General features: G+C 37.5%; 1 protein-coding gene across 2 annotated transcripts; it reads right to left on the bottom strand.

The window, feature by feature from the left end:
* Positions 1 to 7,379: 7,379 nt before the first annotated feature.
* On the bottom strand, positions 7,380 to 59,611 carry gstcd (glutathione S-transferase, C-terminal domain containing). Of its 2 annotated transcripts, none has more exons than XM_084403255.1 (12): positions 59,533 to 59,611; positions 58,719 to 59,166; positions 55,429 to 55,854; positions 52,515 to 52,772; positions 47,450 to 47,543; positions 26,292 to 26,407; positions 25,958 to 26,002; positions 25,400 to 25,528; positions 17,803 to 17,936; positions 16,922 to 16,952; positions 10,080 to 10,149; positions 7,380 to 8,002 (listed from the first exon to the last, which is right to left on the bottom strand). In XM_084403255.1, exons 2-12 carry the CDS (start codon positions 59,133 to 59,135, stop codon positions 7,863 to 7,865), a joined length of 1,860 nt encoding a protein of 619 aa, XP_084259381.1. In that variant the 5' UTR covers positions 59,136 to 59,166; positions 59,533 to 59,611; the 3' UTR covers positions 7,380 to 7,862. The 2 variants fall into 2 exon arrangements, with proteins under 2 accessions (XP_084259381.1, XP_084259382.1); XM_084403256.1 differs by lacking the exon at positions 7,380 to 8,002 and adding an exon at positions 9,484 to 9,610 and having other exon boundaries at positions 59,533 to 59,609.
* Between the last annotated feature and the right edge of the window lie 649 nt (positions 59,612 to 60,260).

The raw sequence follows: 60,260 nt of genomic DNA on the forward strand, positions 1-60,260 counted from the left end.
GTGTAAATATAAACACATACATATAAATATACATATACAGTATATATATTGTACATGATAAGAAATCACTGGGAAAGGTTTTTGCAGACAGGAGGGCACCTGCTTTTGTCATGTAAAACTGCTGGAAGGAAGATTTATGGTTCCAAGTCATCACTTGAGTTTCAGGTCTCAAGGAGTCGTGTGCAGGGTTACGTCTCATTTTTAGTTTCCCCATATGCATGTGAAATAAGGGTCTTTATGTTTCGTCTCTATTACCATTGGGTTAACACAAATGCAAGTATGCCAGATGGCATCTATATCTGGTCTCATCTCAAATCAGTCATATTCAATGCCATAATCATGCTCTACTCTTTAACTAAAGTGCTATATCCCAGAGAAAAATAACAAGGACACAGCTCATGTTGCAGTGGAGTATAGTGAGATATTGGAAAAGTCACACTCAAAAGTGTTACTGTGCACGGCTTGTTGGGATACTTTTATACTGCAAGCCAAAGAGCCCCATTCCAATGTTCTGCTTAAATGCTATTTTGTGAAACATGCATGCGTACACTCACCGGCCACTTTATTAGGTATACCTGTTCAACTGCTCATTAATGCAAAAATCTAATCAGCCAATCACATGGCAGAAACTCAATGCATTTAGGCATGCAGACATGGTCAAGACGATCTGCTGAAGTTCAAACTGAGCATCAGAACGGGGAAGAAAGGTGATTTAAGTGAATTTGAACATGACATGTTTTTTTTTTTTTTTTTTTTTGCCGGACGAGCAGGTCTGAGTATTTTAGTAACTCTAGGGTTTACAGAGCAAATATCCAGTGAGCTGCAGTTCTGTGGGAGAAAAGGGCTTGCTAATGCCAGAGATCAGAGGAAAATGACCAGACTGCATTGAGCTGAGGGCAACAGTAACTCAAACACACTCGTTACAACCGAGTTCTGCAGAAGAGCGTCTCTGAACATGTTGAACCTTGAAGCAGAAGAGCTTCAGCAGCAGAACACACACACACCGGTGACTCTCCTGTCAGACGAGAACAGGAAACTGAGGCTACAATTCACACGGGCTCATGAAAATCAGACATTAGAAGATTGGAAAAATGTTCCCTGGTCTGATGAGTCTTAATTTCTGACATTCAGATGGTCGGGTCAGAATTTGGTGTGAACAACATGAAAGCATGGATCCATCCTGCCTTGTATCATCGGTTCAGGCTTCTGCTGGTGTAATGGTGTGGAGGCGATTTTCTTGGCACACTTTGGGCCTCTTAGTACCAATTGAGCATTGTTTAAACACCACAGCCTACTTAAGTATTGTTCCTGACCATTTCTATCCCTTTATGATCACAGTGTATCATCTTCTGATGGCTACTTTCAGCAGGATAATGTGCCGTCACAAAGCTCAAAACATCTCAAACATAATGAGTTCACTAAACTCAAACAGCCTCCACAGTCACCGGATCTCAATGTGGAGGAACGGGAGATTCACATCATAGATGCTGCAGCAACTGCGTGATGATATCATGTCAATATGGACCAAAATCTCAGAGGATTTACAGTATATAAATATATTTAATAGTAAACATAAAGGCGCACCTTATATTACTGAGCTCTAAAACCTTATCACAGCACTGGCCATTTTTACCATCTTTGCTGTAAATCAAGAACATGATTATGACATTTTAGGACGTATAAATTCAACTGATGTAAAATTTATATGAATTCTTACCTGAATGTTCACACTGCCAAGATTTTGATACTGTTATGCGTCATATTTATTTCCACATATGAAAGAGGTCCAGATATAGATTTATGTGATTTTTCTTCTTCTTTTTTCTCTCATGAGGTAGGGGGGATATTTGGCCTAAATTCAGCTGTGGTGTAAATGTACAGTATAATTACAATATGTTACAGCTTTCTTTTAAGTTAATTTGTTTAAATTTGGCAACTTTGTAAGTGTTATAACTGTTATAGTGTCAAAGAGAAACGTGCTTCAGTCCAGTTGAGCATGAACTACACAGTGGCATTTCAAAGATATGTTAAGGTCACTCTAAATTCATGGAGATACGTCCACAGCCTCTATGAATGGTGACACTGGAGAAAAACTCATTTTCAACCTCTTCAGAACTGGAGAGCCTGTCGCGCTTTCTGATTAGGTTTTGTCACAGATGAATTTAAGGCGGATTGCGGCTTGATTTGCTCATGAATTTTGCGGCCTGCAATAGGTGAAATTGCACATTGCGCTTCTGATATTTCCAAAGGAACTGACTTTCCTGTATGCGAGGTAAGGAGGAAACAGGAGATACTGTGAAGGAAGCAATAGCACAGTCTGTATACTTGTCATCTGAGAAGTGCTTTCAGCACCCTTGATGCATCTTTTCTAACTCTTGGGTGTTTGGCTACATAAGCAGACTTTGATTAGCATTTTAGGAAAGCATGTGAAAAGTGTCTTTTTGTAAAACAAAAACACAAAATTCTTGCTAGGGTGTTTGCAAGGGCATCGCCATAATATTGCTAAGGTGTTGAGTGGGTTTTCAGCACATTGCTATACGCCTGCCATGAGGTTTTGAGTGGTTGCTAGGTGGTTGCTGACTGGCCCACCCCCAAGTTTCTATGATATTCTGATGGGCCCCCATTTCAACTCCACCCCTTGTATTGTCCGCAATGAGTGGCCTTTTATTGTGGCCAGCCTAAGGCACACCTGTGCAATAATCATGCTGTCCAATCAGCATCTTGATATGCATCACCTGTGAGGTGGGTGGATTATCTCGGCAAATGAGAAGTGCTCACTAACACAGATTTATATATATATTTATTAGTCATGACAACTCTGAGTGTTTGGCATGGTCATGGATTTGACAATGTGGACATATTTGGTCTTGGCGAAATAGATCTGCTACGCTGCTGCTGCTGTTGGTTATGGTTGTTTCTGATGCAGAGCAAGTTCAGGACTTTCTACTGTCAATAAATACACAACACAATGCTGTGAGCAAGACATGCTGCTGCTGTACAATAGCATGAATTACCCGTAGCAGATCTATACAGGTGGAGCTGGGGAAGGTGGAGGGTTTCTGAAAGCAAACTGAAAACTGCTACAGCAAACACTGACCAAGTATTTGAAGGTTGAGCAGCGAGCTCATTGGCTAATGATAGAGCAGCAACCAACCAATCAGCTGTTCCCTACAGATAATGATGTGAATGCAAGCAGATTGTATTAAGGGTCCATCAACCTGGGTCACCTAGCGTTTCATGACAGAACATTGTATTTATATACCTGTAGCAATAAACTTGAAATATATTTTTTTATATTAGTTTTTAATTTCTCCATTTTTAATATGATTTTCAGTCAAAAGGCTTCATGGGATTGTAGTTTTCCCCTCATCAATGCTGTTAAGTATACAGTCTTGTATCTTTGTCTTTTTGTCCAATTTTCAAATACTTTTTTTCTTCAAATCAGATTTTGTGATTCACTTCGTAACTGCCTGGTAGGCTACGAAGAGTCGTTATGGGAAAAATTTACGGAACCAACGCCGATGAAAAAGTGGATGGTAACTAATGCACTCTATAATTCACTTCTATTGCACAAATGGGATGGGAAGAATTGTGTACCGTTTCGTACTGCTTCCACAAGTAGTTCTTCAGCAAAGCAGCAGCACAACTGCGCATTGTGCTTTCCCACCGACAACAATTCTATGAACTCAGCTCTATACAGAACATACACTCTCAGAAAAAAAGGTACAAAAGCTGTCACTGTGGCGGTACCTTTTCAAAAGGAACACCTTTGTACATAAAGAGTGCATATTAGTCCCTCAAAGGTACATATTGGTACCAAAAGTGTACGTATTATTAGAACCCTTTTGAAGGGTACTGTCCCAGTGACAGCTTTTGTACCTTTTTTTTCTGAGAGTGACTTCTGTTACTACATTGAATATGTATTTTAATAACTACCATCAAATATATAATGGATATTGGAAGTTAACCACTGAGAATCTAATTTGCATACCGAGGAGGACCATTTTTACATCCTAATGTTAAGTGATCCACCCTAAAACCCAATTACCTGGATTTGGTCAGATCAAATTTGCATAATAACCTATTGATGTATTTTTTTCAAACAGTGAGTGAGTGAGTAGTTAAATTTACTATCTTATGTTCCTTCATAAAGGCCTCCACACAAAAAAGATGTAAAATTGTGGGTACAACAGTTTGTCACTGGGACGGTACCCCCAAAAGGACATCTTTGTACCTTTTTTTCCCACAAAAAGGTTCATAGTAGTACCTTAAGGTATGTATTTGTACTCTAAGATACTAATGTGCAACTTTTAGGAGTTAAAAAAAAAGGTACAAATGTTTTTTTAAGGGTACCATCCCCATCTTTTTTTCTGTGTATATATAGCAAAAGATTGTGTTGATAAAAAGATTTACAGAGCATTTTCAACATGTTTTCAGTAAAAAAAAAAAAAAAAAAACTACTCGCACCTACACTTCTGCCTTCAGTATTGACTTTATGCAGAATGGTTTTTTAGCATTGTGCATGTGGCACTGTCAGATTTTGGCATATTGCATCATATTTTATATTCTGCAAACATGTAGTTCTGTGGGGGGAAAAACAAGGAAAAAAGACAAACAATCTTTCAATATTTTTGTCAACATTACAGTAATGCAGTTATATCTAGACTCATTTTATTTTCAACCTATCCTATTATGTCTTTGTTTTTCATGTACATTTAGTCAGGGACCAGAGCTAATCCCTGGGGAAAGAAGAAGCGTTTCCCATTGAAATGATTCCAGGTCTTTGGAAGGTGCCCCCGTCTCCAGTCTTTCACACTCAGAAAGATTGGCTCCGCCAGCAGAATTCAGATGAGCTTCGCTAGCTCGGCTCCTCAAAGCTTAAGGTTGTGCACTTCCTCTTGGCGGAGGAACATATCTCATCTCTACATCACAAATGTGACAATCCACGGCTCTTCTGTAGCGAGCAAACCAGAGGCGTGTTTGATGACAGTATGGGTGCAAACACAGCAAAGTAAAACGGGGAAATAGTTCATATATCAGCATACGCTGTAGACTTTGACATTTGTGTGAGCCGTGGCCTAATCAAATATTCATAACGTGGTCAGATTAATCCATGCACGCACCATTTCATAAATATTAACCCCTCCAATTCTCCCGACCCGAGTCACAAGGGAATCGTGATAAATTCCTCCTCGTGTTTACTTTCAATTCTTTTAATCAAACACTTAGAGACAAACGCTCAAGAGCGATGTCTCTGCATTCTTGCGAGGGAGAAATGCAAATTACAATGAATCATTTTATATTGGTGCTAACTTGGGAAGACCGGACTCTTTTGTTTTGTGCGTAATATGCGATAATGGTGGAGGAGGGGGTGCAAGGTGCTTTTACACAATTCAGTGTGACTGATTTGCAAACTACATTTGAAGTCAAGTTAAATTTATTGAGGGGCGTGCTGGTTTTGGTCTCTATTTACACACAGACCTCAGACTTATCTGAAAGACATTACTGAAATAAAAATCTCTAAAAGTTTAGAATTAGATGAAGCCAAGTTTAAAGGTTAAGCTTAAAGGAGAACTCCGGTCAATTTTAACATTGAGCTCATTTTTTTGTACATTTGGAGTGCTGTCAGTACAGAGAACAACGACAAAAATCGGTGTTGCCTACACCGTGTTATCCTCTTTTTAAAATTTGCACCCTGTTGACTTCAATGGGGCAAGTTTAGCCTCTTAACATCCTTGATGTGTCATTACAAGTGCACAGGTCATGTGAGTGATTCCTTCTGAGTGAACGCGGGTGAATCTGACTGCAGTAGATGTGAAAGATATTAATAAAAATGATTTTTATTCAGCCAGCGCACATACCTGTATTTACATCCTGTTTTCGGTCGAAGTCCACAGTAGTCGATTGTCGAGTTCACGTGCGTGATCATGGGTACTAAACCTACAGTACCAGTCAAAAGTTTGGAAACATTACTATTTTTAATGTTTTTGCAAGAAGTCTCTTATGCTCATCAAGCCTGCAGTAAAAAAACTAACAAAAAAAAAAAAACAGTAACATTATGAAATATTATTACAATTTAAAATAATGGTTCTCTTTTTTTAATATATTTTAAAATGTAATTTATTTTTGTGATGCAAAGCTGAATTTTCATCAGCAAGTACTCCAGTCTTTGGTGTCTTATGATCCTTCAGAAATCATTCTAATATGATGATTTGATACTCAGTTATTATCAATGATGGAAACAGTTGTGCTGTTTAATATATATTTTTTGGAATACTTTTTTCAGGATTCATTGATGAGTAAATCGTTAACAGCATTTATTCATAAAAACAGCATTTATTCAAAATAAAAACATTTCTAACAATATAAATCGTTACCATCACCTTTTATCAATTTAACGCATCCTTGTTGAATTAAAGTACTAATTTCTTAAAAAAAAAAAAAAGTTATTGTTCCCAAACTTTTGAACGGTAGTGCATATTGTTACAAAAGATTTCTATTCTAAATAAATACAGTTCTTTTAAACTTTTTATTCATCAAATAATCCTGAAAAAAGTATCTGTTTATAAAAAAATATTAAGCAGCACAACTGTTTCCAACATTGATCATAAATCAGCATATTAGAATGATTTCTGAAGGATCATAAGACACCAAAGACTGGAGTACTTGCTGATGAAAATTCTGCATTGCATCACAAAAATAAATTACATTTTAAAGTATATTAAAAAAGAGAACCATTATTTTAAATTGTAATAATATTTCATAATATTACTGTTTTTTTTATTATTATTATTTTTTTAACTGCAGGCTTGATGAGCATAAGAGACTTCTTTCAAAAACATTAAAAATAGTAATGTTTCCAAACTTTTGACTGGTACTGTATGCGCGTGAACTCGACAATCGATTACTGTGGACTTCGACCGAAAACAGGATGTAAATACAGGTATGTGCGCTGGCTGAATAAACATCATTTTTATTCATATCTTTCACATCTACTGCAGTCAGATTCACCCGCGTTCACTCCGAAGGAATCACTCACATGACCTGTGCACTTGTAATGACACATCAAGGATGTTAAGAGGCTAAAAGCAGGTTTAAAACTTGCCCCATTGAAGTCAACAGGGTGCAAATTTTAAAAAGAGGATAACACGGTGTAGGCAACACCGATTTGTCGTTGTTCTCTGTACTGACAGCACTCCAAATGTACAAAAAAATGAGCTCAATGTTAAAATTGACCGGAGTTCTCCTTTAAAATCGGCAATTAAAAATCAAACATACTAATTGCACAATTAGCTCAAACCATGATTCAAGTGTGTGTGTGCAAATAAGTAGCATTCCATGCTTTTAGATCAAAGGAAAACAATTAAAGGAATAGTTCATCCACAAATGAAAATCTTGATGTCATTCAAAACCAGTATTATTTTCTTCTGCGTTACATAAAACGAGATGTCAGACAAAATGTCAAAGCTTCTGTTCTGCATAAAAGAAATGGGGATGGCCTACCAAAAAAGCATAAAAATGCACCATAAAAACATATTAATTAAGATTCTGTACCTCATACAAAGCTATTGCATGTCTTCAGAAGACCTGGAATGTACAGTTGCACACTAATCCAATGGACTTTACAATAATTTTATGGAGCTTTTCTGTCAGTATTCACACAATTTACTTTCATGTTATGTAAAAGATTGACTCAGACATGCCTAACATCGCCTTTTTTGTTTTATAGAAGAATGAAAAAGGTTGGGATGACTTGAAACGTTATAAATTGCCTAAAATCAAACATCCCATTGAATAAATGAAACAATATTTTAGTAGTCCTGAATGTTGTCTTGATGTGGGTATTTCTCAGCAAGTCAGTGTTATGTTGTAGGAAAGCCCACAAGCATATTGTTCTTAGGCGAGCAGCCCTCAGGGACCATGGTCATCACTCTCACAGAATACCCATGAGTCTCGGCAGCCCAACTGCGGTCCAAGTCCACTAGTCCCATACAGCGCTTCCCTGGTGATCGAGGGAGAAAACATTTGGAAATGAAAACAATAATGAAATGAGTTACGTTTATTAAGAGCAGGCCAGAAATCTATGCCGATAACATTACTCAGATATTACATTGTTGTTAATTAACTTTTTTCCCAGCATTGACAGAATACAGCTAGAATAAAATGTTTAGTTTTTTTTCCTTTGTAATAAAAGCTGAGGCTCTGTTCTTTCTTTTGGTGTATTGTTTGTTCATATATTCATACAATAAATGATCAAAAATGCTGCCTCAATTCATTTAAGTTTAGAAACTATTAATTTTGAGTACTGTGAACTCATTTCATTTGAGTTCACTAAAAGAATATTTACTAAAATACAATTAAACTCCCCCTAACTTAACTATATTGATAAAAAAAAACATTCTGCTTCATATAATCAGTTATTGAGTTCACATCACTTGTTCTATTAAGTGCAATGAACTAGTAATATTTAAATGAAATGAACTAATTTATGTGTTTAAACGTTTGGGGTTGGTAAGATTTTTAAAAATGTTATATAAAAAATGTCAAATGTTCAGCAAGGCTGCATTTATTTGATCAAAAATACAACAAAAAATCTGTAATATTGTGAAGTATTATTAAAGTTGAAAATAACTTTTTCGATTTAAATAAGTTTTAAAATATAATTTACTTTTGATGCTCAAGAAACATTTCTTAATGTCATGCTGCTTCATATTTTTGTGGAAACCATGATACATTTGTAAAAATTATTTGATGAATAGAAAATTCAAAAGAACAGCGTCAATCTTTTAAATTTCATGAAGTAATTGTGATACTTTTTCTAAAGTGTCTGTTATTAAAGCCATTTGAAATTCCATTTCTTTAAAGAAGCTCTCTGTAATCTGACGGATAAAACAGTAAGACTTTAAACAAACTTTATCATCTTATCAAACTGTAATTAACAGCTCATCTAAACTCAAAGATATCTGCCTTTGAAAGTCTTTGTGAAGTGTGGGGTTTGACTGGCAACAGCGCTGGTTAGCATGTGTTTTGTAAAGAGGCTGAGAGGCTGTCATCTCGCCAGCTATAAAAGATGGGCAGTGGAAGGAAAGATGACAGCAGCGTCAGATTTATGTGAGAGCGGGATGAGACTGCGGGGCTGCAAGTGTGTAGCGAGAAGTTTGACAGAGCGGGGAGATCTTGTCTGTGTCCGAAATCGCCCTCTCTCCACTCATTCACTACATTAGTCCACTGATATAGTTCACCCGAAGGAGTGAATGAAAGCGAGTGAGTGAATTCAGACACTGAGTGCGCCGGAAGGGCAGCCAATTTGCATTGTTTGTGCTTGTCTTTAATAATCATCAACTTAGCAAACTTAGGCAGCTCCAGTAGTATGAATGTAAAGATTCATCTTGAAATTTGTCATGGAAACTATGTAGAAACCTTAATTAATCAATTGAAAAATCAATTAAAAAGGAATTTATAGCTGCATGATATTACGGTGTACTCACGGTTTGGAAAATGGATGGAGGCGCCATCTTCTGGTCAGAATTTTTAATTCATTCAGCGCGCAACTCTCACAGTGCATTATGGGTATTCTCTAGCTGTTGAGTGTACACCGGTCAAATCGTGCCTATACAATGATAATATAGTGCCTATAATAATAATAATTCAAATATACAAGGGGCGATCTCAGACACATTTTTTTGTTTTCCCACATTACAATGTTAAAGATTCTCCATTTATACTAGACTGAAACCCTTCTTAAAATTGGTAACCCAACAACTGCTTACGGTCCATAGAACCATTAACAAGTTTCTTAAATGCCCAATAGAAGTGGAAATCAATTAACCATGCTGCAATTAATTAATGTTAATTAGTTACTAAGCAGTTGCCAAGGAGTTCTACATACATGGCTGCAAGGGTTTTACTAGTCACGCACAGCCAGAATATTGACTATGCCATAAAGTCTGCTCAACACTGCAGCTGATTCGGAGCTAAAAATTGTAGCCATATGGACAAACTCTATTAGGAATTTCCAGACCTAAAGCAAAACTGTCACAATAACTCCAGCCACCTGTTAAAAAACCCAAACATCTTACCGATTAATCGCCGATCCAGAGGTAAACTGACGGCTGTCTGGTCTGCAAACCTGCACAGGATCATATGCTCCTGTGGAAACCATATAACATATGTTAATGTACCAAAAAACACATGCTGACACATCAATAAACACACTTGCACATAAACGCACAAAAACATCTGAAAAACAGCTCAGCTGCAGAGAAATATCAATGCATGAGATCGTTAGGGTTGTGGTGAGGGAATAGACCATTTATCAACCGTTGCAACCAGCCATTAGAGGAGAAACAGAGGAAAGCAGCACCCAGTTCATTTTATGTAAATCAATGCGCTCTAATTGCAGTTTCTTTCTTTTTTTTTTTGCAGGGACTGTTGCAAGGAAGTGAACAAAATGACTTCCTCTGCTGTTCCTGTCCAACGATGGCTTCAAGCAACCATTATTCTGCATTAACTGAGTGAAACAAGTGCTGATGGAAAGGAACGTAACAGCCCTGGCAGATTGATTCCTCCTATCAAGTTGAATCCTCTAGGTCTAGGCTAATAGCTGTTATAGATGCTATAACTCAGTAAAGAGTTAATTTAACACAGTAAAGCATTTCTTCAGCATTTGTTAGTAATAAGAACTTTTGCATCGATCATGCTTGCTTGGAAAGAAGCAAAGGGAATCCATCTATTTTACATTTTGAACTCAAATCCAAACAATTAAAATAAAATCAATTTTTCTGTAGGGAATTTCAATGCATTCATTTTAAATCACAATGCATTGAATAATCCAGTCAAATTAAAATCACGTGCAAATTAAAAAAAAGGGGGAATTATATGCATCTAAACTGTGTGTAGATCAAACTTTGAGTGATATTTGCCTGTGCCAAAGTTGCTATAGGGTGTTAAAGGTTCACCTCATGCGTGATTTTAACAGTAAAAGACTGTAAAAATGCATTCATTAAACTGTTAATGGTTAACAGAAAGTTTCCGTTCTATATACGGTGAATAACTGTATTAGATCTAACCGTAAACCTACATTTTAGGGTAAAATACCGGTAAATACGTTTTTGTATAATAAGTCATTGTTTAATTTACAGTGAAAACCTGTAAATTGAGATTCCCAGAATTCCCTTTGTGACACTTCACATTTGATTTAGTTGAAATAACCATGTTTCTTCTTAGTTTGTCTTATCAGTTATGTACATTAGGGTGTTATGTTACATCTAATGTTGTTAAATTAATGTTTATTGCATCACTTTAGTGTCATGTGTGTTACCATGATGGTGTTTTGTGCTTGAGTGAATGACACTGTGCTCTTTTTATATATTATATATTTATCTTCTCAGCTTGTGATGAGCTTTGATTCATCATGTGACTTTCTCATCACCACCTGTTTTTCGTGGTTTTCAGGGTATTAGAAAGGTACAAAACAGATATTAGTATACTGTAAATTTTAAGTTAAATCTCTAAAGCCTAAAATGTTGCTACCGTATATTTTACGTTAAACTTCTGCCAACCACAGCTGCGGTATTTTCTTACCATAAATTTAACAGATTTTTTTTACAGTGTACAAACAGCTTAAAGGCAGGGTAGGCAGGTTTTTTCTAAAAAACGTTTTCCAAAATTTGTTTAAACTGTCTTTATATACAAATGCATAATTAAAATGTAAGTACTCTGAAAAGGAGAGTATAAAAATCGAGTGTCTGTAGTCCTCTCAGGGCTGCAATAAACACAGCTACTTATTTCCTTTCGGAACGAATGAAATGATTGGCTGGGCGAATGTCACTCTCCCTCGCTACCATGGCTACCACCCCTGCTGCTACAGGAGCTGCCCACATGCGCGCACCCGTTTGACTCGAGGAAGGGAAGAGGCACGGAAGCTAGGAAGATAGCTTCTGTTCTGGTTCGGTTCTGATTAATTCGGTTCGTGAGTATAGATAAAAGCCCGCCCGCACTGACAATTGATTGGTTGGGTCCTTACATGCGCTTCGTGAGGCACACTAGCACACACACGCAAGGTCTCTCGCTCCCTCTCTCTGCCGTGCGCGCGCTCTTGCTCGCTTGCTCTAGATTCCGGGAGATTTTAACTGATTTGCGGGCATCAGGGAGCCGCTATTGACATGCGGGAGACTCCCGGAACTTCCGGGAGACTTGGGATGTCTGCAATGCGCTCCTCTCCGCTCGGCGCTTGCAAACGCGTCCTCCAGCTGAGCGGTCGGCATCGCGCGTTCATGTGTTTTGGGGGCGTGGCTTTGGAAGGAGCCCAGAAGGGAGGGGGTGGGAGTGAATGGAATAAGTAGCTGTGTTCATTGCAGCCCTGAGAGGACTACAGACACTCGATTTTTATACTCTCTTTTTCAGAGTACTTACATTTTAATTATGTATCGGTATATAAAGACAGTTTAAACAAATTTGGGGAAAAGTTTTTTAGAAAAAAATCTGCCTACCCTGCCTTTAATTCATAATTCAGTCTGTTCAAATCCAAATAGCAACAGTGATGCTCGTCTTAGCAAAGATTAGAGATTCAATTTCTAATTGTTCTAGATCTATTCTCAAGGTACTGGCTGTCTCTTGTGGCCCTCTGTAGGTGATATCTCAGCAGTGGCCTTGAACACAGCGTGAAAGAGGCAGATGCAGGAGTCGAGCGAACACTGATGACAGTGAGATACAGTACGGCTGATTAACCTCATCCATTTCTCACACTTCCGCCTCCACTCCAGCACAGTGCCTGGAGCAGGAAAACACCAGGAAAAATACAACGTGCAACTACATTCACATTTATGCATTTGGCAGACGCTTTTATCCAAAGCGACTTACATTGCATTTCAAGGTACACATTTACTTTCTTATCAGTTCTTGCTTTCCCTGGGAATCGAACCCATGACCTTGGCGTTGCAAGCGCCAACGCTATATATACTGTTTGACCTACAGGAAAGGGGCTACAAGGGGCACTCTTTTCCCAGGAATACACAATTTCATCTGAGAATCAAGAGAAGAGAAGGAAAAACATTGGCTTATGTGCAAATGTTTTATGCAACTCAGAATTTGTTGCGTGTACAGTAACATTTTTACAGAGCTGGTGCTGAGAGCAAAAAGCTGATGAAAACCCATAGTGAAGATGAGTCGTGACGAGGAATGCACTAGTACAGAAAGTGTGGCTGAAACTAATTATTTTCATGGCGATAACTGATTGTCAGTATTACAAATCTATACTGCTAACCCAGTTTACACACAAAAATACCTCTCATACTACAGCCGAATGCACACTGTACGATTTATAATAGTCCTTTATGATTGCTGTCTGTCAGACTGCATGAACATGATCCCTGCTGTAAGCCATGTCACACTGTGGGATCTCAGTTGTCATTAATAACAGATTGTACGGCAGTCAAGACGCATTAAAAACAGACGCACACAAGTAAACTGACCTGGAGTTTGACATCAATCCGTGACACGTTCAGTGACGTGAGCTGCATTTACACGCAGGATTGAAATGGTGTCTAGCAAACAAATACCATCTCTAGCATTCATTTTGATCATAGATTCTCATGAAAAGGAAACATGAAGATGGTGTGTGTGGAGCAAGTGGTGGTTTGTTGCTGTCACACTAGTTGCATCCTCAGGTTCGGCGCTCCTTGGTTTTTGATTTAACGGTCAAAGTCAGACTACATGACTGTGCGTTAAAACTTCTGACATTGCCAGAATTTCGTCAGAGGTAAAATTCGATTGCAATGGTCATTAATAGGCAAGTACACTGATTCATGAGTCAAATTCCTTAAAAGGACCAGCTCAAAAGAGTCATTCATCCATGACAATGCTTGCACTGTTCGACGTTGATTATTTAGTTTTTTCACTCAAATCTATTTCAGACAGAAGATTCACTAATCATAATTTCTATAAAAAAAAAATATTTTGTTGTGGCGCTGTAGATTCAACAGCAGTGCGAGAAACATTTCACATTGTATTCTAGTAATTTTACTAATGTTCAAGAACTATTAAAATAATAGCATCATGAAAATCAATTGTTCAATACATTTGTATTACTTTTGGTTCTGGTTCTTAATAAAAAAAAAAATTCTTGATTACTAACCCTACTTCACATTAAGTAAAAAAATCACAAATCAATTAAAATCAGGCATGAAAACAGTTGGAGGGGGGAAAAAACGGTTACACTTTATTTTAGGGGTCATTGTTACAGTGTAATTATATATTTAAGTACTGAGTAATATTAAGCAACTACATGTACTTACTATAGGGTTAGGGTAGGATTTGGATTTGGTTGAGGGTTAGTTGCATGTAATTATGCATAATTTACTGTTATTACTATGGTAAGTACATGTAAAAAATACATGTAAATCAAAAGTAACAAGGACACTGTAAAATAAAGTGTTACCAAAAAACTTTAAAAGTATTAATGTTGGCAACAAACTGAAAAAAAATATATATAGAAGGAAAAGTAGAAAAATATCAAATATAAATTAAAGCGAACTAGAAAAAAAGTAAAAAGACAAAAACTAATATAAAATAACATTAACCAAATAGATACAAAGTACTCTATATTTATAGAGAGAGAGGGGTCTCTATATATGTATAAAGTACACACACTCTCTTCTCTATGTACAGTTAAAACCAGATATTTACATACACTTCAAAAAAAAACAAAAAAACTTGTCATACATTAAATCAGAGTAAACTTTTTCTGTTTTAGATCAATAAATATGAACATATTTTTTGCATTTGTTAAATGTCAGAATCGAGCGAGGGAGAATTTTTATGTATTTTTTGATAACTTTCATCAAAGTCAGAAGTATACGTACACTTCCTTAGTATTTGGTAGAATTGCCCTGAAACGGTTTCACTTGGGCCAAAACGTTTTGGGTATCCTTCCACAAGCTTTCGACAATAGTTTGCTGGAATTTTAGCCCACTCCTCTTGACAGAACTGGTGTAACTGGGTCAGGTTTGTAGGCCTTCTTGCTCGCACTCGCCTTTTCAGTGCCGCCCACAAATTTTCTATGGGATTGAGATCAGGGCTTTGTGATGACCACTCCAATACCTTGACTTTGTTGTCCTTAAGCCACTTTGTAACTAATTTGGAGGTATGCTTGGGGCCATTGTCCATTTGGAAGACCCATTTGAGCCCAAGCTTTAACTTCCTGGCTGATGTCTTCAGATGTTGCTTCAATATATCCACAAAATTTTCCTTTCTCATGATGCCATCTATTTTGTGAAGTGCACCAGTCCCTTCTGCAGCAAAGCAGCCCCACAACATTATACTACCACCCCCATACTTCACAGTTGGGATGGTGTTCTGAGGCTTCAAAGCTTCGCCCTTTTTCCTCCAAATATACCGGTTATCATTATGGCCGAACAGTTCAATTTTTGTGTCGCCAGACCACAGGACATGTCTCCAGAAATTAAGATTTTTGTGCAGTTGCAAACTGTAGTCTGGCTTTTTTATGGTGGTTTTGAAGTAATGGCTTTCTTCTCCCAGAGTAACCTTTAAGCTCATGGTGGTACAGGACTCGTTTTATTGTGGATAATGACACTGTCTTACCAGTTTCAGCTAGCATCTTCACAAGGTCTTTTGCTGTTGTCCTGGGATTGATTCGCACATTTCGCACCAAAAAACGTTCCTCTCTGGGACTCAGAATCCGTCTCCTTCCTGAGCGGTATGATGGTTGTGCATTCCCATGTTTTTTATACTTGCGTATTATTGTCTGAACAGATGAAAGTGGGACCTTCAGGCATCTGGAAATTGCACCTAAGGATGAGCCACACTTGTGGAGGTCCACAATTCTTTTCCTGATGTCTTGGTTGATTTCTCTAGCCTGGCAAGCCAGACCTACATCAAGATGTTGGGTCTGGCAACTCACCATAGACACGGCTCAATCCGAGGGGCGGGATAAACGGCTGTCTTTCAAATTCCCTCTGCACGCAATAGGACAGTGCTTCAACCAACCAGAGCGTTTTCCCAACAGCGGAGCTAGTTGATAGATTCAGCTTTTGGCAAAACTACGAACACATCTTCCTTTTTTTAAGAATGACTTAAGTGCCGTTCTTTGCTCTTTTCTCAAAGAAAAACCTAACTCCAAGTTCTCCAGAGTCGCGGACAAAGCCGATTCAAAAGATGTTCGCCAGCAGCCGCCATTCTTTGTTTTCAAGTGGCAGGTAACTGTCGCAACTCTGTCGTCATATGTTAAGCCCGCCCCGCCTACTCTATACACGACGTGATTGGCCTGACCCAATTTAGGTTTGCAGCAGCTCGAAAGTCAATGGAGAGTTGCTAGACTGCCCTGGCTGCAAAATACATTTTGCTGCCGCTAGGGTGCGTCTAGATTTCTAGGCTATGCTTTCTCTTGATTTTCCCATGATGTCAAAGAAAGAGGCTCTGTGTTTGAGGTGTGCCACCAATTAACTCAAACGGAATCAATTAACCTATCAGAAGCTTCTTAAGCTCAGAATGGAATCATCTGGAGTTTTCTTTTTGTTTAAAGACACAATAAACTTAGTGTATGTATACTTCTGACTTTGATGAGATAAAAAAAATACATAAAAATTCTCCCTCGCTCGATTCTGACATTTAACAAATGCAAAAAATATGTTAATATTTATTGATCTAAAACAGATTTAATGTATGACAGTAAAGAAATTTTTCATAAGAAGTTTTTTTCTGAAGTGTATGTAAATATCTGGTTTCAACTGTATATATAGTATATACACAGTCTCCAAACTCTTGACTTGAACAGGACTAAACCAAACACTGTGCTTCACATACATGAGGCGTATGGACTCCTGTGAAGGTTGTGCAATAAGAATCAGGCAGTGTGGCGTCCCACACGTGTAGGTGATAATGAAGAGAGTGCTGAAACACTTACCTTATAGCTCAAAGTCTCCGCAAACCTCGTGCTGTGGAGAGAGACGGAGGGGGGCAGACTTAATGAACTCACAAACACACACAGAGGAGCGAATGAAAAATGACATGACACGTTAAAAGAAAACAAGTTTAAGGAGAGGACAGTCCATCCGGATCATAAGCCGTGCGTACTGTAAATACAACGGGATGTCTCACGTAACACTTGCATGATAGAGAAGAGCTCTGCAAGTCTTGGAGATTATGTGTGTGGTAGGTAATGTTTGGTACATTGACTGTCTGTCATCAGGTCGCTCTTCCTGTCCTACTGTTGAATGCAACAAATGACAAATCCCTCGATGGGCCGCTGTCATAGCAACACCAAGAACACAACCACGGAAAAATAATTTCCTGCTCTCGCCACCCTGATGCTCATGGCCTGCGGCAAAATTCCTGCCGGAGATTAAATGACAGTTTACGCCAGATTTGGAGAGTGATTGCTTGAGACTGGGGGAAAAAATTATGACTGATCGTCACTGTTAAGAAGTTTAAAAACACACTCTCTAATTTTTGCATTTTCTTGCCAACATTTAACGTGGTACTGACGAGGCTCAGCTGTGATTGTTGATACAGGACAGAATATTCTGAGAACGTTCATGTGAAGTGAAAGACAGAAATAGACGCAATAATGAATGTTTATTATGCTTGTCTATTATGGTTGGCTATTTTCGAACGTCCTCATGTTCTTGTCAGTATCTTTTGAGTGTATGCAGAGCTTAGCTTTTAATATACTGTGGATTATAATATCTACACTGTCGTTGTGTACTGTGGAATTAGGGGAACAAATGAGAAGAGAGAAAGAGAGCAAGCGAGAAAAGTCAGAGAGGAAGAAGCAGCAGTTTTGACCTCTTGGGGAAGTTGAACTTGAGTGTGTTTTGAATGAACCCGTAGCAGCATGGACTAATGACGAATCCCGCCCGCGCCTGGAGACAGCGATCCAACACCATGTCTGTTGCCACTCCGCACGCATGCAGGGCCACCTGAAACACACACAACACACCAGTCACGCTGGTTTATGGCAAGCCGTTTGAACTTTTATTCATTTCCAGGATACTAATTCTTGATATCAACAATTCAATTGTTACTAGTTAAAAATGATAGTTATTGATATCAGGAATTAGATTTCTACTATAACAATGGCAATTTTTGATATCAGAAATTACATTTCCACTAGTTAAAATGCTAATTCTTGATATCAACACTTTAATTTCAACTAGTAAAAACTATAATTCTTGATGTCTGTAATTGTATTTTCACTAGTGAAATGTCATTCAAAATCAATTGTTGATCTCAAGAATTGATTTCTTACTTGTTGAAATTCCAATTTCACATATCAGAAATACAATTCTTACTAGTAAAAACCTTTATTTTTGATATCAAGGATTCAATTGCCACTAGTTGAAATGTCTATTCTTGATATCAACAATTGAATTGCTACTAGTAACGTTCATTTTTTTATATCAATAATTCAATTTTACTAGTAAGAAAGCCATTTTAGACATCTGAAATAATATTGATATCAGAAATACATTTTCAGATATCAAAAATGAACAATTTTACTAGTAGCAATTCAGTTGTTGATATCAAGAATAGACATTTCAACTAGTGACAATTGAATTATTGATATCAGTAATTCGCATTTTTACTAGTAAAAATGTAATAATTGATATCAAAAGTTATATTTCTACTAGTAAGAAATCAGTTCTTGATATCAACAATTGATTTTGAATGGCAGCCTATAGTGACATTTCACTAGTGAAAATACAATTACAGATATCAACTATTAAATTGTTGATATCAAAAATGTAATACTTGATATCAAAAATGTAATTCTTGATATCAACAACTCATATCCTGTAAATGAATAAAAGTTAAAACGGCTTGCCATAGCTGGTTACAGACATGGGTTCTTCAACAAAAGTTGGTAATCAAACTACCTGAGCTCTAGAGCAAGATATGTGTGGGAAACTGTCTATTGTAATAAGTGTAGCCTACTATACTGTAAGTCACTTTGGACAAAAAGGGTCAGTAATTTTTCACAAATACATTCAAATGTCTGTCGACAAATGTTTTGAAAGAAGACACTTGGCCTCAAGGCCGCAAGCCGCCACATTCACTGGATCAAAAACACAATACAAACGGTCATATTTTGAAATATTATTTAGTTTTCTTTTCTATTTATTCCTGTGATGGCAAAGCTGAATTTTTAACTTCAGTGTCACAGAAATCATTCTAATATGCCGATTTGCTTCTCAAAAAACATTAATTATTATTATCAATTGTGAAAAACAGCTACTTAATATTTTAGTGAAATCATGATACATTTCTCAAGATTATTTGATTAATATAAACATTAAAAGAATATTTGAGAAAGAAATCATTAAAATATCATTATATAACATAATAAATGTTTTCACTGTCACTTTTGATCAATTTAATGCATCTTTCTGAATAAAAGTATTAATTTAAAAATGAAATCTATTGAACAGTAGTGCATTTTTAATATTATTCTGGTTACAAAATCAACTAGAAATTAATTTACTCAAAAAAGCTATTTATACAGACAATGACTTGAAAAAATGGCTCATTATATATATATATCTTCTTCATATGTCATCATTTTCATAATTTAAATTAATTTTTTGATTTTTCTGAAAAGGTTACTCGGAGGTATATTATATTCGGAATGAGAATATAACAAAAAAGAAATGGCTAATTAAAAGGATGAAATCCTTAAGGGGAGAAAACAAGGTATATGGAAAACATTTGCTTACTTGATAGTTACAACAAAGTCAGTAAATTCATAACAAATTAAGCCAACATGAAAGATTAAAAAATTACTGGTAGCACTTTATTTTACAGGCCTGTTCCCCATGTACATACTATGTACTTATTATAGTAATAAAAATAACTGGGTAATAACTAGGTATTAACCCTGAACCTACCCCTAAACCTAACCTCAACCCATGTAGTTACCTTATATTAACCAGAGCTTTTTAGGTAAGTACACTGTAAGTACATGTAAGTGCACATAATGTAAAATAAAGTGCAACCAAATTACTAGAACGAACTTGGCATTTGAACCAGTAGGTTGTTTTATCTAAAGCATAATTCATAAAAGCATAACACAATTTTGGTTAAATCATTGCAAATGTGTGAATTACGAGGCGTTAATCTACGCATGACAACTAAAAAACGGTTTAAACTCATGCTTGTCCTTGGCCACATTTCTTCCCACCTTTCTGTATCTAGTGTGTTCTCATTGATCTGTTAGTGACTCGGGCACAGAGAGAGAGAGAGCGAGAGAGAGAGCATGCCAGGCATACCCTACTGGTGTGACACTGCATGACAGCAGATGTCTCTCTGCCTATTAGCAGGAAAATTGGATCAAACAGCTTGATGGAGGGTAAAGAAAAGCTTTAGATGTCCGTACAGAGGCTTGTGAAAGATCAAGCGTTCGATTTTGCTCACGCCTTTACCGGAACAGTGCCTGTATCCATCACCATTAGGGTGAGAAACTGGAACAAATAATGCAAACTCTGGTCCCAGTGAGTGTGAGCGCACAGTTGACCAAACCCATGGATTAACACCCTTCAAATCCCCCATAAGAAGTTTTCTGGGAAATGTGGCCAAATCTCAGAGGATTCGCTTTACACGCTGCTTGGAGTTGCCATAGGAGAGGAATTACGTCCGTGGACTTTGTGTGGGAAAACACACAGCCTTAAAGCCAAGACGAAATAAATTAGGGAAAAAGCAATATTGGCAAAGCGTCCAGTGTGGATTGTAATTAAGTTCTCGAGACGCTAATTAGAACGAAATGATTCATAATGTCTTTTTAACAGGATCTGGAATAAAGCCACTCTCAAAAACCCTGGGCAGGTGTTTGAGTATTCAAGGGCCACCCTAATGTACTAATCACAATCCATTAACGCAGGGTTTCAGTTCTTTGAAGTAGACCACCATCTCATAATGGAGCCATGCATTCGCATCTAAAGTGAAAAACAGAATGCCTCATCACCACAACAAGCAAAATCAACCGTGAAAACCTTTAGCTTTGAGGGACGTCATGCAGCAGGTGAATTTAAAAAAAAAACGACAATACTACAGATAGTGTTTCTTAAGGACGCTGGGAGAACTTTCAGAAGATGTTTTGTGAAAGTACAACTTTGAATGACCATTCATTGATGAAATTCACAAGTAATTCTGACAATAACGGACAGGAGACTTCAAAGAGTAAATCAATGCACAACTACAGTAGACCTTCAGGAATAAACAGCGGGAGGAAAGCTCACAACACAAATTAAATGAAAAATATAGCAAATCACAGGCGGGTCTATTCACACTAAAGGCAAAAAAAAAAAACTTTAACACTAAATACAAGATATCTGCTTAAAAAACAGATGTATCTATAGTCATAGCATGGTAAAGGAACATGACCTATAATGACAATAATAGTGTAGCCTACTTATGGTAATAGTAGGGGTTTTCACAATAAACTGTCACTAGGTTGGTAAAGTTTAAATATAAAACATTCCTGTTTGTTTTATCATTACAATTGTATCATGTCTTTTTGCTTCATTGCACATGATCAAAAGGCTCTTTTTTTTGTTGAACAAACAAACACACACAAAATGAACTGTTCTCATAGCAAAACAAGTCAAAACAAAAAAACAAACAAAAATCAAAGCAAAGAAAACAAACAAAATAAAAACAACAAAAATAAACAAAAAGCAAACCAAGAAACTAAATAAATAAAAAAACAGAAACCCCATTAAAAACAACAACAGTTAAACAGAAATCAATCCATGTCAAAACAAAATCAAAAGCGAGAAAACAAAATCAGGAACAAAAAATAAGATCCAAACAAAAAACACCATTTTGTAGAAAATGAAACAAAATATTGTTTGTTAGTATTTGTGGGTGAATGTTCGGTAATAACACTGTAAAGCATTATTTGGCAGCATGCAATTATGCCAGAATCTATTCTTTAAGATGCAAAGAGGTTGGAAAAGCACATCGCAGTCATTCCAAGTCTTCCATGATCGGAATGTCGGATGCTCCGCCTCTAGAACAAATTTACAGCCATAATGAGACAAAGCTGGTGGGCCGTCTCCCAAAAAAATCAGATGAATATTGTTTAGCATGGGAAAGAAGCAGTGTTACAAAGCTCAAGTTTGTTTTTCCTTTGCAAGCAAATAAAGTGGAATCTGCAATGGTTTTGTGTGGTCTCTTGTACTGGAGGATCTAATAAATTAAGTTTTCTGAAAGCACTGAAAATATAAGACATTGACAAAGAGCTTAACGTCATCCTCAATGCTAGTTTTTCTTGTATAAACCATTCAACAACGGGAAAAATAATAAAGCATGCTGCAAAAGCATATTCTTTATTAGTTTTTCTCATGCAGTACGTCTTCATTTTTTTTTGCTGATGATGTTTCTTTTCTTTCCTTCAATGGGAGTCTTTATAATTAAGTAGTTTGCCCGAGGGATGGAAGGCACAACTTCACGACTACAATGCAAGTTCATTATTCACAGCCACCGAACACAGCAGTGTGCTTGTTTCACCATCATTCAACAGGTACAACAAATCAAGTTAGAGCAAACAGCCCATAACTTCTCTTTTCACATCATTACCCATGTTTAGTCATTTTTCCTAGTGTAGCTGCAAGCCTTATTACAGACTGTCTTAAAAAAAGGAATAGTAGCTATTTTCACGCATCTAAACCACAGGGAAACAGTAGTTCTGGCTCTGCTGCTTTAGCAAGCAAACCTTTTAATCATTTATGCTAATGATATGTCCAGAGTTATGCAAGATAACACAATATAGAAACTCAAAGGTAAAACCTAAATCGGCCTTTAATTACCAACACAACGTACACAATCACTTTTCCACAGCTTTCACATTGCCCAAACAGATTAACAATCTTGAACATCTGAAGACTTTTCTATGATGCTTCCTTTCACTTGTAATCGCTGTGTAAGTTTTAAAATAGAATAATTCAAATTCATACCAATTCACAGATGAATCGTTTATATTTAGACAGATTCATAACCACTTCAATGTCTAATTATTCATTTCCAAGCCGGTAAAACACAATTGTATAATGTCCCTGATATTTTCAACTTTTTTCCATCACCGAGATGCACATAAAATAACACAATGTAGTTCGTTCTAAACCCTTGAATTTTTTTTTTTTTATGGAATATTGCATCCATAAGTGACTTATACATGTACATCTTTTTATTTTATTTTATTCATGTGCCCTCATAATCTATGATCAAAATAACTTCCCCTTTTTTGTAGGGGAAATTTTCCCCTATTTTCTTCTCTGATGACGTGTTTACTGGCATGAGGAAGGAGCAACCTGTCACTCACACAAAATCCACCAATAGCAAACCACAACCATCCAATCAATTCCCGATGGACGAAATCAAGACCCGCCCAACATTTTTTCTTGAACAAGAAGCCATTTCACTTGAATATACATCATAATGCCGAAAAAAGACTACCACAACTAAATATACACCTACATCTTTTATTTTAGATTACCTTGTTTATTTGCTAAACTTTTCAATAGGACAAGACTCTAGAGAAAAATCTCTATCTACTGCTGTTAGATAAATTGGAGGTTATCTAATGTTTAACAATACATGATGTCCACTTGTCACAGGTGCTAAAAAAGTCAGATTTACACGAAAGAGAAAGCTTTTATCACTTAATGCAGAGTTGAAGCAATGTGAGTGAAGGAATATTTCATCCCCGCATGGAGGTCTGGAGGAAAAAAAGATAAGCCTAGTATGTTAAATTATAAAAAAAATATTAAAAAAAGTTGACTGTTTGATATGAATCTCATCATGAATCTCATTGACAATTCTTATTTTTAATGATTGTGCTAGGTTCCCAAAAGAAATTCTACACAGATACACGTATTAGTTTTGGGAACCAGTGAAGGTCTGATAAACACACACACACACACACACACACACACACACACACACCGGAGCAGTGTGTGAAGCTCAATACTGCAGCTGCAGCTCTCTGTGGATACGAGGCCAGAGGCTGCAGGTCTCTGGCAGAAAGAAACATCTCATTACCTCCAGAAACAAATATAAGAACTGAAGAAAGTACATACTTCCTCAGCTATCACAGAAAACAGCACCCCTCAAAGAGTACACGTCAAAAAAATCATTTTAATCAGTATTTAATCAGTATTTTTATCTTGGTTTCCAGTAAAAATACCACTTAAAATGCACAATTGTGTAAGATAAGACTTGTTTTCAGAGAATATATCTTGAATTAAGTTTTTTTTTTTCCTCACCACATTGGCAAACTGTAACAAAATAACAAAACTCGCAAGGATTCTACTCAAAACAGCCAGTGCTGTATGATTTTTTTTTTTTTTTTAAGTAAATAGATGTCTGTCTATCTCAAATATGATTAGGGAGTGCTCTTAACAAATATACAATCCAACTGGATTGCATACAGTAATATAACTTTGCTGTCTAATTTCTATTATGCTTGTGGTTACAATATTTGACCGAATTAAAAATTAAGAGAACACAAAACATGTGTGTAAATGACTGTTAATAATATCATTGTTCCACAATCAGTCTCATTAAAAATTAAATGTAATCTTAATGTTTGGGCAAGTTGTCGAGGAGCCAATTTCATCACTCAAAATGCAGTAATGAGCAACCCATTCTCTTATGAAAGGATTTAAAGGACAGACGTGAGGGTGAACTGCATAATTAATATGGATGGCAGAGAGAATCAAACAAGCTACAACTACAGGGTGCCAGAATCCATCCTTTAAAACAGGCTTTGCAATGCAAATAAAGAGATATCTATACCTTCTGGACAAAAATGTGAAATTATTTAAACTGCTCATAGCAAGAACGAGCGCTGAAAGCAAACATTAACAAAAGCAATTATCGATGAAAGGCTGCAGTTGATCCAAATGTCTGAGGCCACATTGAAATCTATCTAATGTAAAACTAGAATTAAACAATTAAACAAAAATGTAACACCAAGATACACAATGAAATATTAAACCCTTGTGTACTATTTGGCATCTGAGAGACTCCAATGCTATTTTAGACTTAATGTTATGAGAAATGATTAGAAACCTAATATCAACTTCATAAACACCCTCCAAACACATTACTTTTGTACTTTTGAGTATCATGGATTTTCACAAGCAAACTAATTCATAAAGAAAAAACCTGCATTAAATTACAAATACACACACACACACACACACAATAAAATGTGCCATCTAAATCTTTTAGCATTATTATAGTGAGCCAGAGGAAGCCAATGGTGCATATCAATATGTCTTAAAAGTCTTGGCTTCCTCTGGCTCAATATAATAATGTATATTTTTCACTATAATAATAAACACTTCACAAATATCATGTGTGTTTTATATAAGACGGTTCTCACCCCGATGTTGAAGTTTCCGGTGAAGTAGTCGAGGTTTGTCTGGATGAAGCCAATGTTTGTCAATCCAAGCTGAGCACTTCGGTCTCTGGCCCTGACCAGAGACTCCTCTTTATTTTCAATGAGAATAACCTGAACAATGACAAAAATGGGATATATTTCACCTCGGTGCATATTATATCTCTTACAATTCACTGGTTCATTGCCAAATTGCTCATGGATTCATCTCAAATTGCTTTTTAAAAAGCCATTTCATTAAAAGGAAAGAAAATCAGCAGAGAATAAGAAGTAGATCTTCTAAATAACTACCTAATAATCCACTGAACCATTAAATATGCATTAGCACTCAAAGAGTATTCTAGTATTGAGTTGATTTTCCTATCCGCATAGGTAAAAGTACAATTTTCCCCAACAAGGGCTTAGGGAGACAAAAAAACAACAATAGTGTGGAATCAGTTTATTTTTCCAGTGTCTACAAATGAGCTCACCAGGGAGGAAGGCAGATTTAGTTTCTTTTCTTTGATTCTGTTAACCTGACTTGAACAAATCAGAAAGTCTTACCTGACATTTAGGAAGTGTGTACGCCAAAACAATCCCAACGTGCCCCTGAGAAAACAAACGAAGAAAAAGCTGCTAAAGAACATGGGAGAAACAGACCTCAAAGAGCTCATCAGATCAAAGTCTGCTCAAGAGAACACGAGGATATTGACCTGTTGCCCAAAAGCTGTAACGTCAGGGCTGCTTATATGTATGCACAGAATAACAAGAGCACTCCCAAAGATTACACGAGGTGACAAGGGAGGGGAACAGATGCTTACTGACACGCATGCAGTGAGTCCCGTAAGAAAACAGAAACAAGTCCAAGACATTTTTAACATGTCAGAAGGTAACCTACCCCCCCGCTGCAGAAATCCACCACAGTGTTCCCCGGGTGGGCCATATCCGTCACCGCGGCAAGCAGGTTGTTGAGCTGCTGTTGTTTGCGCACAGCGCGGGCGTCTGACATCTTACCTTTGGAGACAAGGGAATGTTAACACCGAAACGGCCAACAGCAACACACACTGCAACAAGACTCTTAACCAAAGCCAAAATAGAAATGTGTGTCCAAGTTACAAATGTTACATAATACAGTAGATATGTGATAACGTACAGCCAAATAGATCTTTAACGCAAACTAAACCCACATCAGAATCAGTCCATCAGCCTGAATGGGTTTATTTGGGAAATTACTAATTCATTGTGTTGTCAAAAATAAGTAAAAAAATTAAAAAAATTAGAAGGCTTTAAAAACAACAGATCAAAATGAACAAATATTGGTTTAGGTTGAAATTATTTTATTATAGGAGAATAACAAATAAATAAATAAATAAATAAATATCGGTTTAAATTTAAAATGATTTTATTATAATAGAAGAAAGAGGTGAAGTGATTCTACAGACTAGCAAATATTATATATTGTATTGTATTATATTTAATGATGTCAAATGAAAAGTTTGATATGTATATATATGTGTGTGTGTGTGTGTGTGTGTGTGTGTGTGTGTGTGTGTGTGTGTGTGTGTGTGTGTATATATACACTTTTGCTATATGTGATTAATCGATTTGACAGCACTAAATATAATATAATATAATATAATATAATATAATATAATATAATATAATATAATATAATATAATATAATATAATATAATATAATATAATATAATAATATGAATAAGTACAGTGAACAAAAACATTTCACAACAGTACGGATATTTAAATATTTAAATCGTTACTTTTTAATTGCAGTAACACAAATGACTGAAAACAAAGGCATGGTCAAGAAAAAAAAAAATGGTTATACATTTATAAATTTGGGTAATATTCTGTTGAAACATGCATGAAGTCACAAAAGACATGCATTGTTACCAAAGCAAAATGGGTATAATAATAAATGAACTACTGTATAATGTATAATAAAAAATTATTAATAGAACATGTGGTTGTCTAGTGATGAGAATTATTATTTTGGTTCTGTTTGGCTCTGAACATCAGTATAAACAAGCTGCCTACCTAAAAATGCCATTCGGTACATTTTGCATTCATACAGTTCGCAAATTGAAAAGAGAACAGCCAAGCACCACTTTCAGCTGTGATTAAACAGATTGAACTATTTGGACGGCTGTTTGAGAAATGTTAAAAGCGGGAATAGGCCTACTCTAAAAATACAATTTTAGACCCTTTCTCCCCCCCCCCCCCCCCCCAGCCACTCAAGTCGTCTCAAACTTTAATTGGAGTTGAAGGCTGTTTTCACACAGCCACACACTCTGCCACGGGGAATACATTTGCAGCAGATTTCCTGTTTTGAGACGAGCGCTGAAGAAACACCATCAGTGTAATATAAATCACAGACGCGTCTGTCGAGCACTGCTGCGCTCATTTTGTGCACGACTCTCTGATGAGAGCGGAAGAACTACCTGGAGCCAAATAGGAAACAAAACCACGAAACACCCCAACAAAAGCTTTGTAAAGATTTGCTCATCGTGTGTTATCAACACCTGGTAATTAATTAATGTCTATGGATCCTGACAGGCAACCAAAGAATCAATCAGGCTCAGGTGAGGAAGAAAAGACAAACACGCAGATTCTTTTGCAAAGAACGCCTGTGGAATTTGCATGTTTTCTTCCTCTAACAGGATTCGAATGGCAGGCGCGCTATCAGAGAGGAGCAGAGAAGGGGTATGCAGTGAAGATGCAACTCATTAACCGAGAGCACATTTGCAGCGCGTCTCCGAGAGACATAAATCCACAGGAATGTCGGCCTGCTGTCAAATGGGGATCTCTCCTACATCAAGAGAATCAAATCCTTCTGAAAATCTGCAATCCTTCCAATGAACAATGATGTTTTGGTTTTTATCAGAGATCTTAAAGGATTCAAATTCTATAATGAATCTCTTATGATATGCTGATTATGTAATTTATCAAAAGCACATCCAGATTAGCTGATTTGCTACAAGTCCAAAAGAAGATAATTGAGAGTTATTAACATGTGGCATACAAGTAAAGCAATGAATAGACAAAGTGGCTTAAAAAGTGATAGATACAACAAAATGTTTTTTCTTTGCACTAAGTGTAAATAGTTGTTAGATTCTATTTATACTTAGTGCAAATAGAGGAAATAGAGGAAGATACTTTTTGCACCTCGGTATACTGTAACCCTACCAATTAAACACTTTATTCCCACTAACAAATACCTGTTATACCTGTTATGCACTTTATTTCTATTTCTACTTAATTTGTATGCGTCTTTTTGTTAATGTTGAGAGTGTAAAGCACTTTGGACAAATTGTGTTGTTTTTAAATTATAGTTCTATAGAAATAGAAATATAGAATAGAAATATAGATTGATAAATGTTGATTCCTAAATATTTTCTAAAATTGTATCTAAAATAAACATATACACTCACCTAAAGGATTATTAGGAACACCATACTAATACTGTGTTTGACCCCCTTTCGCCTTCAGAACTGTCTTAATTCTACGTGGCATTGATTCAACAAGGTGCTGAAAGCATTCTTTAGAAATGTTGGCCCATATTGATAGGATAGCATCTTGCAGTTGATGGAGATTTGTGGGATGCACATCCAGGGCACGAAGCTCCCGTTCCACCACATCCCAAAGATGCTCTATTGGGTTGAGATCTGGTGACTGTGGGGGCCATTTTAGTACAGTGAACTCATTGTCATGTTCAAGAAACCAATTTGAAATGATTCGAGCTTTGTGACATGGTGCATTATCCTGCTGAAAGTAGCCATCAGAGGATGGGTACATGCTGGTCATAAAGCGATGGACATGGTCAGAAACAATGCTCAGGTAGGCCGTGGCATTTAAACGATGCCCAATTGGCACGAAGGGGCCTAAAGTGTGCCAAGAAAACATCCCCCACACCATTACACCACCACCACCAGCCTGCACAGTGGTAACAAGGCATGATGGATCCATGTTCTCATTCTGTTTACGCCAAATTCTGACTCTACCATCTGAATGTCTCAACAGAAATCGAGACTCATCAGACCAGGCAACATTTTTCCAGTCTTCAACTGTCCAATTTTGGTGAGCTCGTGCAAATTGTAGCCTCTTTTTCCTATTTGTAGTGGAGATGAGTGGTACCCGGTGGGGTCTTCTGCTGTTGTAGCCCATCCGCCTCAAGGTTGTGCGTGTTGTGGCTTCACAAATGCTTTGCTGCATACCTCGGTTGTAACGAGTGGTTATTTCAGTCAAAGTTGCTCTTCTATCAGCTTGAATCAGTCGGCCCATTCTCCTCTGACCTCTAGCATCAACAAGGCATTTTCGCCCACAGGACTGCCGCATACTGGATGTTTTTCCCTTTTCACACCATTCTTTGTAAACCCTAGAAATGGTTGTGCGTGAAAATCCCAGTAACTGAGCAGATTGTGAAATACTCAGACCGGCCCGTCTGGCACCAACAACCATGCCACGCTCAAAATTGCTTAAATCACCTTTCTTTCCCATTCTGACATTCAGTTTGGAGTTCAGGAGATTGTCTTGACCAGGACCACACCCCTAAATGCATTGAAGCAACTGCCATGTGATTGGTTGATTAGATAATTGCATTAATGAGAAATTGTACAGGTGTTCCTAATAATCCTTTAGGTGAGTGTATATATAATACTCCGAGCTGATATGCAATGGAAAAAGGGAGAAGAATGAGTTCGGTAAAAGACGGATTCGAACTCTGGTCAAACTCACTGTCCACGCCACTGATTCGGTTATCATTTTGTCTGTCTCAATCAGACAATAGTGGGCGGAGTTAATGTAAATACCCTCTGCCAACAAGGAGTCATGCTCCAAAACTTTGAACATGGCATTTATGAGAGGAACGCAATAATTAGCTGTTTTCTCGCTATTGCCAAATCAAAAGTAGCAAAATGGCTGAAAATGTTAAAATAAAAAACTACAGTAAATAAAGCAGCAGATAAGCATGCAAACAAGTAAATGCAAATAATGCAAGCAAGTTAAATAAAATAAAACTAACAAACATAAATACACATGTACCTACCTAACACATGGAGGTGTCACCAAAAAGTGACTGGTAATACTATTAAAACAACTCTAAAATACTGAGTGGGGAAATTCCTACAAAAGATGTTTTCTGCAGACAGATGATTCTGGTCCTGAGAGTGTTGGTGGAAAAACCAGACGACTTTCATAGAATAATGAGATATATTGATCAGGCAGAGTTTTTAATTTACCAAAGATACCCAGGTTTGGTCCAAAACACCCTGCGGTCCTTTGAGACAAACAGAGATTGTGATAGTGGAGAGACTGATGATTTGAGAAGCAAGTGAGATTTGTTGGAGAAGAAAAAGATGAAACAAATAAGAAAATATCCTGAGCTCTACTGATAAAATCACATATCAATATTGCAATTATTTTTCTCATGATATTGCTTTTTCACAATACTTTAGATCCTTGTTTATGTGGCCTTTCATATGATTTCCCACAGTTCAATTAATGAAGAAACAGGTTGTTTCAATAAACTGACATTTCTCAGTATGGTCACCTGTGATTCACAATGACGTGGGCTCCACCTACATCAATTCTCATCACTAACAATATCATAACGTATAGTGATGTACTGAACTTTATATTTACTGGAATAGAGATGATTATAGATGGCTACCTTACAATCCAATGCTGATACACTCTTTTAAAAATAGTTTTTCACAGTAATGGAAGAGAGGAACCATTTTGGGTTCCCCAAAGTACCTTTCAGTGAACAGTTCCTAAAAGAACAACTTTTCTTATGGCGCTTTTCCATTACCAGTACCAGCTCGACTCGACTCGACTCGCCTCGACTCAGCTCGGCTCGGCTCGCTTTTCGCTCCGTTTTCCATTGCAGATAGTACCTCCACAATAGTACCTGGACGTCATAGCGACGCCGCAGGAAACTGCCATGACTTAATCTTTTACGCGAGACGCGCGAGACACACCCGCTACCACACACACACAGGGCAAAGGAGGAAATCGAGTGTATGCTGTTTTTGGATGTTTTTGTTTTTGCTGTTTTTTATTCAGGATACTCCGTCTGGCGCGTGCAATGATGACGCAGTGAATAGTGACGATTCTCTCTGACCAATCAGCAGTCTGCCGTGTTTTCACGTCACATTTTAGTATCGCCTCAGCCCGCTTAGAACCTCGCCGGAGGTGGTACGAAAAAAAGTACCTGGAAGCAGGTACAGGTACAACTTTTACACAGTGGAAAACCAAACAGAGCCGAGTCGAGTCGAGTCGAGTCGAGTCGAGCCGAGCCGAGGCGAGCTGGTACTGTGTAGTGGAAAAGCGCCATTAGTGTGAAGAACATTTCATTAATCTGAAGAAGAAGAACTGTTTTTCCACTGTGAAGAACCTCTTGTGGAATGGAAAGATTCCATAGATATTAAATGTTCTTCAGGAAAAGACAGATGCCAATAAAGAGCCTATATTTTTAAGAGTGTAGGAGAAGATAATATAATAGGAAAACATAAATCTGATTGCATCAATGCTTGTACAATGCATCAATGCACATGTTTTTGAAAGAAATCTCTCTCTCACCAAGGCTTTATTTATTTGACCAAAAATACAGTAAAACAGTACTATGGTGAAATGTTGCAATTTAAAATAACTTTTTTATTTGAATATATTTTAAAATGTAATTTATTCTGTGATCAAAGCTGAATTTTCAGCATCATTACTCTAGTCATCATGATCCTTCAGAAGTCATTCTAATATGATGATTTGATGCTCAAGAAACATTTCTGATTATTATCAATCTTGGAAACAGTTGTCCTGCTTAATATTTTTGTGGAAAATGTTATAAATGTAAGGATTTTTTGACTGATAGAAATTTTAGGATTATAGGATTTTTAAAAAAAATATAATTACCATTATACATGTATTTACTGTCATTTTTATCAATTTAATGCATTCTTGCTGTATAAAAGCAAACATTTCTTTACCGGTCAAAAGTTTGGTGTCAGGAGGAGTTTTCACTTAAAGAGTGCATATCAATATGTGATTCAGAACAGCAAATTCCTGGAATGTGAAATGTTCCCACTGAACTAGCTTTTTCAAAAATCGACAGAATGGAGGACGGGAAAATGAAAAACAGGGACTCTCTTTTCATCATAACTCGGCTTACAAGAGGCTCATGGCGTCCAAGCAATAGGCTTCCAAACAGTAAACCAAGGGGAGAATATTTTCCAGCAATCCAAACCTCAATTTCCTTTCTTTCTGCTGCAACGTGTAAAGCAGGGGAGGGAGAACTTCTACGGTAGACACAAAAGCAGAAGAAAACCGGCCTCTCAAGTGGACAATCAGAATAGCATATTCAAGTGGCTACATCTGTGCTTACAAGATGAGGAGAGGCCTGAATGAAGGTATTTAAGCAAGAATTGTTCATGAGGACATCCTCAAGGTTGTTTTTTTCTGCTAACAATTCACAGTCACAGCTTCAGTGAGCAATCTGGAGCAGGAACAAAACACTTAGAGAGTTTACGGATTAAAGGCCAAAATCCGTGACCTCAAGTCACAGTTAGAAGGGATAAAAAACATTTGTGATCATGTAACTGTAGTCATGCCGCCCACCATTACTTCCCACTGTTACCTTTGATAAACTGAAAAGCAAGAACCTTTTTGGTAGGCCATGCATCTCAAAGTACGTATTACAACTTAAAGCACCACTTGTGCTTCTGCAGCACTTTTTGTAAAGGTAGTTTTTCACTCTTTAATATATGATGTTTGTTCATACTGTAACATACAAATAAGAAAGGGATCATTTTCAGGGAACAACAACAACCTAAAAGCATTAAACAATTGTGAGGATTTGAAAATAAGCCACATTATGCTCACATTCTGGCTTCTATATAAATCCATTAAAAGCAAATGCGTTCACTTTCTTTGCTTCAATGTACAGTGTACATATTTGTACTCTCTGAAGGAACCGAGCCAAACCTCAAAGACTTAAGCTCATTCAACGATTTTCCCCATTTAAGAAATACATGTTTGGTTCTTGTTTTGGATGTAGTGGTGCAAAACACAGTGAAATATGAGCTTAAGACAGAACGCTGCCAGATGGAAAAATAACAGAGCCATGCAGAGGTTAGAAACGGGTCAAATTTGTATCAATTGCATTTTTGACTGCTGAACTTCATAGCTAAAAATATCCACTTCTACTTTACAAACACTGACACATTCAGGTCAAACATGTACAAGGTTAATTCTCAAAGTAGGCAAGCAAGAGTTTGAAAACCGTATTTGAATTATCCACATCAAGCGTGTATGCGAGACATTTCAGACAGACATCACGACAAGGTTCAATGTTATATTAAGCCTATATAAGAGATTAACCACACAAACATCTGCATTAAAACACAAACCATGACACTTCAAATGAAAGAAGTCTGTTTGAAATGAATGTTTGTGAAAATAACACCACAACCTGTACACAAAGTACTGTGGCGGTACCGTGTTTCACTGATATACCGTTTATATGTTTGAGAAGAAAGGTGTAGAATGACCCAGAATAGGCAGTTATGACAAATCATCATATTAGAATGATTTCTGAAGGATCATGTGACTGAAGACTGGAGTAATGATGCTGAAAATTCTGCTTTGATTCACAGGAATAAATAACATTTTAAAATATAATAATAATAATAATTCATTACATTTATATAGCGCTTTACATATGGAAGGGGGGAATCTCCTCAACTACCACCAATGTGCAGCATCCACTTGGATGATGCGACGGCAGCCATATTGCGCCAGAACGCCTACCACACACCAGCTTATTGGTGGAGAGGAGACAGTGATGAAGCCAATCAGTATATGGGGATGATTAGGAGGCCATGATGGACAGGGGCCACTGGGCAAATTTGGCCAGGATGTCAGGGTTACACCCCTACTCTTTCAAAAGACATCCTGGGATTTTTAATGACCACAGAGAGTCAGGACCGCGGTTTAACGTCTCATCCGAAAGATGATGCTCTTTTGACAGTATTGTGTCCCCGTCACTACACTGGGGCGTTAGGACCCACACAGACCACAGGGTGAGCGCCCCCTACTGGCCTCACTAACACCTCTTCCAGCAGCAACCTGGTTTTTACCAGGAGTCTCCCATCCAGGTACTAACCAGGCTCAGCCCTGCTTAGCTTCAGTAGGCAACCAGTCTTGGGCTACAGGGTGATATGGCTGCTGGCAATATATTCGAATAGAAGACATTTTAAATTGTAACAATATTATTTCACAATATTATTATATTTACTGTATTTTATCAAATAAATGCAGCCTTGGTGGGCAGAAGAGACTTCTTTCAAAAACATTTTAAAAAATCTTAAACCCAAACTTTTGAACACTAGCACATGACAAAAACATATGGTATTATCCTTGTAATGTACTCTTGAAAAATATGAAACAAAATTGAGCATTAGTTATTGAATGCATATGCAGCCTGAGGGTCATTTTCCACAAATGCAGAGACATTTTCAACTGAACCATCTAACGGCTTTTTAACGACCTCTTTGTGATTTCAAAGAGAACATACACATAAAGTATGACAGGAAGGTTGTTTTCTGAAAAACTAAAGGTCTGCGCCTCCACGATTACATTGTTCAGAGGAAACTGGAAGAGCGATGCACAGCCGGCAATCTCTCCCCAGCCCTGAGCTCTCGTTTGGAGACAGACACATTTGCTGAGAGAGAAAAACAACAGCTGTATTGCGTCCATAATAAAGCATGAGCGGTGGCGCTAGTGCGGCCCATCTGGCTGAGCTCACGTTCCCAGGGAGCCCACGCGGATTGTGTGGGAAGGCTGTGGTGGTGGAAGTAGACGGCAGCCAACGGAAGCTTAAAGACGCTTCTATGAAGTGACTCTGAGGTTAACCAATATAGGGAAACTCATTAGTAAAGATGGCAGCTTGATTAGTGCAACCCGTTATTGACTTGTGAGCTTTTTGTGGAAGGGCAATGACATAAAAAAGGGTAATAAATGAATCCAGAGCCTTGTTCATTCTCACAGTGACAACTAGCAATTAGAATCAATGTGTATTCTTCACACGTACAGCACTGTCTGCTTTTGTTTTCCATCCAAAACACTTCAGATCGTCCCCCACTGGAACCGCCACAGGTCAGTCTGTCCTCACAGGAGCACAGAATTTACACAAAAACCAGAGCAATAAAACAAACAAAAGGTAACCTGCATTAAAAGCCTGAAGGATAAGTGAGAGAAGGTTTGTCCTGCAGAGCATATCTATTCAAAACTCTCGCCTCGCTCTATATGCTGAAGATCTCTTATCAGTCATCCATCAGCAATGCTCTGCACCTCAGAGGACAATATCTCAGAGATCACAATGTAAACAAAGTTGATGCCCGTGAAGAGCCTTTGTTGAAACATGAGTTCCAGAACATTCTTGAAGGTCTCAGACAAAGCAAGATGGGCCCAATTGTCCCTAAACCAACCAGTGTTTTATACTAATAGTGATCTCTTTAAATTGCTAACAAATTAAGCTAAAAATTAAGATGTAAATTGACATATTTCTAATTTGTTACCTCAAAAACGTTTAGATTTTAGAGTCAGGGCTCGCACAGTCTTGAAAAAGGAGGTAATTGGACTCTTATTTTGATATTCTGTTCTGTTTCCTTTAGTTCCTGTTTCCCTGATCTGTTTAGTTTCAGTTTCCTTGGTTTCTGATTATGTTCCTGTTTGTTTCTGTGATTAATCATCATCAGCTGCATCTTATTTAGTTCCTGATTATCTCCTACTCTGTTCAGTTTAGTCCTTTGTTGGTTATCGTTTATGTTTGCGTTTCCAATGTATTCCTGATTAAAGATTATTCTAGTTAATACTCAATGTGCGATTTTTACAGCCACCGTTACATTATGCAAGTGTGAAATATTTGATAGAACATTACTATTTGTGAGTGAGTAAATAAATGAATAATTATATAAGTAAATAGGTAAATAAATAAATAAGTAAAATATATTTACTTCTACCATTAATTTATTTACCTTATATAAACCTTTAAATGTTGAACTGGAAATTTCAGTTTTTGAAACTTCTGGAATTTTTATATAGTGCAAGTAATACAAGGCCTTCGAATATTGTCTTGTAATAATGGGTTGCCTTCAGATATTGTCTTGTTATACAGTGGGCTTGGAGTCAAAAAAGTTCTGAACCACTGCCATGGAGTCATGTAATAAATGAATATAATTGATATTTATTAAATCTAGTTAAAGTGTTACTAAGCTAAGAAGTCTACATCTAATAAACCAACCTTTTCTTTTCAGTAAATAATGCATTGTAAAAGGTATTTGACTTGGTTGAAGTATGGACCACAGTACTAAATTCTATCAGAAATGTACATGTTCAGGTTTGTTAGCCACATATGACGTGCTGAGACATTTACAAAGACAAAGTTCCTATGATCAATTCCAAATGCAGATACAGGAGAGGAGGACTCAATATAACACACCTGATGCTGACCAATTAAAATTGCAAACATTGTTTATTGTAAACGAACAGGCAGAGGCACCGTAAAAAGAGACTGAACAAAGAGAAGATAACATTTTTACAGAACTCACTTATATGCCAATTTGGCCTTCAGTAAGGAACTTTCAGAGGGAAAATTTTTTTTTTGAAATAATCAATAGTCCCTCTTCGTTCTGATCATTCATAGCAGCGATTCTGAAAATAATGCGTTTTCACATCCTTACATGATGTTCCCTGACCAAAGGGCAAACCAAAATCACTGCATAGTTTCTGAAGAGAGCCAAGATAACTGCGAAATCTCAACCTCAAATTGCTTTTGGGCTAAAAGATGTATAAAATGTCTTATTTTCCCCCACAACACAATTTATACATCACTCTTACAAGAAAATGTTGTGAAAAGGGGAAAACAGCCTCTTGGAAGAGATCGAGGTCTGGTTAGTATGATCCAGTTGGCGTTTGCGGTTTGCTGTCGCAAGTAGACCATTATCTTTCTCCATTGATGGTCAGTCAGACTTAGCGTATATTCTTATAAAATAAGATTTTAACAAGCAACATTTAAAAATCACACATTTCTTTATATTACAGTAGTTTGCAAGTGCCCAATCTGTTTTTGGAAAGCTTTGAAAATTATTGAATGGACTTTTCCCTTGTCTACAGCTTTTGACATCTCCACTCGGGATAGTTGCTTGGGAAAGGTCACAAGTGCATACTTCTAAAAGTCCCGCGGCAGCTTTCACCAGCTATGATGGATCTCCTTGTGTTTGATGGACGTGTGCATCTCATTCTTACAAAGACGAAGAGAGAAGACCAGTTAGAAAAAGGAGACCCATCTCCAGGAACTGTAGGTATGCTGTCAAGGAGCAGACATAGTTAAGAGATTCAAGTAGCTCTTCGGTTTATTAGTGAAGCAAAAAATCCACGGCAGAACAGGCATTAGGCGGCGCGAAAAGAAAATACGAAGTGATTTGTGCAACCTTACATTCTCTCCAGAAGACTTTGCACCTTTATTTCACTGTGCACAACTGAACCGTCAAGACAAGGACTGTCTCCTAATTTGACAAAGACGTCCAAAAGAGCGACCCACCTGGGTAGCTAGATGCAGAAGCATGAATCATCAAAAGCCTGCTGGGATTTATGTGCGTTCAGCCAGAATGGTTCCAGTTCTGACAGGAACCATCCAATCGAAAAATGTTTTACTCTCACAGAAAGACGAGCAAGAAACTACGGGTACAGAGGAGCCTGGCTTTAAGTCAGGATTTAAGAGAGGCCTGGGAAATGATCTCTGTCTGTGAAAGAAACCAGAGAATCTTTATAGACGCTGGAGCCCAGGAACTCATCCTGCGGCTTCCGAGCCACATGGGACTCTTTACTGATAGCTGTGTGGCTAAAAATCTCACATTTCCCCCAAATGTATTCAATACCAAGTTTTAGACTCAGGCTTTTCAGTTGTAATGAAAACATTTTTTTTTTTTTACAAACAACTGCAGAACTTCCCCTTCCAATTTTTCTCTTACCGTTGGTTATATCAGCTGGAATGACACACTTTTAAACATTTTACATTTATGCACGATACTTTTATCTTAGGTAACTTTCGGTTCATTCTTGATACAGGGAAATATAGTACGTTGCTCTTAAGAAAAGTGTGCCTTTTCAGCTAAATTTGGTTAAAAAAAATTATCCCAGTCTGAATTACACTATGATTCTATGAATCAATTATTGGCCTGTATTTTTAATTGAAGAACTATCATAGTAAAATAGATTATGCATTTGGACTCATTTAACTGGCCTATAGGTTATGATAAACAATGAAAATGTTTGAACCTAATTCAGGGAATCTAATTCATTGAATTATTAAATAATAACTCCCAATTATGGGAACATCTTACCCGAAGGGTCTCACTTTGCATTTAAAAATAAAGACATTATTTGTTACCATACACAACTAAAATAATTACTGTATCCACAAATCTGCCATTAACATGCAGACATTAAAAGTTTAATATTCACCGTTCATTAAATTCACAAATCACTATTATCCAATGACAAAGAAATAAGAGCATTTAACCTCAAAATTATCCAGGCAGATTGAATCTCTCAAATGCTAAATTTCAGATAAAAAAGCAAGATTAAGTAGAGCATAACTACTACATCTATTGTCAATTTTTTTTTTTAAAAATCCATATTTTACAAAAGCACAGATTAACTTAAAAAATTTGTTTTCAAGTTTTAAAATGTAAACCTTATTTACATTCTAGTTCAAACACTTGAAATATCCTAGATGATTTTTCATTATTAAACACTTATAAAAGAATCACATTGCAACAATATTCAGTGGTGCAATTATAGAGTAACTAAATGGTCAATTTAAGTAACGCTGCTTTAAAAGCTAGGTTTCAGGTAAGAGTTATGGCAAAGCCATTTAGTTGGGAACACCCATACACCCCTATACTTCAACACACTCTACATTACTTCCACAGGAAATAAATAGTATTTAACACCCAATCCAACGCAGCTATGATAACACTGATGTCCTCATGCGTACCTTCAGTATGTGGGTTCATGTCGGACAAAGACGCCGCCAAAACATACACATGCCTAGTCTGGAGAAATGTAAATACAGCCAGTGAAACCAAACACCACCCTTACACCACATTCAAACAACACGTCAGAGATTACATTGTTCCACAGCGATGTGTACAATAGTTGTTCTGTTTGTCTAACAGCTTCACCATACCCAAGAGTTTCAAATTCACACTTGAGTTGCGAGGAAGGGCGGGTGTTGGAAAAACAGACGTGTCGGGGGCTGACCGCCCTATGAAGACGTGCCTGTCAGAGGTGATGAGACACCTTCAATGATACAAAAGTAAATTCACTAGATGCATTTTGGTTTCATTTCATCTTTGTCCCATAAACCCTACCATATAAAAGTCTCTCTTACCTTGACACAAAGTTTTGTTCAAAGTGTGATCTAGGAAAAAATAAATCCAGAGGAACCGTAACTGATGTGTCTATCTTGCCTTTAACATCACTTTATCATTCAACAGAGAACTTCATGTGAAGCACTGGCTCTCTGAAATGACGTTGACTGATGTTTGAACTCCAGGAAATAGCTGTCACACCTGAAGGCAACAACTACACTCAGCACATTCCAAGAATGAACTACATCCATCTTTTTGCACCTGCATTGTAGACAAAACAGAAATGGTGCGCAACTCACTAACTGTGATACGTCTGTAAATATCCAAGATAAATGTAAGCAGTGGTAGATAGCACTAAAAAAAAGGCCCTCTAAAAGATTGAGGCAGTCATCACTTGGGTTGTCAGGTTTGTGTTAGGAAGAAAGGAAAAGTGGAAGATTCCGACATCCTGTCAATTCAATAACTATGTTTGGTAAACAAGGAGGCTGGCATTGGCTTTTCACCGTTCTTTTAAACATAATGAGGCCTATATCGCACCACTCAAGACATGTCAGCAGTTGAAGGCTTAGCATTGGAAAAAAGGACACAAATGTGGCCAAAAAGCCCAGTATGCAAGCAAAAGATGCTTCAATTTCCTCAGCCTTTTTTATCAGTTCAGAAAAAAAAAACATCACATCACTTACATATTGCTAAAACCAAATAACTCCATCCGCACCATAGATCATAGGGGTGGGGGAAAAAATCGATTCTTAGATGAATCGCGATTCGGGACGTGGACGATTCTGAATCGATTCGCAAATGTCAAAAATCGATTTTCTAAAAAAAAAAAAAATTCTAATAACGTAACATTGACGGAACGCAAAAGGCGGAACTCTGAAGCGGACGTGCACGTGCGCGGACAGTTTGTGGCGTGCACATAACAGAGACGCGCACATAACGGACGCATGATGGCTGAGCGCCAAATGTGCAATGCCAGTCACAAAAAGTTACATTTTGACTGTAAGTTACTCTCTGCAGATGTTCATTCACTTTCTTTGTATAAGCTGTTTTTGATTGTGGTATACAGCAAACATTTCAAGTCATAACTCTTTATTATTTAGTTGTGTATAGGTCAAGAGCGACTTTGTATGTTACTAATTATTCAGAATATGCATAAGTCCACAAGCATTATACGTTATGATAGCTTCTGGTAAGTTACATAATTCTATATTTTTGAACGAAAACTGTTTGTGAATTTGCTACAGCAAAATGTTTTTTTTTGTCTGAAGGATTATATTGCTCATTGGAAATAACAAGAGGATGTTGTTTAGAAGTCTATTATTAAATGCTACTATGCTAGAGATTCAGAATATGCTGAAGTTTGTATTAATTTACTACAAGTATGCTGCTAGTACAAGCACACATTTATTTTCCTGTTGGTTCTCAGCAATGTTGGGACATATGCTGGCAAATGTAACCTACAGTTGACTTGCCAAATCACTTCCATTTGTTTTATTAATAAAATTAATATAGGAAGTATTGGAAGTAAGTTCGTTATGGGTCATCATAAATACTTTGCTTTAAAAGTACCAAGTAAAAAAAAAATTTCACTGTTTTTGATAAAAGGCACTTCCCTGAGAATTGAACTTAATAAATGTGAAAAAGACACTTTAATGTCTCCGTTTGTCATTCTGTATAGCAAAGCAGATAAGAGTAGATCATGATCAGAAACCTGATTAGAAATCATTATGAATAAAATCGAATTGTTTTGAATCGAAAATCTTTTTGAATCGAAAATCGATTTTGAATCGAATTGTGGCCTCAAGAATCGGAATCGAATCGAATCGTGAGATGGTAAAAGATTCCCACCCCTAATAGATCAGATCACTAACTCAAATGAGTTTTGATAAAACTCCTCACAGCCCCTTACAAGGGCTAGGTGATAATAAGGTGTTTTGCAGTTTAACACTACATCTTTAGCAGAAAAAAAGAGGTGAGAAAGCAAGAGGAATTTTAAACGTGACTCCAAGTGTTCTTCTAAACACACTCAAATTAACTCAAAAGTAAACTCCTAATTGAGTCTTCATGCCAAATGGTGCATAATAAAAATCCCTGACAGCCATTCAACAGAGAGCAGGAATCTAGTATACCCAAGACGACATTCAAGAAAAAACAAATTTGACAGCTAGACAGGAGTTACAGGTGGAGGTCAGCATCTGAAGGATGACGGTTAACCATAGATGTTGCGTATGAAATGAGAACTTGAAAGGGAAGAAAAGAAGATACAGTGAAAATATAAAAAAAGAGAGAGATAAATGAGAGGGGCGGGGAAAAAAATGAAAATACTACTTGTAATTTACGGTTCTTTGTGGCCTGATCCAAAGTATTATTCAGAATGACAACAGAATAACACAGCATGAAAATTAACTAGGACAATCTAAAGGCTGAGAAGAGAGCGGAAGAGATGCTTATTTCACAAATGTAACCAGGCTGTAAATTATAATACCAGCATAAATTCAATTAACCATTGGCACCCAAGCACTACAGAAGAATAGACTGTGTAAATATAGGACAAACCCCCCCCCAAAAAAAACATTCTTCACATAATGAGAAAAATAACATTACCATGTTAAGAAAGTGGCATGAATATTCATTAGGTGGCATTTTGCAAATAAAAAGGACTGCTGTATTGCACTCAAATTCATGACTCAAACATTTCATCAATTAGTAAAACTCGTTTAAAGCTCTCTAGAGTGCAGGCTATATTGGAACAGCTACCAAGTTGAGAAAGTGCTGATGAATCTCCAGTTGGGACCAACAAAACTGAAAGCCAGCTTTGACAGCAACATTCAATTGGTATTGATTAAGTGAACCAATCTAACTGAAGAAATTGAGGCTCAATTAATCAAACTGAATAAAAAATATCGGCTCCTGGAAGTGTGTGCCATTTGTAGCTGGCACATGTATGGGGGGAAAAGTGGGACTTTCGTCTACAATTATCTGGTTAATCCAGAAAATTGTCAGAATCGAAGAATTGTCTCCCTTTCAATTCACAGGAAGTTGAATTTGAATGACAGGAAGGATTGTAATTGTAAAAAAAAATTTGAATACTAAAAACAGGTAATGAGATATATAACCTAAATACAAATGTATATTAGCCTGACGTCGTCATACTCAGATTCTAGTCAGAATGTGAGTCTGAGACTGCTCCATAGAGATTTGATTATGGGGTGTGTCTCAACCGAACCAGGAAAAAAAAAAACCTCTGCACTCAATTGGATAGACCTACAACCAATCAGAGCAACGGAGTAAATGACGCATGTTCTTCATTCATATTTTCAACCAACAAAATGTCGCGGCTCTCTGTTCCTCTTTTAAAATGAATGCGCTGTGAATATCTTCTATAACAGACGCGATGGCGGAATCTACACATGATTTTTAATAAACAAAGTTCGGGAGGAGCACGTACAAATAATCAATCCAATCAACTTGTCATCAAACAATACCATGTCTAACGTTACCCTATCTATCAGCATGAGGAAGCATATTCACTCTGTCAACTTACCTAACACTCCTTGACAGTTTTTCAGCATCCCTCCACCACCCCGAATCCTCACTCTTGTCTTGTTCTCTCACAACCAGGAATACGGGGGAGTATGGCTACCGAGCCCACAGCCCTCTCCTCGGACAGCACGTCATATACGCATTTATTCTATCGACTTATTTGTGTGAAATCTTATATACGCATTTATTCTATCTGACTTATTTGTAAATGTGAACTCGTGAAATCTCAATTCTCCAGCAGCAGTCGTCTTTGTTGTAAACTAATTCAAATCAAGCGCTCTTTGGTGACGTGGATGATTACGTTACCGTTGCTCATCTGTCCATCATCGTATAAAGCCCGCCCTGACAATTTGATTGGTCCGAACAATTTTTGTTCGGGCATAATAGCTCCTCAACGGAGCGAGTCCAGACCGAACTTCCCGACCAAAAAAATTTGTGGGCGGGGTTCGGGCTGGCACCCAGGCTAAATGTATATACCATAGGTGTCATAAAAAAAAAAAAAGTCAATCCATTGTTGTCAGTAAGGCCTACAATTTAAAACTTATTTTCAATAAAGGCTTTGTCGACAAACATTCAGTTCAAAAATAGTTACATATATTTCAAGTTATTTTAATTCTACATTCCAATTACAATTCTGTATCATGTTTGCTGCCTAAATTCTAATTCAGGAGCTGAACTGGAAATTAAAAGGCTTTTTCAATTCAACTCTGAATGGTGAATAGTAATTTGAGAAGTGGGAACAACAACACTGACAAATTCAGGTATAAGCCAAGCCACAATAATTCTTCACAATGCTTCTAAACGTGTTAATACAGCCAAGCCACTGAAGTGAGCACTAATGGGTGAAGCAGCGTGTAATCTCTACCTCAGACTGCACTGCCACAGACTGTCTAAAGCAAATTGCACATTAAAATGGCAATAACATGTTGAAATTTAACAGGCTAAGTTCTACAGTTTCCATGAATCAGGGTGCAATGGTTATTTTGAGTCATCAAGAAACAAAGACACGTTTGCAAGGTTGCAAAAGGGTTGCATGCCGACGTCTTACTGAGGTATTATTGATTTCAGATTTATCCGTCCTAACATCACAGCTGGTCTTCTGGTCTAAAACATAGTATGGACCGAACGTTTGCCAACAGTCACATTCTGGTTCTTGAGACGAAGCAGCATGTGTCTATGAGGGTTTAGAAGTCATTTCTAAGTCATTCAATCATGTGACTGAGCAATAATGCATCTTTGAAAGTTCTGTAGGCTGTTGAACTTCCCTCCTCCTAGGCCATAAACTGTCTAGAGGCGAAGCATTTCAGACAAGTAGTTGCCAAAACAGGCAGATGCGTCCGGAATGCGCCTCCCATGTAAATGGCCCCTTCCCACATAAACACAGTGAAGTCTCTTAATGCTCAACAGGGCTGGTGTTGACAGTGAAAATGGATTCATATTCAAGGCACCACTGCCAACCACGTTTCCCAGGTGGGGTTTCTCTCTGCTCTGTAGTGGTGACAGCGCCTAGTTCTCTCTCCTGCTCTCGACAAACTGCATAATAGACACCCTGGCGAAGCAATCCTCCCACAGACTGCCCTCGATTTAAAACAATATTTATCAGCACTGTGGAGGTGGCTCGCAAAATGTGGGTGGTAGTTGCGGTAGTCTAACAAACGTCTAAATATTTAGCTAAAATGGCTCCCAAAGAAAACGGCCAATAAATTCATATCGCTGTCTTTTTAGGAACGAAGCGTGTCAAATTTCTAAAGACTCTAGTGGCGAAGCCAATCTCCCAAATGAAACAGGACTCTGTAATCTTGTCCATACGACAGCTCCTCTATAGATGTGCCCACGTACTAACATCTTATCCAATGACGCAGTCATCGACTCTAACGCACCCTGAAACAACTAAATGCATGTAAAAATATTACAAGAGAAGCAGATATGTCCCAGAAGAGACTCTGAATGCTCAGTGAAAACTTGGGGTTATCACCACACACATAGTGAGAACATTTAAAAACTATGTTTAGTCCAACAATGTGGAGTGGCCCAACACAGTGCCTTGAGGCACTCCTACACCATCTTCTAGTCAGAAGCTCTACTGGCTAACACTAAAAACTGAGGAAATGTTTTTTTCCTTTGTGTAGGAAGGCAGGATCTGCTGACTAGACATAAATGTCTGCTTGAGTAATCTGGTTTAAAAGTTAGGATGCAACAATTCAAGAGTCAGAGCTTTGGGTGGCGCAGGCAGACTGTTGATACAGTTTCTCCAACAGTTGCAGACTATGACAATCTCATAACAACAGAGCTTGTCTTCACTCTACGGGTTACCTGAATGTTGAAAGACGACAGGAGCGATTAGTGGAGCGCTGAAGCGATAGAGGATTCATAACAAACAGCAGGACATACACAGGCCTCTCTGTTCTTACACCTTCTCTCTGTTGCTGCACATGGATTCAGCACTTGAAAAGACATTACGGTGAAGCGTGTGTGGGCGCATGCTGAAAGACAGAGCTGCTGTAGTAAAAGAAAAACATGGTACCAAATAAAAGTAACATACTTTTGCATGTGGGGGTTCATCTACATGTGTGACTTGTTCTCAGAACTGTTTTCTCTGAAGGGCCCTGCATTAAAACACTAGAAAATCAGCAGAAAAGAGGCAACGTGACTCAAGAACCATCTAAAATGTCCAGGGAATATATTTTTGTGTCTTCAAGGCACGTTGCAGACAATCATTTATAGTCATTTGAGAGTTCATCTCTGAAACATAGTTTGATGCAAATGTGAACAGAGCTATGGAAGTTCACTACAGACTGCGCTGAATGGAAAAATCTCCTAAAAGCCTCAAATAATAAGCAATCTTAGAAGGCAAATGGAAGATGAATCAGTTTTTATTTTGAGAGAGACTAAAAATCATGACCTTGGCCTGTGCAGCAAAAAAGAGTTACTTTGTACTTACAGTACATTGAATCTGCTATATGGACTAAAACATTCAGAAATTTGTCTTTTTTTTTTACACTTATATCATTCCAAACCTGTATTTCCATTCATCCATGGAAGAAAAAGAAGACTATTTGAAGAATGTTCATGCTGCTCTCTTCTATGTAATGCAATTTTGAGAGCTGTCAAACCCAGTTCTACTGAAGCATAAAGTTAAGTACTACATTTCTTGAGCACAAACTCTGAAATCCCTTGTATTTATTTTTTGTTTCTTTCTTACCAACAGAAAATATATGTAGTTTTTCGACTTAAGTAAATTATTCTCTCAGGGGCGTGGGTCGATGAGGATTGTTTCCAGACTGGATTTTGAAACGAACTGGATTTCTGTCTCTCCACGGAGCTCACTCGTCGGTCTGTGCAAGTTGATTGGCATCTCGCTCATTCCTGGTGAAAAACAGCTGCCTGCTGTTAGAGCTAGTTAAGACTCCAGAACACGGCTGCGGGGAGCTCATGACACAGGACAACCACGAACCACAATCTCTGCTCAGAAACGCATTTCTACAGGTATAGCGTACATTTTCTTCCAAAAAGGCAAAGCAATGCCTGGAGATAAGAGATAAAGTGTCCGTAACTGATTTTAGATTGCTTATTATATGCTAAGTTGATGCCCATCAATCATAGACATAAAGCTGTCGCTTCATCAATAGCTGAAATCATATCAAAGCCAGTTCCTTCGTAGTCACTGTGTGAAGCAGCAACAGTTGAAAATTAAATCAAGAAAACACTATAGCAGCACTTCCTTGGTTATTTATTTGACAAGTATATTACTTGTCAAGCATAGTGGGTTACAATTTTAAATGCTTCACTAGAGAGCCGGAAAACAATTCTCAACATCCTTACAGGATTGGCTGATGGAAATTATACAAATGACAAGGTTTTACTAACACGTAGAATATAGAGACAAGGACAGAATGCGGAAGGAAAGGGGAAATGGGATTGCAAAATGCTTCGAATGCATTACTACCAAAATGGTTCTACACAAATATTTCGATATTACATTAATCAAAAAGATGCTTATCACTATTGGTATGGTAAGAGTATAGGGTTGTGTTCCACTTGTTTGGAAAATACAGCCGAGTTTACCTTCAGTGGGGTTGACGGCCATTGGTAGGCTCTCCCAATCAACCGTCCATGACGGGCAAGGGTGAGCGGTGTAAACAGCGTCTATCCCATTTTCCTGCAGGACACAAGAACACATAAGCACAGGTTAAACCATAAACTCCCGACAGAAGCCTCCAGGCAACAGCATGACCACTCCTCACACTTCCTCAGAACGCCTGAGACAAGGTGCTAATTAAATCAGGAACCCGTTACAGAGCAGTTCAACCCACTTTACAAACTACTTTAAAGGTTGAAGTCCTGTAATTGATTTGACATTTTTCTAGTTGGTACTTAATCATCAAAGAGACCTACAAGAATGGGTAAGAAGTGTGCTATGAGAATTATTCCTCATTGAGAATATAAGATGCAAACCAAGTACTAATACACGCAATGCTAGAGAACACAGGGAAAATATATGGTGTTGTGTTGGGGGATTTCATAGGGTACTTTTTTAGTACAAACAAGTTTTCACCAGTTTGATGAGATAAGGTTAGTCACCCATTTAGAATTAAATTAACCTGCATGACCAAACAAACTCATGTGGAACGGAGTGAAGACAGTGTCAGATTGGTGTTAAAACCTCTAGGAAAGACTTTTTGCTTAACAAAATGTACAAACAATAAGAAACTAAAGGAAAAGTTAAGTATATACATAGAAGCATACAAAAGTTGTAGCCTAGTCCATATGACTCATGCACTTTGTCTGAAGAGAAAACACTGTAGATTTAAAATAAATGATTGACTTTAAGTTACTTTACCATATTAGAGTTAATGGTTTAACATTGCATTAACACAAAAACTTTACGATATAACTTACAGTGAATAACAGTAAAATGGCATTCCGAGAAGTCCCTGTGTGACATCACACACGATTTAATTTTAAGTAGTTTTGTTTCTTGTTATTTTTTACCTGATGGTGTGTATGACCCCTGTGCACTTGCAATGAACTCAGATTCACCATGTGACTTTCTATTGTATACCTGTCATTTTATGGTGGCTATCAGTACATTTTAAGTAAAAAAAACTGATTCTGGTAGTTAAATTCTGCATATTAACATTATAAAACTTAATGAAATACGTTTAAAAGTTAAATATACATCCAACATTGTGTAATACCTGAAACAAAACAAGATTCTAAAATGGATAGTTCCCATCCTGACTTCTAATTGGTCAACACAGCCTTCCAGACATGCTGAAATCCACAACCACGATATATATCAAAACAGACTTCAAATAGTTAATCTGATAATCAGCCTAATGACACTCTTTAGCAGTGACTAAATTGAGTAAAACCGTATCAAATCTCTCAAACCACCAAATTAAGCTCCTGAGATGCTCTCGGTCACTGATTTAGAACAAGTCTGGTTCTGCTTGTTAAACAGTAGCTATTGTGACGGTGCATCTATGTTTGCTGCTCTGGCATTACAAATCCAGGCTGGACAGAAGGTTTGGCTCCGTGAATGAAAATGTCATTTGCTCTGTCTAAAGCAATGAGCCACCAGCAACAGCTGCAGAGCAGACCTAAAGCAGAAAGCACGCAGCCTGGAAAATCCCAGTGGACTGCTATGCATTAAGAGAGCCTGCTGAGCTCCAACTCATTGACACACACCAAATTGATATCCACTAGCGTGACGGGAAATATCTGATTTATAGTATCTGAATGCCAGAGGTGGAAAACACCAAGCACACACATAAAAAGCTGGAAGTTCTGCAGCAGGCCTGAAAACTAGACGGCAGCTGTGTGTTTTTTTATCACCTGCTGGGGACTCGACTTCAGCATTGTGGTCCGGGGCAGACAGTATAGAGACCCAGCATTGTTACTCTGTTTGTCTCTCCTGCGGGAGTCGTACGCCAGAAGTGTATGAGACCACTGCGGGCTCTTTACTCATTATCGGCAGATTTCTGCGCCGGGGATGAAGTGTTGTTAGAGTTTGTGGGCCGTTTAGATGCTGGGTAAATCAGCAGGACTGCTATGGAAGTGGTGGGAAATTGAATAAGCAGGCAGAAGACTATGTGCAGGAGGTTATGGAACGAAACAGCGGTTCCTCCAGGGAGGAAAAACAGCACTCATCAGGACAGTTATGATGATGCCACAAGCTGAGCCGTCCATGTAATACAGCCTCTTAAGGGTGCATTATTATCTGGAAAGGTGAGGAAACAGGGGGGTCTGCAAGTAGAGAGGGACATCAGTAACAGCCCTTAAAAAGTATGCTGGCGGTACCATGGTATAGAAACGTTGGTAATACCAAACATTTTGATATAGTGGCCCCAAACCAATTTGAACACTAAATCAACAATTAAAAAAAAAAAAAGTCACTGAATTTGATTGACATTTCTTTAATCTTTGTTTTAAAGAAATATCAATTGTTTTATTATTTTGTGACAATGTAAATACATGCATAGATTTTTAAATGTCAACGTATACTTATTTTACCATAATCAAAGAAAACCACTTTGGCATCATATATGTCCAAAAACTGACTTTCTACTAGTTTTTCTTGTTGCACAAGAAAAAAGGCCCCTTACCCTGGTTAATATAGTTAAATGTTTCACACACACACGTCTAGATGCTTGACTGGCTTGGTATAGGGTCACTATAGTTCTTTTTGTTTAAGGACAAACTCCATCTTACACTTGTGGTTAAACGTTAGCCCACCTTTCAGGACAAATGTGTTTGAAAAACTAATCTTCTGTTTGTGAAAAGAGTGAATTGGAATTAGGTGAACTGTGAGAAAAGAATCGTTTCTTTCAGTTTTGTTATAATACATCATTATTAATATTGTAAAAAACCTGTGGTGTGTAGGATTCCTAAAGACAAATGATGATAAATTAAACTGTTACTTCTTTTTATAATAAAATGATGGACTAAAATATGAAACTCATTTAATTTTTCTCTACTTCAAATAAAATCAATCAATCTATATACTTCACCTGATATATTTTCAGTAATGTAAGTCTTCTTTCTGAACAAAGCCTAATATTTACACTACTAAAAGTTTGGGGTCAGTAAGATTTTTAATGCTTTTGAAATGATTTCTTCTGAAGGCAACATTTATTTGATCAGTAAAACAGTTTTCTATTTTTTCCTGCTAAGATTAAAACAACTGTGTTGAAAACAGTTAAACAGCTGCAGAATGTTTTTGCAACAATGTAAGCATTTACTGTCACTTTTGATCAATTTAATGCAACCTTACTGAATAAAAGGATTCATTTATTTAAAGTATTATTTATTTACTGACCCCAAACTTTTGAACGGTAGTGTATACAAATACTACTGTGGAAAATTAAGTGGGGAAAAATTACTATATAATTTATCAAATTTTGGCATTTGTAGTTGCCACTCACCACAGTGGCTTTATTTTAAACTGTGAACATATTAGCAATGGTACTGTTTAAAAAGATATTAACCACAGTTTATGGTCTGCAAAAGTGAGAATAACTGCAAAATTTCTTGTCTCATTTAATACCTTATTTTTAATGAAGCAAAAATGTCGGCACGTGAGGTGACAGAGGGGGTCCGCGAACAAAATGCTGAGTTTTCCCGTTCATTTAATTCTACCCCACCTTAAAATAGCATTAAAACCGAGCATGTATTTCTAGCAGGCAAAATGCCGTAAAAGCTCAAGCATGTGACATCCAATCAAATTACCTCATCTTTTGCATTCAAAACTGACAGTATCCATTCCACACAAGCAGCGTGTATGATAGGCGGTCTGCAGAGTATCCTGCAATAAATCTAGCTACATTACTGCCGTTCTCGACAATGTACCTTTGTAAAAGTGGGGTTTTAGCACGTACTAGCATGAAGAACAAATAAAGACACAGACTGTGATCGATTTAAGACTCAAACTCTCTTCGATACAGAAAAATGCCCTCTGTGAGTTATATGTTGATAATATATTATGAGAAAGAATGTAATTTTTCCCAAATATCCACACAATTGCAAATGTGATATTGATTTTATACAACAGTTAAAGAGACAAAAGGGTAATATTAAGTGATGTACATTTAAAAAACATTATTGTTTGCTCTATTTTGCAACTAAATAATAGTTCCAACTAAAACCACCGCAGAACTGTGTTTCATGAACACATCTGCAGCTTTGAACGAAGAGTCAATGATTCAATGACCCATTTATGACTCAATGGCTCACTCATTAAGACAGTGACTTACTGCCACCTAGTGGCGTATTTAGTTTTTTTTTTTAAAGTATCACTTCGTGTTTACCATTATTTCATATTTCTCTATTGCATATTTTTATTTAAAACATTATTTATTTATTTATAAAGGTATATTTATATATATAAATAAAGGTAAAAATGCACTGGAAAATCTATTTAAGGGGAAAAATATTGTCCCTTAATAGAAAAGGTGTCACTGCAGTCTAAGTGGAAGACAGGGTGTACGTAGAAAGATGTTAAATTCCTCAGGGGTACGCCACTCTAAAAAGTTTGGGAACCACTGGCTTTAAGCCTGAAATTAGGTTAGTCACAATTGATCACAATTCATTTCTTTTTAAATAAAGCTCATGAATGTTTCTTTGATTTATGGATTAGGATTTGATTGTATATTGAAGTTTCTCTGTTATATCCCTCTACATAGTCTTTACCACAACTAATGAATGTCAGACTAACAGCTGAAAGAACTCGCAGTGCTTGTCGAAGTCAGACAGCCACGTAATACCAGCCTCCTTAAAGTATCAAGTGGCAGGGAGTCCCATCAGTTAAGAGCGAGTCAGTGCGGCTGCTGTTCTGCCTCGCTGGAGTGCATAAATCCTTTATCATCACGGTTCAGGCCCGCAGTGACACACAGGGCTGCCGTAAAGGGACGAGAGCGCAGCACTGAACGTATTGAGAGCAGATCGCTGTTTAGGGATTATGTGAGTTCGCCTCTGACAGGTTTAGTGAAGTGGCAAAGAGAAGCGCTTCTGTGCGTGGCATGTGTAATCTCCTTCTGCGCGAGGGAAGAGTTAGGGAAAGAGAAATGAGGAGAATAAAATAAAAGAGCAAGAGAGCGGGAGAAAAATAGAGCGAGTGAAATTCAATTACCTGCAGTTTGGTGAGAGTTGGCCTCGGGCCCCCGATGAAGGGCTCTTGCTTAAGTTTGGGGCCGTCCTGCTCTGCTCCACCGGATCGTGGGGCCTCTGGCTGAGGAGGGTAAGGGTCGACCGAGCTGAGACTGAAGAGGGCCATCCCACAATCCTTTGCGGCCCTCAGTACGCTGGGGAGCTCCTGCACACGCTGGTACCATCTCAGCAGCAAGGGCAGATGGGATAGGGTGGAGGGGGTGTGCTTTTGGATGGAGATCTAGAATGGTTTAATCAAAGACATGATACTTATAATTTATACTTATACTTATAATGCCTCATATGTCTGTGTATAAAATTGATATATGGAAAAAAATATAACAAAAATGTATGACTATCGAGCACATTTTCCCCACAGATTCTCTTTATTGCAGTGCAAAAGAAAAATGATATTATTTAAATTGCTAAATATTTATACATCATGGTAGTATTTGTTTGACTTTAAATGTAAGCTGGTTTAATATATATATATATATATATATATATATATATATACCTGGAATGGATCATTATTTATTACAGTGAGATTAGTTACAGAGTTAAGAGATATGGAAGTTACATATGCCTAATTGTCATTATATTTTTTAATTGGTCTAAAAATGTAATATATAGATATTATCTAAATATTTACACACATACATATACACACAAACACACATATATAATTCACACACACATACATATTCACTTGCATATTGTTGCACAATTGTATTGTTGGTTTGTTTCTATTGTTCTCATTTGGATAAAAGCGTATGTTAAATAATTAAATGAAATGTAAAATGTAATATATATATATATACACACACACACACACACACACACACACACACACACACACACACACACACACACACACACACACACACACACACACATATACACTGCCCAGCCCAAAAAAAAAAAAGGTTGCTGTTTGGATTTAAATAGGCAAATGTCTATGATTGGATCATTATTGCAGTGATTATTATGTTTCTAGCATGTTATATATTTGGCAACAGTTCTTCTAACCCTAATTGATGGAGTGTGTAGCTTTTCATGCACCTCTTGATGGAAATAACATCAAAACAAAAGCAAGATTCTTCATGCTCCCTCCCACCATTCTTTCACAATTTGAGCCTGATGAATCTTGACATTGACAAACAAAACAAAAGCCATTTATCAAAGTTTAAGAGTAAAAACTGAGGTCACATTTCAGAAAACAAATGTGCAATCGTTATGGCAAATAGGCGAGACAGTGGAGGCTCTGTGTGTATGTTGTGCTGCCGAGGAATTTTCGGAAACAGCGCAAATGCATATTAAAAAAATGCACACTGACAGCGAGATGCTGTGACTTAAGTAACCCATCAGAGTGCCGTGTCCACTGAACCGAGATCAGCTCCAGCTATCATCGCGCCGCAGAGGAAAGACGGGGAGAAAGGGATGAGGAGGACAGAAGGAGGGAGACATGCTAGACGGAGTGTGAAACTAGGAGGCACCGATGCGCCGCTGACCACAGAGAGCCGAGAGCGAGAGAATGACAGGAGCAGAGAGAGAGAAGAATGAACAATGATCATCAGAGGAGAAAGAAAAGAGCAAGAGAGCAAGAGAAAGGGATGACAGACGTACACAAACTTCACCGCAAAGACGCAGCAGGGTGTCTGCTCCCTAGATATCACTGCAAAGTTTTTTTGTGTGTGTGTGTGTGTGTGTGGAGGAATACATTGAGGTATCATTCTTGTCCATAATGCATGCATCACTAATTAAAATGTGAATAATGAAAAATAGTAAATAACATTCATTAAAGGAATATTACAGATTCCAAGTTAAGCTGAATCAACACCATTTGTGGCTTTCTATTCTCTGATTGGTGGAGAGAATCATGGGTAATGCAATTTTTCACCAGAAATTCCACTGTCAAACATGATTACCGGTATTTAAAAAATAAGCTGAACTCATGTGACGACTGATGACTTCAAGCGTATACCATTAATCAATAACCTTATAGCTAAGAGTTAGGTCTGTCATTAAAGATTCAATATCAGAGTCTGCCAGGATGGATTCTGATTGGTTGTCACCAGCTGTATATAAAAAAAAAAATCACTCTGAAAGGGATTCCAACAACATAGTTCCTCTTTCTATTCGCACAGAATAAGAAGTCATAATTATTGTTCCTACTAGGAACAGATCTTAAAGAGCTTGAGCACTTAATGCGGCATAAAACATAACTGCGGTAATGTCATCTAGCACTTTATTTTATTAGTGTGCACACCTCCATCAGACGCTAATGCACTGTTTATCTAACAGACCATTACAAATAAAGTGCCATAGAAGAACCATTTTGGGTTCCCTAAAGAACATTTCAGTGAACAGTTCTTAAAAGAACAATCTTTTTCTTAGTTTAAAGAACATTTTAATAATCGAGAAAACTAAATTCCACTATAAAGAACCTTTTGTGGAGTGGAAAGATTCCATCATGGAACCATCGACGCCAATAAAGAACCTTGATTTTTAAAAGTGCACAGTTATAATTCATGTTGTGAAGAGGCCTTTATAAACCAAACGCCACTGATGAGTAATAGTCGAGCGAATGCTGGCGTCAGACTGAGGCAAGCTCTGAGAGTGAACGAGTTCAGGGACATCACACTGCAATGAATCTAATTCACACTCCCAATTGAAATAGAAACTACCGGCCTTATGTAATGCAGGGCTGAGGAAATCAACTTGAAGTAGGAGAAGTCAGAGTCATGGGAGACTTGTGTTTGATATAACTTGAAAGCACCTGTGAGCCTCAATGGTCTACTCTACTGCACAAACAAATGAATGAATGGCTCTGTTTGTGAGGAACAGTGATTTACACGTAATGAGATAAAAACGATGTTCGATTTGTTTTGTTTTACCAGGTATTGATGGATGCAGGGCAGCAGGACGACATCGGTGAGGGTGAAATACAGCCCTTCTGCAAACATGTGCTCCAGCTCTGGAAGGTCTGTGCTCTTGACTTTCCTGATGTCAGAGCTCTCTCTGGTGGAGGGAGGAGGAACCGCGACCGCAGAGAGCTTCGCCAGAGCAGCACTGAGCTCGACTCCCGGGTGGGATTCGCTCTCTGTGCTGGGGCCTTTTGGTTGAGAATCACTCTTCTTCTGCTGCTGGAGCTTCTGTCTGCGAATCTTGTCGTCATTGTGGACCTTGACGGGTTCCCCTAACCTCTTCTCTAAGTTCAGGATCGCAGCAGGAAGTCGACACATCTGGTCTTCAGGGTTTCGTAAGTGTTCCTCCACTGCAGAGGGAATGTCCAGCTCACACAATCTAGTCCACTGACTCACCTGAGGAGCAAATGACAGTTGGTAAATGTGATGTACGATCCATTACTTATTTGGATGGTTGTCCAGAGTTTCATGTAATTAAGCAAACTAGGAATGATCATTATTTTTATGCTATGGTCGATAGTCAATAAAATTAGTGCTGGACAGTAAACAAGGATGCATTCAACTTATCAAAAGTGACAGTAACGACATTCACAGCGTATTATTTGTATTTTTCAACTAATGCTGTTAGCATTTTCAAATATTCATCTATTCTCTATATTCTCTATTCATCAAAGAATCCTGGGAAATAAAAACAACAGTTTCCAATTTTCAGATAAGTGTCAAATCAGCATATTAAAATGATTTCCGAAGGATCATGTGACACTTAAGGCTGGAGTAATGATGCTGAAAATTCAGCTTTGAATCACAGGATTTGCCTCGATTTTATAATATATTCAGAGAAAACAGAGATTTTAAATTGTAATAATATTTCACAGTTTTAACTGTATTTTTGATCAAATAAATGCAGCCCTGGTTAGCATAAGAGACTTCTTTCATAAACATAAAAAAAAAAAAACCTTAAGTATTCCAGACTTCTGACTAAAAGTGTAGGTTTTAGTCATTTTAAGTGTAATATACTATATTTTAATAGTTATTGGTCATCCCAAACATGCGATATGACCCATGGCGTACATTTGAAATTGTAGTAGGGTTACTGACACACAACAAAAGCTTCCCAAAAAAGTTGCTTTAAGGCATTTTAAAACCATAAATGTCGCTAGTATCTGACAGATTTGTCTGAAACGCTGTCTTGAGACATCACACATGTCCCGATGACAGCCTAAGGCTCTAAAGACAGCAGAAAAAGAATCAGGGGAGCAACCCAAGCTTGTTTTTGCTCTGTTATGCCTTATAGCGCTACTATCTGAAAGCATTGAGCTCAAATGTCAAATTGAGCTCCAAAAATTAAGTGATCGTGCCTGTCAAAACATGTCAACATGCTTGTCACCCCACAGCTAGTTCACACTTATAAGGCCTAAAATTAACACTCGCCAAGCGCCAAATGTGAGTAAAAATCTGCGTTGCCGAGTATATAAAACGGTGTCATTCCCAGTAACATTTTTATGAATTCTAACGACGCATGAACGTGAACAAACTTGAATGACGCTCGGGACAGTTGACACTGCATCGTCACAAAAGCTTAAGCCTTGACAATTTAAATATTCAAGCGCAAGAAGATGCAGACATTTTTTTACACAAATTCGTGGCAAACATTTTTGAGAATTCTAGTAAACATAGTTGGTTATGTCTTAAGTGAACGCAAACAGTTGAGAAAGTAAACACGTGTGCAGTATCAGTATACTAGGTCTGTGCATTCGCTCTTAAAGTGACAGCAGCCTAATAAACCTGCTGTTGTCTGTGTTTTTAATGTTAATCAAACAAAAAATAATCACTCACTGCTCTTGACTGAATAACTTCTTTAACTTTAAAAAGGATTCATTAATATGAATGTTTAAAGCGTAACTCTCGCCAAACTGCAACCTAGGGTCTTTTTGTTAATCTACCCGAGGCAAACTTTCGTTTAAAAGCATAATTAGAATGGAAACGCCACTTTTAAGATTGACCGTATTTTCGTTTTCGGTCAAATTGCCTTTTGAATGGGAGTGCTAGGGGCACTACTATGATAGTCAAAATCACTATTTTTAAAACACTAAGAAGGCTCGACACAACATGAAACTTTGCTCGAAGTATCACCAGAGGCTCTACACATGAACTCGAGCATTGAGAACATTGTTTGTGTACACAGAGTTTACTAAAGAGAAAGATTTTGAACAACTCACTGTAGCTGTGTCCGCCGGCATTTTGTCAGTCAAAAATAGTTGATCTCCGAATGCAGCGTAACAGGGAGAAGAGTAAAGATGGAAAGCTCCTAAAGCTTAGTTCCATATAAATTCACGGATAATTTGTTGTTTTGTCGTGAGTGAAAATCAATATTGACATTTGAAAAAGGATCCTCATATAAGAAGCCATACTAAAATTAAGAGTCCGTTCATTCGCATTCGGAGATCGACTATTTTTGACTGTCAAAATGCCGATGACCAGAAACAACAACAGCTGCAGTGAGTTGTTCAAAATCTTTCTTTTTAGTAAACTCTGTGTACACAAACAATATTGTCAATGCTCGAGTTCATGTGTAGAGCCCCTGGTGATACTTCAAGCAAAGTTTCATGTTGTGTCGAGCCTTCTTAGTGTTTTAAAAATAGCGATTTTTATGCTATAATAGTAGTGCCCCTAGCACTCCCATTCAAAAGGCAATTTGACCGAAAACTAAAATACGGTCAAACTTAAAAGTGGCGTTTCCATCCTAATTATGCTTTTAAAGTTTTCCTCGGGTAGATTCACAAAAAGACCCTAGGTTGCATTTTGGCAACAGTTATCATTTAATTTATACAGTGAAGACTACGCAGTGTTATTTTACTTACATTTCTGTACCTGAAAACTACTGTCAGACCTACATGAAAAACCTGAAAAGCAGTTTATTTCATTTGTGTCTGTTATATTTTATTTATTTGTGCATTTACTTGTAATTAGTTTTTTGTTCTTATTTTATTTCTGACTGTTTACGTGTCTTTAATATTTTTTTTTTTTTTTATATTAGTAGGCTAGTAGTTTTAGCTGTGGTATCGAAATTGGAATAGAGAATTTTCACTGGTATCTAAAATTCTGGTGTCATCACTGCCTGTTTCATGGACGGTAGAAAATATATATGGCCGGTACATTTTCACAAGTCACCATTGGCAGGTGTGGCAAAAGGTTCGTTTTAAGCCCTGTTATGACTATGCAATGGGATTTTAAGCACTTTTTTGAAATTGTAATCTTACCTCAGCACAAGCCTTGAGACAGGTGTTCTTGAAGCCCAAGAGGGACGCCACATCCCTACGGCTTGACATCAGCTGGCATGCGGTCTGAATGATGTGTCTCAGTACGACAGCTAGCCCAGCTCTGCAAAAGCAAACATCAGGCTCCAGCGCAGCCGGGAGACGACACATCTTAACCAGCCGTGGCAGCTCGTCCCTCCTCACCTCAGACACAGCGAGACCCCCGGGCACCAGCCCTGACAGGGACGGCAGGATGTCTGCTTGATCTGTGACCAGGTAGACGTGGAAAGATGAGCACTCTGTGTAGGAGAGGAGGAAGAGGACGATAGAGGAGTGCAGGGGGAGAGACACGGCTCCGTTCACACTGGACACTTCCAGATAGAGGCTCTCTCTGTCTGATTGTGCCTCAGTTTGCTTCATTCTGACTGTCTAGTGGAGGGCTTGATGAAGTCTGCAATAGAAATAAAGGGATGGACTCATTAAAAATGTTTCAAATGAATGTTTTAGCAGCATAATGCCAGTGAAAGACTTAAATATGAGAGTGAATGTCTGGAACACAGTTACAAAGAGATGCACAGTTATAAATAACGTGTTCTATAACTACAAATAAATAACTAAACGCCTCCTATGCAGCATGAATTGTATATTTTGTGCAATAAATAATTGCACATAAATGTTTCAGTTTAGCACATCAATAAATGTCACTAGTCACTATGTGAGATTGCTATCTGACTGCGTTTTCCGTGGCGTCACGACATTACAAAGTACAATCAGGTAAAAAATAAATGAAGAAAGAATGTGAAGTGAACCTACTCACAATAGTGTTTGAAATGAGCAAAACAACCACTAGGAAACACATGTGGAACTGTTTGTGTCACATTAAAAATAGTCCGACTATAAACCGACAATCGCGCTTGAGTTCCATCAACTCTTTGGGAAGTTGATGGGCGAATTAAATTCGATGATATTATATTACTTGTTTTATGATGTTTATAATCAAAGAAAATGAACAAGTAACGCTTAAAACAACGTTGCAATCGTTTGTTTCACATATAATGAGGTTTTATCGCGTGGCGTTATTCCAGTAAATTATGTTTAAATAAAGGAAAGATGAACCACCAATTATGTGATGTTTATTTTGTAGTGACTTTAGTTAAAAGTATGCTGCACAAAACTATTTTTAATTATCAATTCAAAACTAGTGTATCGAGAAGTGTTTTTATTTTATTATTAATTATTTGTATAGATATTTTGTGTGCTCAATTTGTATGAGAAGAAATGCGCTACAGAACACTTGTTTTTGTTTTTTTAAAACCTGATTTTGTGACCTTACGGTTCTATGCGGTTTCATGGTTTCAAAGTCTCGAAATGCGAAATGTCATTTGGTTCACAATTTTTTTCCAAACTTGTTTTGAATGATAAAAAAAAAAAAAAAAATACTGTTCCTGTTTTTCAATGTAATCGTGCACAGCATCGTACCGTTGTTGTTGCTATGGTTACCTCCTCACGCCAGCTCAGGAGTGTACGCTCCTCACGCCAGCGCAA

This window comes from Rutilus rutilus (genome assembly GCF_951802725.1).
Source record: "Rutilus rutilus genome assembly, chromosome: 2".
In the NCBI taxonomy this organism is placed as follows: Eukaryota; Metazoa; Chordata; class Actinopteri; order Cypriniformes; family Leuciscidae; genus Rutilus; species Rutilus rutilus.

What these genes read in the sequence shown, in the direction of transcription:
- gstcd (XM_084403255.1), bottom strand. Translation starts at nt 59,135, where the DNA reads ATGAAGCAAACTGAGGCACAATCAGACAGAGAGAGCCTCTATCTGGAA. An exon ending in GTCTCAAGGCTTGTGCTGAG is followed by an intron (nt 55,855 to 58,718) that starts GTAAGATTACAA and finishes TTTGCTCCTCAG; the next exon opens with GTGAGTCAGTGGACTAGATT. An exon ending in TCTGGATCGGCGATTAATCG is followed by an intron (nt 8,003 to 10,079) that starts GTAAGATGTTTG and finishes CTCGATCACCAG; the next exon opens with GGAAGCGCTGTATGGGACTA.